A 72,089-nucleotide genomic window follows, 5' to 3' on the forward strand; every position below is an offset into this window, starting at 1 on the left:
TATTTAATCTTTAAAGTGGAATTGAGGTACTTATTGATAAAATTGCATTGCTCAGAAGACTTCTAGTAATCTCAGTAACCCATTTTTAACACATGAGAAATGCAGGGAACTTCAGACGAATGTTAAAGGGGGTCGGGGGTAAGTTTTAAATTTTACATGCCTAGCTAGTGTAAAATAACCCAGTCAACGGACTTAGTAGTTTTGTGTGTACTAGACTTAACTCTTAAAATTTAACAAATTCCTATGCACACAGCAAATATCAACGATATTTAATAAACATATAGTCCATTCAGTTGGTAAACAATTGTGGGCTTGTCTTGCGAAAGGTATGATAGAAGATTTTAATACATTATTTTTTTTATATTTATGTCAACAAAAAAAACAAAACATTATACCAAAATGGACGTTCACGGGAAAACTTGGCCGAAAAAACACAACATTTAGGACTTTTTCTTCTTCTTTTTTCTTTTTCGTTTTTCGAAGTTTCTCAAAAATGATTGAATTTAGCGATTTTTCTATTATATAATATTAAAAAAAAATTTCCTACAATTTTGGTTTTTACAACTCTTCTTACGAATAGTAAGTGTGCTACAGCTTCTTCAACGTTGACAGTACTTTTCTTTCAACTCGAAGAAATAACTCAAATATTATATATATATATAATTTTACTATTTCAGTATGTATTTGGTGAAGCATGTTTTTTTTTTCCTTACATGCATATCTCAATGATATACATAATGACTTTATGGAAAAGGTGACAGCCTATGACGAATATGACCGTTTAAGAATAATCTGTCTTTCATTCATTAACAATCCTCCATCTCAGTTCGACACAATAGGTACATAACTTGTAATGGGAACAGAAAAATGCAAAAAAATTCAAGCAAAATAAGTTTATCGTAACATTATATCTGCCGCTGTATCTCAAAGCAAATGATTTCGTTGAATGGCCATCCTGAGATAATAATTGGCACAATAATGACTAGCAGTGTTTTACAGTAACTATTATCTACTTTCTACACTGATAATAGGGTAGATAAAATAATGACTGGACATGCATACTCTCAGCATGTAAAAGCACATTTATTGATGCATTCTAGCTTGGCTTCTCTACAGTACCCGTCAAAAGTTCAGAAACATTTCGAAATTCGCACAAAACATTCCTGTCCTTAAACATTTGGTGCAATTTTTTGTAAAATATTTTCACATCCGTGTTTAAAAAAAAAAAGAAAAACATCATTTTATAAATCTAATTGATTGAAATTGTTATTAGTTCACAAGTTCTGAAATTTTACAAGTTTTTAGAAAAAAAAAATAATTTGGTTCCATTTTATTGTGTGGAAAAATATGTAGGCAGAATACATTTAGCCTGGGGGATAAGCACCGCCATCTTGGATTTTTCCAACTTATTACCTCACGCGGTTGACTAGAACTATCATTATAATCGCACCAGTTCACAAGTGTTACTTCAACAAGCAGCAGCCAAAGCCAAGTCCTCCGCCGTGTAGTAACATCGAATTTAGAACGGAAGCTTCATTTAAAGCGGCATCAAATTTTTTTTAAAATTGCAAAGATGGCGAAGCATGATTTCCCTCCACCCACACCCTTAACGTACCACGTATGTACAACTCCACGGCGTTTGCAGTGCGGAGGTTCGATCGAGACGGGAGAAGGGAACTGGTGAGGAGGGGGGGGGGGAAGGGGGTTTACAAGATCGTTGAAACACACGTTCGCCCGACGTCCACGCGCGCCTCGTGTGATCTCGATAACGATCGTCGGACCGGCCGGTCGTAAAGAAAAAAAGAAAAAAAAACTTCTTCTTCGCGCGGCTCCTTAAGGGAAGAAGGGCGCGAGGAATCGGTCGCTAACTAACTGGCGCCTCCGGTCGCTCTGTTAGCTCTACCGACCAGGGCTTGCTGCCTCCTCCGGGTGGTTCCCCCGAGGAAGGGGGGGGAGGGTGTCGCTGGTTTGCCCGCGAGATGTCGGCCTCACGTCCACCCTCACCCACCCACCCCCCTACCGCCCCGTCAACCGCCTTCCCCCGCGCGTGATATCTGTTTCATCCGCCGTCGCTCTTCCCCTAGCGGCGCCAACGTCCTGCCATCCCTTCTTCGTCAAAGAGGGCCGGACCCCAGCGAAACTGTATTGAGAAGGGGGGGGGGGAGGGTGGTGAAAAGGGAAGGAAAGGAGTGTGGGTGAGGAGGGTGTGTTTTTTTACCTTCCGGGAATTGCGTCCGCTTCGCCACCCTCACACCACCCCCCCACCCCCACCCCCATCACGCAATTCCTCCTACCGACCACGGACCGACCGACCCCCTGGGGCGCCCTGTGTCCCCCCCCCCTTTCCAGTCTCGACCAGATTGGACTAATTACGTCATGGTCAGTAATTGGATCTCTGCGCGGAACTGTCTGCCTTGAGGCAAGAAGCGCCAGTACCGTGTCTTTCCTCTCTCTCTCTCTCTCTCTCTCTCTCTCTCTCTCTCGCTCGTCGGCGCTTACACCACACAGCTTCCCACACCCGTGCCGGCGCTGTCCGCATGGCCGCCGAAGTCGCGTCGGGCCTCTACCGAGTCTCGACAGCTTTCAACCGCGGCTGAACAAGAAAAAACCTGGGGTGTGTGGCTGTGTCATGGACACGGCCGTGTGTTGCACGTGAATACGTGTACGTAACAGGCAATATTTTCTATAAAAATTATAAAATACGCTTTTTTTTTAATAACCATATGTATTAACTTTTAACTATTTTACACTACGTAATGTTTTATGTATGAAATAGATAGATTTTTGACTAGAGCTGACGATTGAAACTCAAACGAACGGCTTAGCTTCTCCGAGTCAAAAGTTATACTAAATGGAGATCTCTAAACGCAAGAAAAATTACCTCAAAAATGGCGGCGCTTCCCCCCTCCACCGCGCGCGATGCGTCACAGTCCTCACTTGGCGTAACGAATTCTTTGATCCGTTAGATATCCAGTGGTGTAATTAAATTTTTGATGGAGATGATAGATATGTAGCTGCAACACCAAACTGTATCCCCCGATTTTGTTATCATTCGTTTGTTTTTTTGCCTCCCACTATGGAAGCAATTTCAAAGATGTATTCAAGTAAAAAAAAAAAAAAAAAAAAGTAAGCTTTGCCGTGGTTTGAAACTGCTATCCAGGGATCTTTGGGTTCCGGCACGAATTCTTCTTGTTGCCTCGATTCCTACTGAAAATAAATAAGTAAATAATTTAATAAATAAAATGTTTTAAAAGGCAGAACTAACCATAACATTACCATTGTTCGGCATGGAATGTAACGTTAGCATTTTATTTTCACCCAACGGAGTAGTGGGTAGGCCTAACAAAATCGTGGGTGTAGAAAGTGTGCAACTATTGCCACCTAAAGGAACAGGTGCTAGTAAAATAACTCATTTTTATTATAGCTATACTATATCACGCATCATTTATATTTATTAATTTTTTTTGAGCAAAAATGTCAATTTGGCTTATAAATAATAAATAAAGTTTAGGCCTAAGACCCTGAATTTACTGCTACAAAAATAACAATTTCAAGATGGTGGTCAAGATGACCAACAATATGGCGGACACCATGACAATAAATAATTACTGCACTCTAGCTGGCAAAAATTAAACTAATATGGTGACAGTGCCCTCTAACAGACGAAAACAATATGTCGGAATCAAGCCTGAAGTCTCCAGCAGACGAAAACAAGATGGCCACAATGACTTCATACTGACTGACGTTATATCTGCCTTGGCATTAGTGGTGGGAGGTCAGTCTGCTGGTGGCTTCCGTGGAGGAAATAGAATGACCTCGCCGGGTTACAGGACCCCATGATGTCCCCATGATGTGCCTTTTTTAATTAAAATTTTATTTGAAATTTTATTTCAATAATTTTTTAGTAAATTAACATTTTTTGTGAATTTTTGTATAAATATTACGGAATTTCAAGATGTCCGCACTGACAACCGAATTCAAGATGGCGACCGTAATGTAAGAAGAGCCTATGATGCACATTCTGTATTGCACAGACCCGAACAAGCCCGAATATCTACCTTCGGCCAACTTCGGCAGTTTTTTTTTGTTTATTACTTTACAAAATTGTGGATGGTTGGTTATGTTAGGTTAGTATAGCTACATTAAAAATACTGTCAAATCATTTTAATGCCGACGTTGGCCGAAGGTAGGTATTCGGGCTTGTTCGGGTCTGTGCAATACAGAATGTACATCGTAGGCTTCCCGTAACGTAAAGGATAACGGGATGTAATCATCCAAGATGGCCGCCACGACGTCACAATCCAATATGGTGTACCGGCACCGGACCCTGGACCAAGGCGCAGGACATACAATTATAATTATATACATATATATTTTTTTTAGTATTTTGAGATGAAGATATCTATGAACCATGAATCGAGAAACAATGTAAAAAAATGGGTGCGTGTACTTAAGTACGGGCTTGAGAAATTATACTTCTTTGGTATCATTAAAAAATAGTTTTTAATTGCATGCAAATAATTAATCACAATAAAATAATAAAAGGGCTGGAAAAAGATAGTCAACACAGTCAATAAAGTTCAGTTAAATTTGAAAAATTAAATAAATAAAATTTATAGCTTAATAAATATAAATTACATAGTTTGTACTAAATATTATAAGATTCTTAATTTTAAATATGTATTATTGATTATTTAATATTTTATAAGAAAATAAATAAATTTAATAATAAATTAAAACAATTAATTTAAGTTTATTCATTTTTTAAATATATGTTAGGTTAGTATAGCTACATTAAAAATACTGTCAAATCATTTTAATGCCGACGTTGGCCGAAGGTAGGTATTCGGGCTTGTTCGGGTCTGTGCAATACAGCATGTGCATCGTAGCTTCGTGAATCGAGCCGGGTTCTGTGAATCGAGCCGGGGCCGTGAATGGCGGGTGCGCAGACCGACGCAGCGCAGCCTCCTGCGAGCCCCGGCCGAGGCAGCGGCTGGTGGGCCAGGGAGGGGGGGGGGAAGGGGCGGAGGAGGAGGGGGGTTGCTATTTGCGTCGCTGTGCACGGAGGTTGCGCCACCCTCCTGCAGAAACCCCGGGGTTGCCCTCGCAGCTGAGCGGGTCGGGAGCTTCAATGAACGACGGATGAAACGCGTCAAGTCTGCGTCACGTCACTATGTACATATATATAGACAGTGGCGTAGCCAGGATTTGTGTATGGGGGGCGTGTTAAGAAGCATGCCCCCCCCCCCCCGTATTAATGTGGGGGGTCCGGGGGTCCTCCCCCGGGAAAATTTGTATTTTAAGGTGTAAAATAGTGCTATTTTAGCAGTTTTCGGTACTTAAATTTAAATATTGTAATGGTAAAGTTTTTATTAATTTTAATATGAAATTTGTTTGAGTGATGAATAAGAAATTAATTAAAGATTTGGTGCTAAGGGGGGTGGGGGTTTGAACCCCTAAACACCCCCCCCCCCCTGGCTACGCCCCTGTATTTCGACAGGAAAAAATTCGCGGGTTCATTTCGCGATAGGCTAGAATCCAAGTGCGTGTAAACTTATTGCCGCTTCAGTGATTGGAACACAGTTTGCCTGAAGGACTGTGAGCAAATGAATGACCCTCAACGTAAGAAGTATCGAATCATAAGCATCCCAGTTAGCAGGTGTCACGAGTCTGTAGCAAATGAGCTGGTTTTTAGTAATATTCCCGCGTACATAGAGGATTGTGGAGTCCATCCTAGAGGTCATTCAAACCGCGAATTTTTCCAGTCCTTACATATATTATATAACCCGAACATCAGTTTCCAGCAGTGGCGTCAGTGGATGAAGAACCAATACCTTTTCTTGTTTATTTTTAAACATCGAAATATTATCCACAACTTTAGTTCAAAATAATTTTTTGTACGACCAACAGAGGTTGCATGACAAAAAAAAATGTTCTTAGTAGGATCACTAATTAATACTTTCAAATTGTTTGTAAACCATATAAATAGTATCTAAAGATTTTGTATGAAACAATTTTTTTATACAACCAAGCATTAATTGCAAATAATGGGAATAAAGGTAGTTAAATGGAAAAAAAAAAAAATTGCATGACTTCATTATTAGGTACACTATCAAAACTGTTACAATTTAATGTAAATATTATAAATATTATCTACAATTTTAGTTCCAACACTGTTTTGTACAACCAAAGGGGTGAAAAAAAAGGCGTGGCAGGAAAAAAGAGAAACAATACTCCCTTAGTAATATCACTATCAAATACCTTCTAATTGTTTGCCAATCTTATTAATACTAACATCTAACAAAGTGAAATAAGATAAGACTTTTCTCCTATAAGTTTTGGGTCTTTTTGAAATGGTCTTCACCAACCAAGTGTCGGTGCCCAAGTTTTTTTTTTTCAGTAGCATATATGATTGGACTCAAAATAGTACTGGCTATAGTATTATCCACAGGGCCTTTTGTCTATTATGTGAAGATACAAGGCGAAACGTTTGTCACTGAAAGTACTTTGAAACCAAAAATAATAATTAAAACATTATTCGATTCTAAAAAAAAGGGGGAAAAAACACGAATTACCTTATTATTTTTGACAGTTTTCCTAATGTTGCTCTAAATACATTTATTTTGATCAAATGAATGTGAAAACCCCAAATACTTATTTCATAATGAATGTTTACTTCTCATCAGTAATAAAACCTACGAGAGAGAAATTTCTTCAGGAAATTTCAATTCAAATTTTTCATTTCAAAATCAAAGAAATATTTGTTTTTAGCAGAAATTTAATATTACGTGATCCCGAACTTTTTTAAGATATCAAATGTTCCGAATGAATTTCCGCTGCACCATTATTTTTTTAAGTTATGAAAATCCAAACATAGCTTTTGTTCGAGAGATAAAAAAAGAATTCTCCAGCAAAGATGCTTACATGGGCGCTTCGATTAGTTACGGTTCGCTTTCGGCGGATCCAGACGGGGGTGATCTGGAACCTACCGACCGTTCATACATCTAAATGCCAGACCGGCATATAGCGTACTGCGAGACACGCACAAGAGCAGTCTCTTACCCGCGTGGTCCCGGGATGAAATTGAAAATCGAGATCGTCTGTTTTTATTCCCCAGGCGCGCTGAGATTCCAGGCGGATTTTATCAGCGCGGAAGGATCTTTACATACGAATGCGAGCACACTTTATTCCTTATGTCTCAACTCGAACCGAACTCGCGAGGAAAGGAGAAGCGCTTCGAATCCGCTGTTCAAACTACGGCTGCTCTTCATTTGCATTTTCAATTACCGGAACTTTTATCTCAAGGAAAGTGCTGAGTCTGGTCCAAGTACAAACATAAAATACATTTTTTCCCTACTCCCCCCTCCCCTTCATTTTCTCCATGCTGAGACGTGCTTTTATAGTGAATTTCAAACCAAGTCGAGTTAAACTCCCTCCGCCGTGCGAGTTGATGATGCGTTCAGATGTGAATTACCATAACGTAACCCATAAAACCTATAAAAACAAACAAATGACGAATAAAATTAATTTAATGCCGTCCCATTTCGTTCCAACATTCAACGATTAACTTTTTCATTCATGATGCGCACAGGAAAAAAAAAATAGTAGTGTGATTCAAGTTAAATACTTGTTTTGTATACAGCATGTCTTGAAAATATGAGTAAAACTGTAAAAGTGATTGTATTGAGCCTATATACAATGTTTGAATTTTGAATAATACCTTTATGAGCAGTTTGGTTTTCATTCAAAACCAAGACGAACTATTGCATTTTAAGGGATATATTTTATTTGTTTGTAATCCCATCTATCATTTATAATGGGTGATTACTTCTCTGTACAGTAAATACTGCAGTAATATTTAATACAAAGGGTTATTTACCATTAGATTATTATTAAACATCTTATAAGCGATTAAAGTTTTTTAATAATAATTGCAGTCATGTATTATTACGATGCGGTTACTTGATGACAGATAATGCCCATAAGTTTTTTTTTAACTATTCAATATAGTAGTCACTATGTTTTAGAAACGTTAATCTCTACATGATGAAAATTTACATTCCTTGAGTTTTCAAATTGCCTTCGACTAATGGACTAATGGACTAAGTATAATGGTTTGAAAACTAAAAGCAATTTACAGCTAATATAAAGTTATTAATGTTGATGACAACAAGCAACAGCTTTTTTTTTTTTAAATCAAGGAAATAAATTAAAATAGTGTTCTAGTTGCTGAGAAATGTCGGGAGATTGTTATCGAAATCGTCTTCCGAAGGTACGACAGATACTATGTGCTGTATAGGCCTACCGAATGATCGGAAACTCCTTGTATTACACCTTTCGCGTCGCTGCAAAAAAAAATTTGTTTGCGAAGCATGGATAAAATTCCGTACCCATGATTGAGGTAGACTATTTTTATGATGATGATGAGGGGGATTGTTATTCTTAACCTTCGCTTTTTAGGTTAGGCATCGTTTACCAGCTTTGCTTGATGATTTAAGCGGCAGTACGTCCAATTTCGAAGCCACCGGTAGAGACCGGAAAAATTCGCGGATTCATTTCGTGATAGGCTAGAATCCAAATAATTATGCCTTTGTGCTGCTTTTGCTATTGCTTCACTGTTAATCTGTAGGAATGTGGGCCAATTAGAGACCCTCAATCATGGAAGTGTCGAACCACAAGTGGCCCAGCTGAGACGCCTCACAAGTCAGCAGCCAATTAACAGGTGATGTTTGCCCAAGCATGAACAGTATCGTGGAGTCTATCCCGGAGGTCATCGAATCCGCGAATTTTTCCGGTCCCTAGCCACGGGGATAAATAGAAGGGGGGAAAATATTCAAAGGCAGATGAGAATTGAGATCTGGAAAAGTGAGTGACAAGTATAACAACGGGGTTTATCTCGTAACCCCCCTTTCCCCTTCCTTTCCACCCCATTCCCAAAAGATCATAAACGACATCACTTCTTCGCAGTCACGAGAATTCCCGTCGACTGTCGCCTGATGCAAGACTTTCGCTTCTTACGAATCGAGAAAAAGGTCCCCCACTCATTCTCCCCTCCCCTAACATACTGATGGCAGAACGGGGGCACGCCTCAACCTTTCAACGTCCAATGGCGTTTCCTTGTAGCCGCGCCGTCTTGTCATCCGCATGTCCGTTGACGGCAGCGCCCCTGGTGGAAGCAATGCGAAGCGTGCTACCATTATTTCGCACAACACGGCTGTACAGCATTCATCAGGCATGTAGTCGTCTTCGAAGATGAAAAATCTTATCAAATTGATTTAAATTGAAGTTTCGCATTGCCGAGCAAGAATTCAGTAAAAAACGACAAACAGAACGAAAAACAAAAAGAACGAAACAGAAATATAATTCAACAGAAAACATTTACTACTATATTTAGTGTTGATTCCCAGGTGTATTGTATGTTTTATTTTATTCTGAGGTTATTCGTTTTGTTGTCCTGTCTTCTAATATGTAAATGCTCATTGAGAATAAAATGTTAAAAACAAAAAGTGCAGCAGTGCGTTAACCAGCTTAGACCAAACGATGTCGGAGTGCAGTTGCATTATCAAAAAATCGCACTTTTATTAGAAAGTGAATTTGCTAAGACTTTTATAGAATTTCAAAAGAAGAAAATGTTGCATCACACGTTTATGCCTTTATTACAGTGACACAAAATGATGAAACTTCTTTAAGCACGGTCCAGTTGAGCCGTCAACTGATTTGCAATATGTTCACTTAGAAATTACAAAGAATTCTGGTTTCTAATTTTCCACTTATCTTCGTGAATCCCCGCACTGCTTTTAATTCACTATCAAAAGTTTTTGAAAACGTTTTTCGGGCTTAAAGCGTGTTAAACTCTCTTTATTGTATCCACATCATGTAATGTAGCTTTTTTATTTCACTTAAGCATTCATTACATATGGAAAATGAAATTTATAATCATCCCCTTATATATTTAAATTATTATTATAATTATTTAAAAATTATTTAATATATTATATTATTAATAATATAATATTATTATTAAATATTATTTAATATATTATATATAATATTTAAAATATTATTTAATATATTTAAATATTTAAATATTTTATTATATGTTTTATTTTCTCTAAATGAATTGTCATTTAGTGTTTTTTGTTTTGTTTTTATGGTGTCGGGTGATGCAAGGTGAGCTGATTCAACACGTGTGACTACAAAATACACGACAAGAGAGGCATTCTGAGAATGGATCATGTAACAGTCCAAACCCCTTGTTAAACAACGTGATTTTTTATTACACAAATTTTAATTATATCTTTTTTATTTTTCATGTCATTCGATTCCCTTACATCATTCCCCGCCACAATATATATCAAGTAAAATAATAAAGTTACTTTCTTAGGCTGCCTCAGCTCCGATGATCGCTTCAGGGACAAAGAGATGAATACATTTTAGAGGAATGCGGCAGCGGCTTTTTTGATCAGTAACAGCTTAGCTCTCGGTACACGGCTTTCGGTAGGAATAATTACGTTGAAACGAGACGGAAGTAGATGAACGGAAACGTGTCACAAGGATGGCGGATCCACATGTAGCAACATAATCCCGTATGTTAAAAAAAAAAACAATGCGACGTTCCGAACTTTGTTCATGTGCCAAATGAAACTTTAATAATAGCGCAACTACCCTGAAATATGTTTGGTAAACTAAAATAGTGATATTAAAAAAATTAATCACAAGTTGTAAAATACCTAAGAAAGCTGGCATTACAATCGTTATAATACATATTCTCTTTCTAAGTTCCCAAGAGGCTTAGTAGTGCAGCGGCAGAGACAGTGCTGGATAACCTCATGAAGCGTTGTTCAAATCTCGTCACATATTTTTAAAAAACATTTTAATAACATTATTATATAATAATGTTGTATCAGATCAATAAGGTTAGGGTTTGTTTGTTGGGCGTATTTACAGAATTATTTCAGTCGCTTAAGGAAAAACAAATGTACACACATACTCTTAGTGTTATAATAAGTATTTTAAAATGGTTCAGGTTAATATTTTAGTAATTTCATTGAAGTATAACTTCTGACGTGTGCAGAAACTTTATAGAACTAACTGTTTAGTGTATTTTAACAAGCTTGGCAGTATTTAGATAGAATTCCTCGTCGAAAATCAGGTCCAAAGGCCGGGGCGTTATCGGAACCGTTTCTAATAACTCAGAGTTGACGGTGGCAAACAACTTTTACGTTGCTCAGGCAGCGCATTCTAGCGGCGAGCGCGGAGAGTTTGCGATGTGATTCGCATCGAGAATTTATTGGTATCTGCAAGGCGACTGTTTCATGTATCGGGTTTTTATCCTTTTACAGTTGCTCAACGTTCAATTTACGTGTCCGAGCTTCGCGGTACAAGAAGAATATTTGCAACATGAACAGCAATAGATCACGCGAAATTTTCTCGCTACCGAGGTTGGATTATGTTTAACATCAATGGAAAGTACATAAGTCGCGCTTGAATATATATATATATATATATATATATACACACAGTATTATTTCCATCGTGTTGTTCGCAATGACGGCGGAGATGTTTCCCTCCAGGCATCACTCCTCTCGGAGCGGCGCGCAAGAGACCTCCCCCTCCCCTTTTTTTATCCCCCCGCTCCGCCGGTGACGTCTGCAGGGGTCGCGATAACAGGGCGGTTCCGCTCGACGGAATTAAAGACTCTCAGGGCCGCCGAATAACGAGGCCGTGGAAGGCGTTTGGAAGACGTCGCGGAAAGGGCTTGCGGGCGTGAATTATGCTGAGGCGATGCTATCCCCCCTCCCCTACCCACCTTCCCCCTCGTGGTGACCCGGGGATTGGAAAATGGGTGGGGAGGGGAGGGGAGGGTGTAGGAAGCAGCAACTAAGAACAGCCTCGCAGCTACGCCCCGACGGAATCAAGAAGGAGCATTTCGAAACCTCGTCAACCCCTCCTGTTTTTTTCCCCAGGCCTCGTGAGGTAGTTCACCTCGAACTGTCTCAGAAGATTTCATCAGTGATACTCTGAAAATTATACTACGCACACTCACACACACACGCAGGTTCATCGCGACAAAATAATTTTAAAAAAAATAAAAACATCTATACGAGTTACAGTCGGTCTAAAGTGCTGGTATACGTCTTTGAAGTTGGGGCCGAACAACATTTTTTAAATGTAAATAATAAAGTATTTAAGTTTTAACACTGAGTGCCTGAATTATTTTTAATTGAATGAAGCTATACAACCACTGCGAAATGTGTCGCTGTCGAAAAATAATTCCATTGAAATGGGATGGTAAAATGCTACATAAATATATGGAAAACCAATTGTTTACTCCCCAATAACTTCAACGAAATTATGATGCATCAATTTAAAAAGTTGAGATATTTTTTAATCTTAATTTAACTAAACATAAACCAGAAGACACTTAGTGTTCCAACTTAAATACTTTCTACATCATTTACAATAAAAAAAAAGATCGTTCAGCCCCAACTTCAAAAACGTATACCAACATTGGGAAGCACTTAAACCATACATCGTATAGATGTTTTCAACTTATTTTGTCGTGATAAACATGCAGTCGAAGTTTGTCGTGTGAATTCATATTCACCCCTGTATTTAAATGTGTCTTAAGTTTTAAAACAAAAATCGCTAAAATGTCGTTTTAAAAATAAATATTTGGTTTAAGTTCCTTAAAATTGTGCATTTGTGGTCTTTTTTAAGTGTTAAATCGTTTTGGAAGATTTCAGCAATCATCTCAATAGTCAAGCTTTTTAAAATTATAATCGCATTAAGCAAAGAACATAATCATGCTCATGCAAGAACATATCACTTCTTTGTTGTTTTGAAAACGAAAAGATTTGTTACCTCGCAACACTTAAATTACATTTACCACAAACTTGATAAAGTATAACTACAGAATGTGCGCCACAGTTATATATATATATATATATATATATATATGCGTTTTATGGGTATTTTCAAACTTAAATAAAAATAATTATATTATTTATCAACAATTCAGAACTACGGGCACACACTCCACACAACTCTACATTTATTTTACGAAAAGAGACGGCAAAGCTGAATTATTACGTTTGAAATTCATATAAGACAACTTCACGCCTAGAGAGTTTATGCTGTCGTAAAAAGTAGGACTTTAAATCGGGAGGACGCAGTTCTAATTCCAGTCCATCCATCCTGATACCGGTGCCTTATGGTTTCCCGAAATCACCCTAGTAAAATTAAGGGTTGGTTTTTAATATATAGGCCACGGCCAACACTTCTCTTGATTGTACTGCGTGTGTCCGGATTTAATTACCTCTTTGATTAACAAACATTTGGTTTCATTCCTTCTGCACGAGAAAATGACAAATGCGATAAAGTATTACAAGATAAATAATTGCATCTTTCACTGATTCATTTATCACGTATGCATCATGTCCTTCATGCATGAAAAAAAATCCCACCGAGAACAAGGCTCTGATTAGGGTCTAGCATAATCGAAAGGCGATACTAATTGAAGCCTTGCAATGAAGAGGTGACGGAGTGCGTTTAAGGTGTACGGAAAGTGAAATAATAAAGCATACAGAGAAAGCCAACATCCAAAACGTTTCTATCTCGCAGAGATTCAAGAATGACCACGATAGGAATTCAACCAGGATCACTATGCCTAATAGCCGCCATAAATCTATCTATTTGGCATTACATCATAATTCATTCGGGAAGTGAAAAATATCAGTTAAATTAAGGAAAACGCAAAAATAATATAAATATTCGTATCCGGCCGAATCTGGGGAGACAGAATCAGGGTCAACTTTAGGATTTATTTACTAAACGTTATAATTTAGATGGATGTAATGGCCCTACGGTTAGCTCAGCTGTTAAGCCATTAGCATCTTCCCATTTCTTTCTTAAATCCCCTGTTCGAGGCCATTTCATTTGTATTTATTAAACGTGAAGTACTTTGCATTAAACACAGTTAAACTGCCCATTAAAAAGTAAAAGTACTTTGCATTATACTCAGCTAAACTGTCCATTTAATTACTTAGCTCCCCAAATTCCACTATTTCACTGGAAATGCAGACAGTCGTATTTAGCTGCAGAGACCAAACTGCAGTATGAACTCCAAATTTTTCACGTGGGATTACAGCCTCAAATGGCTGGAGTGGGTCGGATAGACGGATGAATATTCTAGTTGCCAAGTGTTTTAGTACTATTGTGTAGGGGGGCTTATAGGGAATTATGATTCATCCTAATTAACGCTGCCATCTTGTGACGACAATAGCCTATGGTAACTGACTCTCTCCATAGCGGAATATGAAGGCAGGTCGATGATACATTTCACTGTTGACGATACGTTCATTTGGTCACATTCGTTTCTGATCGTCTTCTATCCTTGGCCGATGATTTCTCTAAAATTCCTCCAGCTGTTCTTGCCAAATGGCCAAAGAACTAGAGAATCGTATCATTAATGTGGGAGAAAAATTCGTTTAATATTTTCAGTTCATAGTTCACAGAGGAAAAATGTTCATGGTGGTAAAAAAAAAAAAAAAAAAAAAGTTGCGTGGAGATTTTTAGTAACTGAAGTGCTCACTGAAGAGCAATCGCATATATTTCGATCAACTAGTCGTGTTGAGATGTATGAAAATCGTGTTTGTAACAAAGTAGTTGTTAGCCTACTATAATCATACCTAACAATTTACAAGCACAGATTCACTTTGTAGGAGACTCGGAGCCTAAAATGATCTTGGAAGTTCCGTCGCCTTTGTCCTCTCTTGACATAACAGTGCCATATTAATGATAGAAGACTTCGGGTGCAAAAAGTGATAACCAACATTCATGTGAATTTTAGTCTCAATGAAGTTTATATGTTTAAGAAATAAGCGAGAGCAAATTTTATGTAAGCATTGTTCTTAGTCCTTTTTTAAAAACATTGATACTCTAAATAAGCGATGGCCAGATATTATTTTGAAACTAATACTTGGGCCTGACACAAATTAATTAATATTAAATATCTTAAAACAATTTTTTTTGTTGTTTTCTTCTGTACAGTAACCAATACATAGCCTATACTTATGTGGTGTGTGATAAAAAAACGAAAAAATTGGTTGTCTGTAAAGTCGGTTTACGGACGATAGTTTAACGTGGCAACGTCATAACAAAACATTGATGAAATGATTGCATACTTTTACGAATGAAATTGAATCATTTTTATTGAATTATCACTATTTTGTATGGATACAAAGAATGAGTGAAATGAAATCTACAATTTAATTGATAAATTTTCTTTTATTTGCACTCATTAATTCAAATATGTTTATTACTTTAACGAAGAGATTATTTTAACTATAACTTTTATACATTTTTGTTATTGAACTTCTTCCAGTCTGTGTTATTCTGTTAAGGATAGGACGATGATAGGAAAAGTAGGAAACGAATGGGAGTCAAATCGATGGTTGTTCCAGAGTGGAAGAGAGATAGATTCGGCGCAAGCTTACAATGAGCGTAACGGGACACAGCGTAACGGGACAATGCGCGTAACGGGGCACTTTTTTGTGCGTGCAGCTGGCGTTCATCGATTTATTAGACGTTGTCACGTCAAAAACAATTGTCGTTAAAACGTTAGGTATATAATACTATAAAAATATTATACCTTTAAATGCAAAAGTATTAACATTAAAACTATAAAATAGATTACTAAAATATATAATTATGATACATTTTTATATTTTGTGAGAATAATATGGATTCCTAAAGTAGTTTACCGACACCTTATTGCGCATATGAGCAAACAAAGACTGATGAAACACGATATTCATGTAATATTTTTTTCTGAAAGATTATTTAAGCGGGCCGCACGTAGCTGAAACGCGGGTCATTAATGCTCTAAATTAACCACAGATATTGTACTCATCTCACGATCAACACGGGAATTTTGTTATTTTGTGGGTTATCACTTTTTACACTCCAGATCTTCTATTGTGAATTATTCGCTGGTAGGAAGTAACCGGCTTGCAATTATAAGCATACTCTGTTTCAGCGTTGTTGGACAGTAGGTATCCTAGAGCAGAGATTCCCAATTTTATTTTTCGGCCAAGGAACCCCATGATCGATATTCTTTTGGCGTAACCTCAACTCATTCAAAGAAAGTTATTTGACAGTAATTGTAAGTATTAAAACCAAATTTATTTAATTTAAACCTTATTGTTAAAGACCCCTGATACCTAAATGTTTGTATGTTGTAATGTTTGATAATAATACGCCACACATTGGTTTTATGGTTTGCCAGATGATTTGGCACAATGTTACTTTATCGAAGGATATATCTTTCCTGGTGCAACTAGAAATTTAATGTAAGCATAAGCAATGTGAGTTAAGGATCAAATGTCAAAAAAAGACGTTTACTACTCGTTGGTGGATGTAGCCGTTCGCTCAGAATCGTCTTGTGTTTTTTGCGGGTAAAGGCACGCGCTCGCACGTGAAAAATGGACTCTCGGAACCATTTGACCTTCCACAGGGGACCCCAGGGGTTCCTGAGGAACAGCTTTTAGGAACCGCTATCCTGGAGCCTAGAGCCATGCTCACTGCTGTGGTGCGATGTCCCTAGCTTTCGCGTTGCTTCCTTCTCTCCTCCCCTTCATCGCTGCCCCTCATCGAAACTCTCTCGACCATCGTTTCTCCCCTCCACACCCTCCCCCCCCCCCCCCCCCGCCCAATTTCTGTTTCGCTCCGCCCACACGCACTTAACCGGTACCTAAAAGCCTCTTCCGTTCCCACGGTATTACTTATTCATGCTGGCATTCATGGTCCGATGCCACACTCGCCCGAAATTAGAGATCTTATCTATCCCTAAAACCCTCCCCCCCCCCTCCGCCCGTCGCCCCATTCCCAAAACTCGGCCGCTTTTCACGCGCATATTGATTCGCCCTTTTACTCATGGATGCCCCTCCGACGCCCCGCCTCCTCACCTGCTCGACCTACCAGCGCGTGACGTTGAACGATGGCCGTAATCACAATCTTACGTGGCTCGAGTTTCCTTCACGAATGTTTAGCTGGCAAGGATTCCTTCGAGGAAGCCGCGCTACATTATCGGTGCAATTGTAGGCCTACGTAACGTACGTGGGTAATTGTGTTCCTGGCATTCAGGACAACAACGAACCCAGACTTAATACTTGGCAGAGGGTAAAGAAAAAAGACGATCCACTAAAACGATTTATCATTGATAGCTTAGAATTGATAAGCTTGAGTTTTCCCATTTTTTTTTTTAAATTTAATTTCAAGGAAAATAATTGTACTCCTGATTGTTCTTTACTCTCAGGAAATGGAGGACCTGTTTTTAATATGTTTACATTCCTTCGACGAAAATAATAATACATTTTTCATTTAACTTCAGACGATTATATATTTTTAAGATATCATAGGAACTTGAATTAAATTTGATCAGCGTATTTTCTAAATAGCCAGTTAATTTCTTGGTACTTATTTTTAAAGCATTGCCCAACTCTTTGAAACAACAAGTGCAGTTTTTGTTTGAAAGATACTTTGTGATGAATGGCTGAGTCAAGCCTAATAGTATTGAACAATACGTCGCAACTTTGGTCATAGGAATCCTACTGGTTTGTCGGTGCTGTCGTCGTTCTGTAGTCCATATTACGTGTTTATTTTCATCGGTGTGATCGTATGTTGTCTGTCAGCATTTACTGTTCTTGTTGAAACTCTCTGGTCGTTTTTATACCACTGTATTTGTCTGTGCGTTTACTTTTTTTTCGTGACTAAATTCCTTCCAAGAATTTCCTGTGCTGTATGATAATCTTAAGTTTGAATGTGTTCGTACGTGCTGTCGTCGTTGTGTTCTCCGCAATAACTGTTTAGTTTCATCATTGGGCATGTCAACTTATTTATGATTGTTCTCTGTGTGTTTATGTTCTCATTTGTTACTTTTTTCATCTGCTTTATTGAACCTTTTTCCAATGAAAAGCAGTGGAAAAAAACTGCAAACTCTGAGACGTGGACCATAAGGCACTTGCCCCAGCACTTGCGGCGAGAGGAACTCACGTGCAGGCACGTGCCGTGACGCGCGTGCACGGACCTCGGGCTCAGGCTCGAGGGAGACAGGGCCAGGAGAAAGTAAATAAATTACCAGTTTGTCTCCCTTTGACAAAAGCGGGCCCTCGCAAATAAATATAACGTGGCTAATATGTCGGCGGGTTTTATTGGAGCTCAGCATTCGCCGTCCTCGGTATTTTCTCTGTGCCTCTCGGTCCTGCCTCTGAGTGCCTATAAATTCGTCAAACGTCTCGACGGTAGTCGGGAGAGAGAGACAGGGAGAAGAGGAAGAGGGTGGGAATGGAAAGGAGAAGGAGGGTGGGTAAGAAAGATTGGTCCAAACATATTCCCAGAGTCCAAAGTTTGAAAAGGCAGAGGCACCCCCTTTTCTGTCGGTCTGGTTCCGTCGGTGGTCACCAGAGTTGCCTCATGTTGGCAAGCCTGTGCGATGGTTGCTGCGGAAAGGGTTTGGAAAAAAATAAAAGCCCGGGGTACGAAGGAAAAAAATAAATATGAGCGAGCCTTTCATTACTCGCCAGAAATGTGTCACGTATAACCACGGTGAAGAGCAAATTCACGTGTTCTCGTGTTGCAAATACACATTTTTTATACGAAACTCGGACATCAGGTTTAACGCGGAATTCTTTAAATATATTTTCAAGCGAGGTAGTGTTTTCAATTAAATTCCCAGACGCGAATAACCCGTAGCTAGAATTCGCTGCAGGATAAGCTACTTCTACTATTGAATCATCTGATTATAATAACGAAATTTTAAACTGTGTAATAAAACGGCTTCGATGAAAGTAAAAAAAAAAAAAAGACTTGAAAAAAAATACAAAATTCTAGCTTTGGACCTGATATTAGACAAAAATTTTTATAAAATACTATTCATCTTGCTAAAATTCACTAAACCGTTACTATAACGCTACCCTTTGTATTTGTGAACGTTGGTGTGTGGACGCGAATCACGCTTAGTTTTCGCACCCGCCTCTATAATTCGCTGCCGGAGCAGCTACGTCGACTATCGAATTAAACGATCAGAAGACCGAAATTTTAAACTATATAATGAAACGGCTGCGATAAAAAAAACTTCAAAAAAAAAATGTTGGCTTCGGACCTGTATTAGACAAGGAATTTAATTAAAATACTGCCCAGCTTGTTCAATTTCACCGAACAGTTGATAGATTAAAGTTTCCGTTTTGTCTTTTTGAACTTTGGTGCACGCCATCAGCCGCAGATGGCAGCACCGTTCCTTGACCTCCGACGCATTCACGAAATACCGCCCGCCACTCGCCGTGCACCGAGGGGAATCCTTCCTTTCACAGACGAGAGAGCCAAACGCCCGATCGTGCATTTCGGTTTTTTTTTTGTTCATTGAAAATAAATATGGCGGTGTTGGTAAAAGGATACTAATGGTCAATTAGGTTAGGTTAGCTACATTATAAATACTTTAAAACATCGTGGACGGTTTATTTGGTTAGGATAGCTACATTAAAGATACGGAAAAAAAAAACCATGAACTTCGGGGAACTTCGGGTTTTGGCTCTCTCGTCTGTGAAAAGAAGGCTTCCCGTGCACCGAGAGGTAAGATGTCGCACCCGAGTAAAAGCGGCAACACCGCCCGGCGCCGTGACGCAACAACCGGCGGGTGCGCTCATGCCGTCGCTCCGCCCGCCACTCGCCGTGCACCCAGAGGTAAGATGTCGCACCCGAGTAAAAGCGGCAACACCGCCCGGCGCCGTGACGCAACAACCGGCGGGTGCGCTCATGCCGTCGCTCCGCCCGCCACTACCCGTGCACCCAGAGGTAAGATGTCGCACCCGAGTAAAAGCGGCAACACCGCCCGGCGCCGTGACGCAACAACCGGCGGGTGCGCTCATGCCGTCGCTCCGCCCGCCACTCGCCGTGCACCCAGAGGTAAGATGTCGCACCCGAGTAAAAGCGGCAACACCGCCCGGCGCCGTGACGCAACAACCGGCGGGTGCGCTCATGCCGTTGCTCCGCCCGCCACTACCCGTGCACCCAGAGGTAAGATGTCGCACCCGAGTAAAAGCGGCAACACCGCCCGGCGCCGTGACGCAACAACCGGCGGGTGCGCTCATGCCGTCGCTCCGCCCGCCACTCGCCGTGCACCCAGAGGTAAGATGTCGCACCCGAGTAAAAGCGGCAACACCGCCCGGCGCCGTGACGCAGCAACCAGCGGGTGCGCTCATGCCGTTGCTCCGCCCGCCAGTGGCGTGGCACGCTCACGTCGCCGGTGACGTATTGCGAAGAGGTCGCAGGTCCCGCCCGTCGTAAATCCATTAACCGAGTTAATACACGGCCTGCGGTTCACGGGCGGTTTTTATCAGGAAACTCCCATTTCTCTTCCCCTTTTCAATATTTGTCGCTGCTGCGCCTCCGTGTTCCGTCACAGTTGGTGAGGCGCAGTTGCACGCACGGAATCCTCGAGGGGCGTGGTTCAAATCTCGTTAATGGGAGCTTATTTTAAAAAAAACCTTTTTATTAAAATTATAATATAATAATATTGTTGAATCAGATCAATAAGGTTGATTTTTGTTTGTAGTACGTTTTTACATACTGATTTCATTCGTTTTAAGCAAATACAAATACACAAACATATACTTAGTGTTATAATAAGTATTTGAAAAGGTTTCGGGTTAAAATTTTTAGCAATGCCGTTGAAGCATAACTTCTTACTTGTGCGGGAATAAAGTATTACTGTTCAGCTAATTTTTGCGCAGTATATGTGAATAAAACATTATCAAAAATCAGGTACAAGTCGGTTTTTTAAAATTTTTTCGAATGTCTCGTGTTGCTGATTGCTACCTGCCTCTGATGGTGGTAAGCAGCTTTTTCTATTCAGGGAGTGAATAATAGCGGCGCGCGCAGAATATATTCGTGTGATTCGCATCTATTAGTTTTAGTCTTTGTAAAGCGACAATTTCATGTATCAGTTTATTAATGACGGTCGGCATTATTTTAAATATTTCTACGTAAAATTTTTGTGTCCGGGTTCCGTATGATTAGTTTATTTGCAAACTAACATGTTATCTCTCCTGTAGCAGCTCTTCAAGAGATGCCAGAGGAGAAATGGGTTAGGTTTACTTGCGATCAAACTGAATCAGTTTGGTGTAATACACTTTTTTTATTAGAACAAGATTAACAGATGACACAAATGCAAACTTGGCACTTTAGGTAGCCGTGAACAGCCGTCGTGGAGTATCGCTTAACAGGATACGGCTTGCAAGACACTGTAAACAGAAGGTGTATTTATAAATACTAAACAAAGTATGAATACACAAACACGAGTTTGTTCGTTACCGAGGTTACATGTTCACACATCACTGGCGTGTACTAAAAGACTCGCTCACATTTTTTTTTTTCATTCTTCCAGAAATACTAATATTTTTTGGGTTTAAGTCAAATGACTTGTCGGTCAAGCGATGTTTCGGCGCGATGTCGGCGGCCCTTGTATGTATGTACGTCGACACAACGGGGGGGTGCCTCCGGAAATCATCAAAAACCTCCCCCGATCGTACACACCGGAATACGTCTCGCGCACCAGATATCCCAACCCTATCCGATGGTAGGTGCATTTTTTTTCCCGGCAGAAACCCCTACTCTTTTTTTTTTAGTGGTTCACCCTCTTCCCCCCTTCCACCCGAGGTCCGCGATAATCCAACACTGAGCTGCGAGCTGACAAATGGACCACTGTCGGTGTCGAAGGGGGTGGTGTGGGGTTGGGGGTGGGGGGTTGGTTGACCAAAGGGATGGTGATGTGTGTAAGGGGGGGAGGAGGGGGACAGGCACCCCCAACCCCCCCACCACCCCTCCGCCCGACCGCCCCGACTCGGTAACAGCACGCGCGTGTTATAAATTGCCGGCGGCTGGGGCCTCCACACGGTACGCCAGTCCATTAATTACTTCGGGGGGGACGCCAGCTCGCCTCTCCGGGTTGGTGTAGGAGGAGGAGGAGGGTGTTGGAAGGGGGTAGGGTTGTTCCCTGGCCTGGGTGGGGGTCCTGCAGGCGTCACCGGGTGGCGCCGCGCTCGCGATACGCTACCGTGGCCGCCGCGCACATTCATCTCCCGCTCTCCGGGAACAACCCCCGTGTCCGGGCGCGGGCTGCCGTTACCTCGCTCAAGGGCGCTGCGAGTTTCGAGTTCTGCGATCATAAACCCACCTCCCCTTCCCCAGTCTTCCCCAGTCTTCCCCACCGGATCTTCGGGCCGAAGGAAGTGCGACGTCTCGGCTCTCGGTGCTCGCCGTTTGGCGGGAGTGACTCCCGTGATCGAAGTCGGGGAACGGAAATGTGTAACAACCGCGGTGCTGCCGTCCGTGGCGGACGGCGCGGGACCGAAGTTCAAAAAAAGACGAAAGGGAAACTTAATTGTATTTACTGCTTGGTGAATTTTAAACAAGATTTACAGTATTATAATCAAATTTCTTGCCGCTTTAATTGTTTTTTTTTGACACTGTGACACCTCTCCCCCACTCCCACAAACCAAAAAGGTCTTAAGTTATCGAAACTATTGTATTGCCAGAGGTTCTTTATATTATGCAAAATTTCAACACATTCGGACTTTGAAAAGTGGGAAAAAAATTGAACGGAAAGATTTTATTGCATAGTCCGTTCAAACATAAATACAAGTGAAGCTAATAAAAGCGCGGTAAAAAGTGTTTGAATCCCAAATCATCGATCCTGAATTTGGATTCCCGTGGTAGTCCGTAGTTACTCCATTAGGTAAAATACGGAATGGTTCTTGAAATGATACCATCTTCGATTAAGTCCCCAAAGTTCCTGATTCACACATAGGTATTTTATAATTACCTTTTCGTTGATGAGACTTTAAATCCAAATACTATCTACCAACTTACCTACCAAACTGTTTAAACTGAGACCCAACCACTAAATAAATATGTGTATGGAGGAGAGATAGGAAACTATTGATGTCACATTTGATCCAGCAGTTTCCATGCTTAAACAACATGGTGTAGTTTAATATTGAAAATTTGCCTTTGTTAGGCAGACATAAGGCATAAAAAAATTTGAAAAAACCTTAACATAGTGTCTTTTTGCGATTATTACAGTTTTAGTCATTAAAAAAAATCTAATTTCATATTATTTGCCAATAACTTCACAGCGGAAAATATTTTTGGCATCAAGTCATTACCAGCTTCAGGCATTACCACTAAATTATAAACTGCGCTTTACCAAAGCCAAGTTTTGCTAATCAAACGATAGATAATATGTATCGGTTGAAAACTGTTGAAACTGTAAATTATTCACTTGAACTTAACAATTGTGACAAGCATGGCGACGTAACACCTGCAAAGAGTTTTACTTTTATCTTGTCTACTTATTCGTTCTTCCCTCTTTCCTTTCTACTCTCTCTCCCTCTCTTCACTGTCTCTACCTCTCTTTCTCTCCCTCTCACTCTACAACCACCCGCCTTTCCCAATCCTCATTTTTCATGAAATTTTCATGCCATGGAGTTAAGAATTGTCAGGGGACGGCACGTTGAGACGCAGTTGAAGTCCTTTTTTAACTACCTCACCATCGCCGTATTATTCCGTCAAAAAACATTGCGGAAAAGGAGCTTAATAACGTCTGATGATGGTTAGTACGTACTTTGAATATATATACTGTATAGAAGTCGCCAGCCCAGGTTAAAATTTCTAATACGGTTTTGAGGTAGTTGGTTAATTCACCGCCGCAATCGCCACCATCTCTAGGGCATCGACTTGTGGTGGTCCCTAGCGGACAAGTGTCGAACTCTTCAAACACCCCTTCCCCCTCCCGTTGAACGATCTCGAGCTGCAGTGAATGATAGGTGGGGGGTGCGGGGAATGACAGCGGGCGACACTGCTGCGCTCTAACGTGTAAATAACAACTAAGACGATACAGGGCGTTAAGGCAGCGCACTGCAGCGGTGAAGTTCCCAAGCTGCTCATCATACGCTTCTGATAAACGGATAAACGTAGAGTAAATCCTATCCACTCGCGACTTCTATACAGTAAATATATTCAAAGGTACGTATGAATTATAATATCCGTAGTTAAGTAGTCACTTTCATAAAAAAAAATAATCTAAAACTTTTTTCACTATGAAAACACTGCACTTTGGCCCGTGGAGTGAGAACTATTCAGTAAATTGGACGTCCAACTTATATGGTGCAACAATTAGCTGAAGGTAAAAAAAAAAAAAAGACTTTACACACTTAACCATGCAATCACGCAGACGTGGAACCCTCGGTTTCAAATCTCGCGCCAGCGAGAAATATACCTACTGTACCTCTGTTACCTCCGTTACCAACATTCACTTCCCTTACCTTGAGATGACGTCATCGCTCGAGTCACCCCTTCCGGCTGCAAAGAAGTTTCGCTATAAAAAAAAATGTCCTTTCACATGTGACGTTCATCACAAATCGACCGGCCGGAGGTAGGCGTTTTATTATTCCGCGTATACCTACTTACATGACCGTATTTCCCTCGAGTGAAACTTTTGAAAATAAAAATACAAGGGGAAATTTTTTTTTCTTCTTCCCCTTTTCCCTCTTGCCGACCGGTAGCAATTTCCCAGGCGCATGGAGCGGCCCGCGCGCTCTCCCGGCCGCACGCAACAGTTGACCAGTTTATCGCGAAACGCGTGGAATTAATGAGGCGTTCCGGCGGCAGTTTCGCTCTCACGTGACCTTCCAGCGTATATAACTCCGTGAGCGAGCTTCGGTCAGACACGTGTAGCCGCCTTTCTGTCGAGCGCGAGCAACGGTTCTTTTTAATGGAGGGTGGGGGATGGGGTTGTTTTAAATTGCACAATTTTCTTCATGCAGTTGTGCAACTTGATGTTAAAGCAAAAAAAAAAAAAAATATGTGCAACGTGACACGCTCCTAAGTCAAGGGGGTGCCTCCCATTTCAGGTCCAGATATTATATTTACAGTAATTACGTAAAAACTTGTAGACTTTTTTCAATTGTTTAACTTTCACGAAATGAAAAAATATATATACAGCGCATGCCTTTTGCATGATTAGCTGCCAAAGTTACATTTTTAACGTTTTTTTGGGTTTTACAAATAAGGAGAATATAATTTATTGCAGAACGGAATTTTTTTTTAGGTTTAAACTGCAATGTCACTGGCTACTTCAAGAAATAGTTTGAATTTCTTTCAGAAAAAATTAATTAATATTACCTGGCATTTCAAATTTCTCAAATTTGTTACGATTTGGACAGCCAAGAAACATGGAATGAGTTTTTGTGATAGAAATGCAAACCATATCATGTAGTAGCCAGTGGCATTGCAGTTAAACCAAAAAAGTCTCAGTTCTGCAATAAATTAAATTATCCTTATTTGTACAACTCTAAAACGTTAAAAATGTAACTTTGGCAGCTAATTATGCAAAAAGTATGGGCTGTATATATTTTTCATTTCGTGAAAGTTACACAATTGAAAAAGTCAAAACGTTGATCAGTGATTATTATAAATATAAAATCATGACCTGAAATGGGAGGCACCCCCTTAAATTCAATCGCTCAAACACTTTCCACCAGCGGTTTAAATAGGATTTGGTGATGATGATGAAATAAAAAAGACAGTTGATAATTGCTTGAACACATATTTAACACTGTTTGAATTGAGCAGATGTTCAGTTTTAATGCATACACAAATAGGACTTGCAGGATGTTCATCAATCTTACTACCAATAGTATCAATACTATTCGCTGGCTGACTCATCACCACATCCCTGGAAATACAAGACATAAAAACTTAAAAATTGGCAGGTATGTTCCTTAAGCTAAATTAACGTTCACTAAGAATTAATTTTACAGAAATCAGCTCCCAAGTTTCTTAACATGGGTGTGTCAACGAATTTCAACACGAAATTAAGTTTAATTATATGTATACACACATACATACAATGAGCAGTGGAGATATTCTAACTGTAGTCTTCGTTTTATCTAATAATATATCTATACATATAAATGATCTTGATGGGGACCAAGTTAAATGAATATAACCCCTCCCCCAAAACTCAACCTGCTTTGAATACACTACTACAGTAGATATATATTGAGAGTTCTGGAACAGGCGAAGGAGTGAGGAGTTGGCCGCCATCTTGTATAACGTCACGAATGGAGAGGGAGGTTGTGTGGGGGGGGGGTGATATGTGAGTATGCAAATCAACCGGAGCGAGTGCATACATATGTAAATTAACCTCCTCAAGTGAAACAACTTTACAGTGTAAATTTTTTTCTCAAAGATATTACCTGAAAACATATTTCCAAAATATTTTCTTGTAAATCCGAAAACATACCACTGTATGCATATTGTTGGGCTTACAATACACATCTGTATTATATAAGGAACTAACTAATGGTTTATCTGAGAAGCAATTCTGATAAACATGGAGTTATAGCAAATATTTTGTGAGGCCCACAGATAATAAAAAAAAGTCCACACTCACACACACACACACACATATATATATATATGTATATATATATATATATATCGGTGGAATACTACATTGTATAATGGAATATTCTCAGCAACAGTCATCAGTGTGCCTAAGAACGTATCCAATCAAGATTGTTCGTTCTTATACTACAGTACTTGAAATTTAGTTTTCTTTTCCTCGTGAATAACCCGCTCGATTTTTTTGGTCTTATTTTTTTTCTCTTCCTAAAATTCCTTTTGTAATCCACTTGAAGCTAACGATACCAAAACAAAATGGGGAAATATTAATTTCGTAAGGAGCCCATTGAGAGTGATTTATTTTCTTTAGCTTATGCAGCCTGCGTTTTTTTTTCTTGTCCGCGAGGAGCGTGCTTTTAATAGAATCTTGAGTTATTTCTCCCACGGCGGCCCTCCAAAGAGGTCGGGAAAATTTATTAATTTATTCCGCGAGTCGCTGCGGAATGCCAAGACGAAGACGCTACCTGGTTCCTTCAAAGCACGACGAGAGATACACTGTGCGAAGTAATTATTTCACGTTTACGTCTGGAATCCTCGAGACTTTCACTTGACAGCGAACAAATAATTTCGGAAAGCGTGAACTCAAAGAAAGCTTTGTGCTACAGCATGTTTCAAGTTTATATTTGAGTAGAGTTTATGTATCTATGTGTATATATATATATATATATATATATATATATATATATATATATATATATACCAGCTGTACAGGCCGCGCGTTGCTGCGGCTCAGTCTGGTTAAAAGGAAAAGAAAGAAAATAAGAAGGCACACAATTTTTTTTTGTAATTTGTCTAAAGTAGGTACAAATATACAAATAATCTCTCCCGATATCTCTATATATGTCCCTCTATTAATCTCACAATATTTCTCTCTATACATAAAAAATTCTGTATGTCTCTCTATATCCATGTATATATCTATATCTCTTTCCATATCTCTAAACATCACTCTATCTTTCTATATATCTCTATGTATCAATTTTTCTATCAATATCTAAATCTATCTCCCTATCTATATATTTAATTCTCTATACCTCATTCTATCTCTATCTCTCTATGTCTATATCTTCCTATCTATATATTTTATCTTTACAAAACATAAGACGAACACACAAACATTTATACCTATATATATTTACCTATGTATATTTTTATCTATCATTTTACCTTTCACAGGTGTAACGTAGGTATACAAATCACGACCGTAATCGAATGCAAAGTACTTTAGGAGATTAACGAAATTTTTCATTTTTTAAATTTTTTATTATATAAAAACACACGCGCATACGAATGCAACGTTGTGTCAAAATTTCAAAACAATCTGTAAAGAACTTTCGGAAGATTAGTTATTTTTTATTTAAGGACCTTTTCTGTAAATTAAACACTTGGCATTCGTTTTTCTGTCACAAATCTTTTCGATGCAGATTCGCTAAGTGAAATGCATAAGCTAGATAAAAAAATCCCCTAAGAAATGATTTTAGAGCAATCATCTCCCAAGTGGGTGAACGGGAGTGGGAGACACTTTCCCTGGAATTATAATAATAATAATATTAATAATACATACAAACCTGAAATTTAGCAGGTGTGCTCCTTATGTTGTATGGGCATCCACTGGGAACGGAATATTGCGGAAATAAACTCTCCAAGATTATGAACGGGGGTTGAGTTACTGAAGTATAAAAATGAAAAAAAAATTAAGTTTGATTACATATATATTTTTTTCAAACGTAATGAGTATTATTATACCAGAATTTCTCCGGCTTAGAGGGTCCTGGTTCGATTCCCCAGCAGGTAATGGAACTATTTGTACACGCACCCGGTGACTCCGAGCCACGCCGATATTAATCTAGAAGTTTAGTGACAGAATAACAACAACAATAATAATGAAGTAGCTTGGCTTCTGGGTTGTAGCCGTGTCCTTGGCGAATAATTCACCGACGTTTCGGTCGACGACGTTGCAGTCGCCATAATCAGGGAGCAGTTACCCACGCTACAACCCAGAAGCCAAGCTACTTCAGGCAATGGCCGTGAAAGCCTGCGAACATTATTCATAGAGACCGGAAAAAATTCGCGGGTTCAATGACCTCCAGGATGGACTCCAATATCCTCTACACACTCGGGCAAATGCCAACTGTTCAATGGCTGCTGACTTTTGAGTCGTCTCGACTGGGTGGCCTGTGATCCGACACTTCTATGAGTGAGGATCTCTAATTGGCCCTCAGTCCTCCAGATTAACAGTGGACCAATGGCAGAATCAGCACTTATGTATAATTATTTGAATTTTAGCACAACACGAAATGAACCCGCGAATTTTTCAGGTCTATAATTATTAATAATAATAATAATAAAAATTGGTAATCCCACGAATTTTTTATTTATTTTTTTTTTTCCCTATGAGGGCTCGGACTCAGCGACTGTCTCGTCCGAATGAAATGTTTCTGAGTGGCCATTTCCAAGATGGTTTCTTCTTTCACGCGGCGCTTCTTCTCGCTCGATGCCCGGCCTACCCCCGACCTACCCCCGACCATGCCAAGGGCCCCATCCTCACAGCTCGCAGCTCTGCAGGGGCGATTCCGGGAAGAGAGACGCCTCGGCGCTTGAAGGGCTCGGGGAGGGGGAGGGGGGGGGGAGAGGGCCGGCTGCGGTCATTTCACAGGAGCCGCTTCCGGGAAACAAGCGGCGCTTGCGGGGAATCGCCGGCCGGAAACGGCTTCCGCGTAATACGAAAGTAATTCGCGCGAAATTTTCTTTTATCATCCCTCCCCCCCACCCCTTTCCCGACCGCTGCAGGTAGATGGGAGTGGTAAACAATAGCTTTTTCCAGCAAGTATCTCGCTGTTCCATTTTGAAAAATAAAAAAAAAATTACTCTGGTGTTCCTGGTAACCTGATTGCATTTTTATCGCAAACGTGAAAACATGTTTAATAAAAAAAATAGAATTCTGAGCGTTTACTTGTTTAATTTTCACTCAGCTATGAATCTTAAATTAAAAAAAAAATTTCAAATTCTTTTTATTCTCTTTCCAACACGCGTTCCTAATCTACATAAATCTAAATTTCCATCCCCATAACACTTAATGATTACGCAGTTATTAAAACACCAACGATTAAAAAAAAAATCGTTTTGTTTGATAGGAATTCACGTCGAGGGGTTATGCACAGAGGCTTAAAGGCGCGGTCATCATTTTAAGTACCTTTTCTGTAAATAATTCAACAGTTGGAATACGTTTTTCTGTCTCAAATATTTTCAATGCAGATTCGCTAAGTGAAATGTAACGGGGTGGTAAGATTCGCACCGGTGATAGTTATTACGAACACTTGTGTGTGACGTTCTACAACCATTACATTTAATTTATTTAGTTATGTATTATCACATTTGGTGGAATTGTGTACAAATATGTTTGTGTCAGAACGACGAGTGCAAGAACGGCGATGGTTTGTAATCCACATAAATACCCCTTTGGAGAATAGCAAGGCCATAGAAAAAATTGGGCGAGGCTCATCGTGAAATATCAGTCTCTCATATAATCGGCAATAATTTTGTTTTAGTGTATGAAATGTACAAGTGTTAGTTAACCATCCAAAATGTAACATTTTTTTTTTGCGAACACCGTATTAACGGGGTGCCTCCCATTTCATGTCATGATTTTATATTTATATTAATCACTGATAAACTTTTAGACTTTTTCAATTGTTTAACTTTCAAGAAACGAAAAAAATATATATACAGTGCATACTTTTGCGTGATTAGCTGCCAAAGTTAAATTTTTAACATTTTTGGATTGTACAAATAAGGAGAATTTAATTTATTGCAGAACTTAAACTTTTTTTCTTTAACTGCAATGTCACTGGCTACTTCAAGAAATTGTTTGAATTTCTATCAGAAAATATAAATTAATTATACCTGGCATTTCAAAATTATAAAAATTTGTTACGATTTTGACAGCCAAGAAACATGAAACGATTTTTTGTGATAGAAATGCAAACCATATCATGAAGTAGCCAGTGGTATTGCAGTTAAACCTAAAAAGTTTCAGTTCTGCAATAAATTAAATTCTCCTTATTTGTACAACCCAAAATCGTTAAAAATGTAACTTTGGCAGCTAATCATGCAAAAAGTATGTGCTGTATATATTTTTCATTTCGCGAAAGTTAAACAATTGAATAAGTCTACAAGTTTATCTGTAATTACTGTAAATATAATATTTGACCTGAAATGTGAGTCACCCCCTTAAGGAGGCTGCAGAGAATTTTTTTTTTGGTGAGAAGTAGATGGTCTTCTTGTAATTCGGGCAACCTCGGCTAGGTTTTTGAACCCAAGATTATTGTGTTTCTTTTTTAAATGAGCACGCTGTACTTTGCTATCAGGTAACTTTTACTTATTTATAGAAAACTTTATTTTTAACTCTAAGCTTAAGACTGCACATTAAAATTTTTATAGTTTAAAATACATCTCACAGCAGAACTACGCAACGCAAAAATTTAGCCCTTTGTGCTTACTTGGATGTAGGCATACGAGAATTAAAATAAGGGCGAATTAATGACCATCGTATTGCACGGAAAGGCACTTAGACCACTACGCCGCTAAGACACGTGTAAAAGGGAAAAGGAGGGGGTGGGGAGGAGGAATCCCCCGAAATTGGTATTTGGTGGGAAGAGTTTTGGTAAGTAGAGGAAGTGTTAGAAACGAGGATGCCCGCAGTAAAAGAGAAGGGTAAAAGAGGGGGTGGGGGGAGATGGCAGCAGTGAAAACTCACGTAGACGCGACGTCTTGCTTTTGATGTCAGTAGCTGGGTCGAAACACCAACTTGGTTGTGGCAACGAAGCGATGATCCCTAGGCGCGCCCGTAAGAAGACGGGGGAAGTGGTGGAGGATGAAAAGGGGGGGGGGGGGGGGTGAAAGGGAAACGCGTCCTGACTCTGTAGGAGAACCCCGCAAAGTCTCACTCGATGACTTCCCACCCTCCACGACTTCATGAGAGAGATCTCAGTTAACGGTGAGCTGAACTTGCAGGCGTAATCGCCAGGAAAGGGAAGGAGTTTTGCGCAGGCGCCTGCTAGACCGCTTCAGAGTATCGCTGACGTCACAGGCGTGGCGAGAAGTGTGATTCACGGCGAGCGAGCTTCGACACTCTTGACTCATACAGGCTGGCTCTTGTCATCTCAAAGATTTTGACAACGCTTGCAGCAAAGCTTCCGAGCTCAATTTTTTTTTTTTTTTAGTTTTGACATGGCATAAGTACTGAACTTTGTCTACTCGTTGAAGTCAGCACTTGTGAACTGCTGAGATCGCCGTGATGTTTGTAGTCGCTCTCGCGACGTTGGGCATCTAGAAGATGCGATTTATGCCTTCACATGCCCAAAATTTGGATATATAGTTGAAAATTAGAATAAAAGCAAAAAAATAAATTGGCTGTCTGTAAAGTCGGTTTACGGACGATGGTTTAACGTGACAACGTCATAACAAAACATTGATGAAATGATTGCATACTTTTATGAATAAAATTGAATAATTTTTTATTGAATTATCACTATTTTGTATGGATACAAATAAGGAGTGAAATGAAATCTACAATTTAATTAATAAATTTACTTTTATTTGCACTCATTAATTCAAATATGTTTATTACTTTAACGAAGAGATTATTTTAACTATACCTTTTATACATGTTTGCTATTTAACTTCTTCCAATCTGTGTTATTCTGTTAAGGATAGGACCATGATAGGAAAAGTAGGAAACGAATGGGAGTGTTTCAAGTTTAATGTGCCTCGAAAAAGTCAATTCGATGGTTGTTCCAATCGAGTGGAAGAGAGATATATGCGGCGCAAGCGTACAATGAGCGTAACGGGACAATGAGTCATCCTTTTTCGTGCGTGCAGCTGGCGTTCATCGATTCATTAGACGTTGTCACGTCAACAATGGAAAAATCTAACATGATTAATACTAATCGCCCTTGAACAGATGTTGGGAAACGTCAATACGTGATCTAGGCCGTGTCAGGTAACTTGTCTCAAAATTTGACAATTTTTTAATGGTAGTACCGATAACTTACGTATCCTTCTGTTACTGTTGTTCCGTGATTATCAGAGTCTGTATAGGTTACAAACATCATGTAAACATGTATTGCTTAGCAAATGAAATTTTGGAAAAGGGTAACACTGATAAATATTTTGAGAACCGTCATATTCGAGATCAGTTATATGACATAGAATTGAGTAAATTTGGGGTATTAAGATTTACTAAATTTAATGTATTTTTTAAGTGTAACATCTTACCTCTCGGTATAGGATATTTGGTAAGGGAAATTTATGTTAGCGACGGAAGTCAATAAACGGAAATGTGTAACAAAGTTGGGAAAAGCCCGTGCCATTCAATTTTATTTTGAGAACTCAAAAGCACCAGCTTGTTAAACAGAACTATAGTAATGTTTAAAAAAGGGAAGGGGGATTTTTAACTTTTTTCCCTAAAATGATTACTTAAAACGTTATAGCCATTTAAATATTTTAAAATAAATCCTTCTCTAAAGAATACCCCAAAGCAAACAGATATGATTACGTAAAGAATATCAACGAACCAGTAAATAAATCCAGTGCAAAACTTATACAAGTAATTATTTTTTAACAAAAAATAGTGCCATGCTTTTAAAAAGAAATATAGTCGGGATTTACAAAAGAAAACTTTTTCTTGGTTAATCCCTAAAACGAATACTTTGGAAGATTAGAGGACTTAAATGTTTTGGAGGTGTTTGGTATTTGTTCGAATTATATATAAGCACAGTATAGTCTAATATTAAATATTAATGGTTTCGTATAGAACCATGTGTAATAGTACACAGGTATATTTATCAACTTAAGGATTTTACACCCCATAATGAAGACCATCTACAGCCAGTGCTCTATTAAGGAGCTCGTCTTCGCAAGTTTAGAGTGTTAAAGGGTACTTGGTGTTTTAAAGTAGGGTTAGTGTTTTTTAAGCGTAACATCTTAGTTATCTGTATACAGTATTCGGTGGGAGTAATTGCGTGGATGCGACGGAAATGTGAAACAGGAAGCTCGTGTTGCAGTCTGTCGGCGAGTGCAAACACTTACATGGCGCTTGAAGAGAGAGAAAGAGAGAGTGAGAGAGAGAGAGAGAGAGAGAGGGGGGGGAGAAATGGAAAGAAGGCACAGCTGTTTACAGTTCGTTCTGCTAACAGTAGTCTAGAACAGCGCGACACATTGCCACGTGGCTTTTTTAAAAAAAAGGTAATAATTACGTTGTGAAATAATAATGTATAGTATATAACACAGATTCAATATTTTTATTTTTATTTTTAAGTACCTACTTATTTTTTTTTACAAAGTTTGTGATACTATAGGTTAGATGTTACATATCACTGATGAGTACTACAAGACTAGCTCACTTTTCTTATGACAATTTATTGTGTGTATAATCAGTCTCCTTGTTAGGTTTAGCGGGAATGAATAATACATATTACGTTACTTGGATATTTCGATGTGTTTTTTTTTCATCACCGTGTTTATGATTGGAGAATAAGTTTCCACCCGAAAGCTATGCTATGTTTTATTTAGCGGTGACTTAGAGCGTTCTTCGCCGGCACCCTGAGTACGATTTCGGTTCCGGTGCGAAAGTCGTGTCGCCTCCAACCGGCTTCCTAACAGGGCTTCCTTCGTCCTCGCATCCCCATTGCGGGAGAGAGAGAGAGAGAGAGAGAGAGAGAGAGAGAGAGAGAGAGAGAGAGAGAGAGAGACCTTTTCATCCCCTAATCCTCTTCCACAAAACGAAACACACAAATCTTTGATTTACCGCCGGGCTGGTGTCGCGGAATTAAAAGTCACTGGGGCAGAATTCCTTAAGACGACTCGCGACTTACACGCCCTGCTTGCCATCCGACTCCACCACCAACATCTCTCTCTCTCTCCCCTACTACCCCCGGTACCACCTCCTCCACTTCTTCTCCCCCCACTTCGGGCCCTTTTCCTTTACCCCTCGTCCCGTCGTTCTCCGGGCGGAGGGGGCCGCTTCACTTCCGGTTCCCGGCACAAGATCCGTATCATCGCCGACGTCATCATCCAGGCCTCTGTCTCAATCTCTGCCCCCCCCCCCCCCCCCCGAGGCGGCAACTGAACAGGCGGAATATGGCCTCTAAAGAAGCTGTGCGATTCAGAAATGCCAACATCAAAAATTAAGTTTTAAATTAAAAGAAAAAAAAAATGGGTGCGTGTTCTTAGGTACGCGCGCGAGAAGTTATACTTCTTTGGCATCATTAAAAAATAGTTTTTAATTGCATGCAAATAATTCTCCATGGTAGCGTTATTCTCCATGGTAGCGTTAAACGTTTAAAGCAACCTTGTTGGAAGTCGCATTAGAAGTATAACTTCAATAATGCAGATGTTTCTTAAACAAAATTTATATGAAAAATAATTGTACGGAATTACTTAGTTCAGAATTTATGGTATGGTGTATTAACGGATTGGCGATTTGAGTATGATTGCAAAAAAAAAAAATTATATTTTCGAATAATATTTGATAGTTTTGGTGGCAATGGCTGCCGTGTGCACGCATGGAACTTGGTGTTTTCTTATATTTTACAATTAAAAGACTTAATTTATAATTTTCAACACTCATACTTTACGGCTATGCAGTTTTTAATTGTTTTTAAACAAAAGATAAGGCATTTTAACTTAATGTTTTGGTTATTCCGTATTTCAAAATATATTATCTTAAAAACATGGGGAATATTCCTGGCAACGAACGACCACAAAAAAAAAATTTTTTTGCCAACATTTACTTACGAAAATTTAACGACTGTTAGGTTGTTAAATTGCTTGTAAAAACCGCACAGTCCGCAGATTTCCAAAGAAAATAAGAGCGTTAGTCATATCATTGGGTTGCGACTCTTTATTTCCCTTGCTTTGTGAGTCTTATTGTAACACCCGTACACTTCACACAAACAAGCAAGCAAACACCCTTGCAATTATACAGTGCTTTAGCCCCTTATCTCAACCGTTTCCACAATTACCAAAGAATTAACGTTAGGCTTCGACGATGGACGTAGTTTAGTTTCAGCATAAAATGTTATTTTTGATGTCTGGTTATCTTTTTATTTAACAGGTTTTTGGAGATGTCCATTGAATTTGAGGACATGCCTAGCGTAAGCCTTGAATGGTTGTTGTTAATTAATGAAATAAAATAATATTCTGGCACTTTCAAGTCTGACGATGATATTATTAAATGCTGATATTACGGCTTACACCAATAGCCACCAATTTAGAGTACAGATACGTGTCTTGAAATGGAATATGATTTTCAGATATATTATAGCTTCGGAATAAAAAAAAGAAAAATATTATATGTATACGTTGATTTTGAAGATATCATACTGCTGGTTCGTTGACGAAGATAATAGTTCTGTTAATGTAAAGTCCATGTTTGTGGTTAAAATATTTTTTCTTGATATTTGTTATTTGCTATTACATATCTTTACTTTATTGTTTACATATCATTCAAAAGAGATTTAAACTATTTTTCAATCGTTATTAAGCTATAACTATAGTGGGTGGATATATTTTTCCTCTGAGATAGAGATTTTTGAGGTCAAATATGTTGTTCATTCTCATTTAGAATTTCATGATTCAATGCATCATGCAAATTAAAATCAAACACTTTCAATAAAAAAAGTTTTAATTCACACACATCACCAAGTAAAGCAAACTAAGTGGCGAAAACATTGCATTTTACTAATTGTCGCATTAAATGTTGCCAAACCTTTTTTAAAAATAAACTAGTTAAACACATCTTAAATTTGTACAGAAAGATATTCTGATTTAAAATAACAGTAGCCACTATCAGGTGCATTGGTATGGTCAGTAACACCATTGACAAGAAATATCTAGACCTCGTTTAAAACGTCAAATGTAAACATGACCCAAATCCATGTTTTAATCGCATCTACAATTTCCTTAATTAATTTCATCAATTGAGATACTGAAATTATTTTATTTATAAAATCAAATTGGACGCGAAATACACGTAACCCATTTACAATACGAATAATATTTTTTTTCAATGGCTTATATGTAATTTTTTTTTTATCAGAAAATTTTTTTAACTTCATTTTTCTATGAATAGTTAATTATGCAACTCCCGAGCAAACGAAAACATAGAAATTCTTTTATCACTCCTTTGCTTTGAGTTCTGCTGATCAATTAGTCATATATTCTGAACTTTCATTTGGAATGCTATACTGAAATGGTTTGCTTGATACTGTTTCGTGTAAAATGAATACTTCAATAAATATTTAAAAGCGACGTTTATTTTTGCTACCACTCTGATGCATGGAGAATAAAACACGCTTTAGTAACTAATTTATTACTCTCGTATAGAAAGGGTGATTCATCATTAAAAAGCAGGAATTTGGTAATTAAATCCATAAACAGATTGAATTTGTTTCTCGCTTCAAAATGAATATCTGCCGTCGTTTTTTTCCCTCCGAAGCGTATGACAAACAATCAATGAGCGAGTTAACAGAATCTGGTGACTTCGTTATTACATTACCAAAACAGGAAATTACTGGAAACACGTGCGTGTGAACGTATATGACCACGCAAGCTATTTTATCAGAATTGGGGCCATGATTCTTTATTTCATTTGCAAGCCTAAACGTATTAGTTGATTATAACAATTGAAGTTACGTATTTCCTAGAAATAATGAATTTGATATTTCCAATATAGATTTGGGAATTATGATTGCTGGCAAATAAATGCACTTGGTATATATTCCATTAAAGACTTTAATTTTCTTCCAAAATATCAATTCATCAAACTTCTCTATACGTGTATATTTAATTAAAGATTTACAACCTACACATATGACAACGTTTGTAAGCGTAACTTGTTAAATGTTTGTACAGCAAACTTCTGGGCAAATAAGCATGTTTGTCAGGATGTCATTAATGTGATAAACTAGTAATTTTCACAGAATATGTATTGCTTTGACGCAAAACCGAAATTATGTTTAAATTTGTATAATTATGTTGCGTGTTGTTCATGCAAGTAAACGGGAAGTTGATTTTTTTTTATCCCTAGGCAAATTAGGGGGTCGTTGTTAAGAGCTAATTACAGAACATACAATGCCATATTATTATTTTTAAGGTTATTATTCAATATAGACCTTTTTTTAAATTTCTGCGCGCTAAACAAACTATATTGATAGTGAATACTATAACATACTAGCTGAAGTACCCGGCGTTGCCCGGGCTGAACACAGGGTGAAATATTGTCCGCGAGTTAAAGCCAAATGGACAGAGTTATATGACAATGCGGTGGACATAGAGAAATGACACACAATGTTGTTTGTATGTCTATGATCTATGATTTTCTGTTTACCCATGGTGATCGGTTGAACGGTTTAGAAGTTGATGCGTTGCAGCGCCATCTACGTTGAGGTGATTTACAAAAAAAATGGATAGCATTAAAACCTTCACCATGAACAAAAAAACACTTCGATGTGCCAACTTTCATGCCCATCGGTCAAACGGTGTCAGAATTTACCAACATCCAATCATATATATATATAAAAGCTACGTGTTGCTTTAACACAAAACTGAAAAGAGAATTTTAAATGTTTTGGAATGAATGCATGCATGCATGCATTTAAAAGTGTTCACAGAAACAATGTGTAATGAGTAGTTATTAAGCACCCGTTAATTATAAAAACTACCATATTTTCCCTTTTATAGAAAAACATTGTCATATGGAATATGTAGTTTCCATGTAAGAAGGAAAAAAAAATATTTATCAAGGTACGCAACGCTTGGCACATAAGTCTAATTCTGACCGTTGTAACAATCTTGCACGGGGTGCATCACATAGGAGAGAAAATGGATTATATTACGAGTGTTTATTCAGTGCGAGGTCCCCAAGGCTGTTTATTCTAACATTATGCCACGAAGGTGCGTGGTAGAGAGGAAGTTGTCGGTAAAGTAGGTGGGGTGAGAAAGGGGATAGGAGGAAGTGAAGAAAAAAGAAAAGAAAGGGAGCTATGACGATCTTGCAGAACCTCCCTCCCAAGGCACCGTTATATACATCCTATAGCCTCTGCCTCATTTTCCTATGGCTTAGCAAAATCCCGGCGTTGCCAGATATACCAGGATCATGGCGTACGCGAAAGTTTTTATATCGGGCACGCAGAATATCAGAATTTTGAGCAGTGAGTAGAACACGGAAGTTTTGCAGATTAACTAAACGATAAGATAAAATCCAAAACATTTTATGTTTTTGCGAAGGATTCAATTGGGCCACAGTTGTTTCGACACGTCCCGAAGGTAGTCTAAAGAATCCAACAGCAACTAAACGGACGAACCACAATCAGGTCGATCAAGGATGTCATTATAGCAACGATTATTTAGCACGTTCGTTGGGTAGCCAAGTGGTTTCGTTTCCACATTTCGTTTTTAAACTGTATTTTTTATAACAGAGAAAGGGGTAATAAAGCGTATTTTCTGAAATATTTCTAGACATGAAACCCCCGATAAAGATTCTTGAAAACACCCAAGGTCCTTGCAGTACACCTTTACCTTCATTTCTCCGCCATGTAATGTTACGGTCACCGCTCAAATATCATATGTAGTTAGTTTTCCTGTGCACGACGAGAAGACTGCGCGCCAGTCCAGAGGAGACACCGCGCCAGAATCACCAGCAAGCGTCGCGCTTATCATCCCGCCTCACCGACACAGATACCGGGTCCCTCAAGGAGAACATAAACTGAATAATATCTTTCACTTGCGGAACGACTTACATTCCAGCGGTTGCAGTCTCGAGCGAACGTGGAAGAGGCGAACCGTGCGCGGGGGCGGAAGTCGGAAAAACTAATCGAGCGAACTATCGCGACCCGTATTGCTTCGCCGGAAGAAGCAATAACCGAGGGCAGAATCACCGGATCACGACTGCAAACCGACTGCAACGACTACTTGTGAGCGTTACCCGCACGGAACGGCCAGTTTGTTTGAATAGAGACTCGAGGGAAATTTTGGTCCCTGCATGCAACGACGTTGGACTTGGACGTGTTTGCAACTAATGTTCCAAGGTGGAGTTCCGGACGAGCTCTGGAAATACACACTTATTCCAGGCCACTGGGTCGCATCCCTGTAAATGGCGATCAGAGCTGACGGAGTCCTGGAGAACATCAACGGCGTGGTATATATATAAAAAAAAGCGGAAGTTCGCCACATTCCATACTTCGGAGGTAGAAGGAAAAAACAGTTCAGTGTGATAAAAATAAATTGCGCTGCATAAGGTTAGAGTTTTATCTTAACGGGAAACAAGTGAAGTGTGATCTCGGTGATGTTTTAACGTATGCTGTGTCAGCTTCATCTTTACCTCAGAACAACCCCGGCCTTGTCATAAAATCTACAGTGTGAGAAACAGCTTCTGATGTTACATATTTTAACCTTGCACAGAGAAATATTTCCAAAGAAACACACTTCTTGTCATTGCGGTTTTTAAATAACGATTACTATTCCTGAGGAAGTACTCTGTGTTTACAAACATCTCTTTGCAAACAGCATCACACTACAAAACAATTATATTTAATGTGATTAAACATATAGTTTTTAAAATTAAGTTTAAACCCATGTAGAGAAAATATAATTATATAAAATAAATGTCGAAAAAAAATTAAAATTCTAAAAAATTGGTAGTACATTATACATACTACTTTATTAATAGGCAAATTCATTTATTTGTAATTCATTCATGTTATTGATGTAAAGAATTTGAGTGCCGATAGTAATACATATTGTTACGAGGATACTAGAGGCCAGGCAACGAGGCAGGTCGGTCAGCCCGGCGCCCTGGTCAGCGCAAGGGGGGTTCCAGGGGAGACCCCACCTGCCAGAAAGGTAGCACCCGTCCCTCTGCGGTAATCCCATTAGGAGTGGCGCCGCTGTTCCTGTCTCTCGAGGGTTCGCCCCGTCTGCGTGAAGTGTCGTAACTAGGACTCCATTGTTCTCGGAGCTTCGAGTGTTAAGCCGGGGATTCTGACATTGCGACACTTCGAAGGGCTACGAGAACTTTCCATGCCTGGACATGGTACGTATATAAGACGACGCCGGCCTAAAGTTTCTGCTTTGTTACATGTAGAGAATTTTATGTTCCAAGGTAAGTGAATGCAAATTTATTTATTGTTAATAGAATAAGCTGTAGTAAATTAAAAAAATTATTTTACGCTCTCTGTGGGTGAATTGATAACATTTCAAAAGATAATATATATAATTTTTTATACAGAATCACCATAATTCAAATTTATTCAATTCTAAACAATAAACTGTTATTATAGTATACAATTAAAAATAAACCTATGGTATGTAGTAGAAGAACTATGAAGAAGTTAAATTAATTTGATGTAGTCAAATATTAGTGTAGGATAGTGTTTATTATAAATATTAATGAATGTTATATTATTTTAATTCTGAATATTGTAATTATATCATTTTATATAAATAATTATTTTAAAATATGACAAAGTCATACTTTTACCAAACTAAACTCACAATCAATAATTTAGTTGAAAATGTTTTTATTATGTTTAAAAATAAATTAATAAGAAAAAAGAAAACGGTGATATTGTTCAAATCCTCTATAAATGTTACCTTTTATCCTCGCAAATAATTTTAGTAAGTCGTATAATTTTATATATTTTTTAAATAATTAAGTTGCTCAAATTCATAGCAGCCAGCATCTCAACAAGTGTGCTGTTGCATACTTATATTACATAACAGTCGCGTAGTCTGCTCAACTTGTCGACCACCGCCGGTTTGCGGGTAACTTGCGCATTAAAAAAAAAATAAACTTTTCATACTTGACTAAGTGTTTACTTTTTTTTCCCGAAGAGACGAAAACCATGCCAAGGACGCTAACGAACCTGCAAGACTGCACAACATGGCATTTTTCAGCTGCTCTGGTACATCTTCAGCTGCACGAACCCAGGGGGGGGGGGGGGGGGAATTCACCGCGCCTCTCCCGCAAACATACAGATATAAGGAAAGAATAAAAACCATGTTACAGTTTCTCGAGCTCGAGGCTAATCCAATTAAAATAAGTCTCGGTTGTTTTTGTCCCCCCCCCCCCCCTTTTCCCTTCCCACATGCTCTCGTATTATCCTCATGCGACCCGACCTCCTGTTTTCCCATGCATGATTATTCCTTTTTCCTCTTTTCCGAACGGCTGACCGCCCTAGGGTGGGTTCACGTGTAGCCCGGTCCCGTCAAGATATGTCGCTCTGAACGTTTCTGCACTTTCCTCGGAGGCTCTGAATAAAGTATTCCATGGATTTAAAAAGTTGGGGAGATGGTTTGTATCACGTCCTACATGATTTCCAGGTTAACCGGGTAGAGACAGTTTTTCACGTGAAAACGTCTAATAAATCGATGAACGCCGGCTGCACGCACGAAAAAGTGTCCCGTAGCGCACATCGTTCCGTTACGCGGTGTCCCGTTACGCGGTTCCCGTTACGCTCATTGTACGCTTGTGTAGCATCTATCTCACTTCCACTCGATTGGAACAACCATCGATTTCACTTTTTCGAGGTACATTAAACTTGAAACACTCCCATTCGTTTCCTACTTTTCCTATCATCGTCCTATCCTTAACAGAATAACACATAATGGAAGAAGTTAAATAGCAAACATGTATAAAAGTTTTAGTTAAAATAATCTCTTCGTTAAAGTAATAAACATATTTGAATTAATGAGTGCAAATAAAAGTAAAATTATCAATTAAATTGTAGATTTCATTTCACTCCTTCTTTGCATCCATACAAAATAGTGAAAATTCTATAAAAATGATTCAATTTTATTCATAAAAGTATGCAATCATTTCATCAATGTTTTGTTATGACGTTGTCACTTTAAACTATCGTCCGTAAACCGACTTTACAGACAACCAAATTTGTATGTGTAAACTTCTTGGCTCAGGTTACACGGCATTTGGGGGGAGTAGTTCCGTGAATGGAACGGAAGTCACAAGGAACGGCAATGCCAAAGGGAAACTTTACAGTATTAGCTGTTCAGTGAATTTCTACAACATGGACAGTATTTTCAATATAATTCCTCGTCGAAAATCAGGTCCAAAGAAGGGGTTTAGAAATTTTTTTTAAATCTTCTTTGCCTTTGATGAAGACTTTTCTTTATATAGTTTAATATTTCGGTCTACAAATCTAATTATTCGATAGTTGACGAAACTGATCCGGCAGTGAATTCCAGCAGCGGGTGCGGAAACTACGTGTGATTCACGTTCAGAAATGTAGTTGAAAACACAAATTTTTATATATATATATATATATATATATATATATATATATATATATATATATCACGCTCGGCATTAATTTAAATAATTTATACATTAAATTTCGTGTCCAAGTTTCAATTTTAAATGTAATTGCAATATGAGAACACGCGAATTTGCTCGTTACTGAGGTTAGACGAAACACATTTCTATCTAGTACTGAAAGTCTCGCTTAGAAGGTTTTTTTTACGTGATGTCTTATGAATCGATGAACGCCGGCGGCACGCACGAAAAAGCATGACTCATTGTCGCATTCCGCCTAAGCCGAGCGTGCAAGAACCGGCCAACCACCGTGCGAGAAAATCTTTTATAATATCAAACAGGTTAAGGCGGGCTTTTTAACTAATTGTTATAAATAAAGGTTATAATTAAACAAATTATTTTAATTAAATTTGCAAAAAACTGTAAATAATATTTGAAAATTAAAGGTATGCAATGTTTCATCAATGTTTTATTATGACGTTATCACGTAAAATTATCGTCCGTAAACCGACTTTACAGACAACCTCCTTTTTTTAGGTGTGGTCACGCACAAATTTCTCAATGTTTAGGGCGTGACAGTATGGTGAAGTAAAAATATTCCTTCAACTTCGTCACATCATGCCGTCTTATGATAACACCTAACTCCATGAATTGAGTACTCTTTTTCATGTTATTAAAAATGATAACCACCCCATTTGGACAGTAAAGATTTTTTTTTGTTATATTAAAGTTTTGACGCTAATTTCTTAACTGATGTGTTAACATCTTTCTTTATAGTTTCTCACTACATAATGACATTTTATGGACTGTTCATAGCGAAATACTTCCAATCTTCTAGCATTGGCCTTTATGGAGCTGAAGTTATTTTGCTAACCGAGTGACTTCAACTCCAGAATAGACACCTGCCCCCACGCTAGTAAGGCAAATTTGTGCCCTAATGTTTCCTAGTTTCATGTGTAGCGTATCAACTATAGTGCGTTCCAGCTAAACCGAAAATTTTGGAAGTCTACTCCGTCAATCATTACTGACAAGAACTGTATAGAATTCAACTCAAAGTCATCTACTGGCAACATATTACGACAGAAAGTTTAATATTTTAATGGCATTTTCTAAAGAACTTTTTTTTAACGTGAATGGAAAAGAAACTCACTTTACCTGGAACGCACTATATGTATGTTATTTGCAAACATATCATGATTGTTTTGAATGTTTTCTCATTGTTATGCTCTGACTCGTATGAAATATCTAAATCCGATCGTCAGTTTTACTGTGTATTCACCAGTGTCTCATAAGTTTAAATCAATGTAGTTCAGAACAAAATGGATGCAACTTATTTCCGATAGAGTGTTTTATGCGACTATCGGCACCACTAACGCACAGATCTCTGGAGTTCCATTCCAATCCTAAATCAATTTTATTAATTTGTATCACCAATAATTCTCGCCAGGGTTTAAACAACTCCAAACTACTCCATATTAAGGTGGCTGCACACACGCCAAGTGATTTTTTTTTTTTTCATTTTCTCGTTGTAGTTACTAATTAAGAGCAATTTACTTAAAAGGAACACAATAACTTGATGTAAGCTTTTGGACATACGCCATTGCTAAAGAAAATGTATGTCTGTAGAAGAAAACTACAAAAAACACAAAAGACAAAAACACCAAATAAGCAAAATGTTGCTGTTGTCAACAGGATATAAACACCACATAATATTCCATAACAGGAATATGGTCAACAAACAAAGAAAAACAAAGAAAAATGGACTAACAGAACGAAAAAAAAACCACAAATGATGACAGTACAAAATTATCGAACCCAAAAAAAATTCAGCACAACAGTTGAAACGAGACAAAAACACAGCGAAAACGAAAAGACGAAACAAGCACAATAGTTTTCCAAAAAACAGAAGAGAACGACCCCCCCCCCCCCCCCAAATGATGACAGCACAAAAATGTTGAACCCAAAAAAATTCAGCACAACAGTTAAAACGAGACAAAAACACGTCAAAACGAAAAACACAATAGTTTTCTAAAACAGAAACAAGCGACGATTCGGGAACTGCTATCTGCTCCCGTCCTCAGGCAGAGACGCACATGGTACGAAAACACGGGTGCGACTGAGTAGGGGCTGGAAAAATGAGGAATATTATGTGGTGTTTATATCCTGTTGACAACAGCAATTTTTTTTGCTTATTTGGTGTTTTTGCCTTTTGTGTATTTTGTAGTTTTCTTCTACAGACATACATGTGCGTTAGCAATGGCGTATGTCCAAAAGCTTACATCAAGTCATGCACTCCTATTGCACAAATCTTTCAAAGAAAATAGGAACACTATACCTAGTTTGCATTTGTTTTTCTATCACAAATATTTATCCTAGCTATTTCTTCGAGTGTTACTTAATAGGTGAAAAAAGGCGTGCAAGTAATATAAATCACAAACACTTGCACGCTCTATTTACACCCATCATTTAACACTATAGCAGAACAACAAATGCAAACTACGTATAAGGTTAACTTGACAGAAATAACTCTTAACTAGTAGTAGTGACGAGAACATGAAAATAAAAATTCCACTTTAAGTTTGGAATTCGATTAGAAATAGACTAACTTGTTCCGTTCAAAGTAAAGCGATTGTTTCAGTGACTTAATTCGAATGATGCAACACTAATATATTCCGATTTTCAGTAAATTCGACACCTCGAGAATTGGCTCCAAGCGGATTTCCGCCGTTTAAGGGGAATAAGGCATCGCCGTCTTACAACTTCAATTAACTTCATACCGCTTGCGATACAGCTCCCGTGCTAAATTTTGTTGGTTTGGAATAGCATAGAAATTAGCTTTGGCCACTTGTTTAAATCAAAACTTGTGAACTGGTGTGATTATCATGATGATTGTAGTCGCTCGTGTGAAATAATAAATTATTACCTCGCGGCGCTTACAGACTAGAGCCCGTTAGTAAATTTGCGCTTGCAAAAAGGTGTATGAGGTCTGGGAGATATTATTTATTCCTCGACGTGCCAAAATTTGGGACGAACAGTTAAAGATGGGAAAATCCAAGATCACGGGGGATTTTACCCCTTAATCACTCTGTTAGACACTCACGTGATGTTCATGGAGTAGCATTCAGTCGCACTGTTCGATATTTTCCATCCAAAAAGCATGTTGGTTTCGCCGGCAGGACTTCTTTGGCGAGAAGTTCCGAACAGGATCTTACACGAACTGCTTTAGGATTTCGTTTCTGCGTGCATCAACTCAGGGACACGAAAAACCAAGATCCTTAGACTCGTGGGCCAGACATTCCTGGCCAGCTGTATGTTAAAACATTGTAGCATTGTCTGTGTTTCGTGGTTCGCTGGGTTTGTTCCAGCTACATTTATACTGTCGGCACAACAATCACAGCCAGCCAGTGCGGAGACAGACTCGTCCCGAATGGACCGGCTGAATAGGGCAATGACCTCTCTTTAGGGCCATGTATATTTCGCGAAAACATTCCGAGACTAGTTGACATTTAAAACCCTGTAGCATCGTTTGTGTTTAGTGATTGGGTGAGTTTCTCTCATGTCCATGTCAATTGTTACAACACCAATCACAGTAATTCAGTGGGAAACAAACGCGTCCTGAGTGGCTCGGTCAAACAAGGCAACGACTTCTCTCGCGGACGGCCGCCAATAACAAGCGAGAAACCGCTTGTGCGGGTATACCTTGTTGCAGTCTAATATGCGTTCAGATTTATTCGCGAAAAATGCCTACCCATACCTCTCTTGCATACGGCCGCCAATCACAAGGGAACAATCCGCAGCACGGGCATACCTTACTGCAGTCTAATGAGAAATCAGTAGGGGCATGTATACTTCGTGAAAAGATTCTGAGATTGGTTAAAAATTGAAGTACTGTAGAATCATATAGTTTCGTGATTGGGTGAGTTTCTTTTAGGCACACGTCGAATGTGACAACACCAATCACTGTAAAATTCGCGGATTCATTTCGCGATAGGATAGAGTCGAAATACTTTTGACATTATTTTGCTTCAGTGATTGGGCCACAGTTTATCTGAAGGACTCTGGGCCAATGAAAAATCTTTAACAGAAGAATTAGCGAATCACGATAATTCCATTAAACAGGTGTTACGAGTCGGTAACCAATCAGCAGATGTAATTTGCACGAGTGCATAAAGGATCATGGAGTATATCCTTTAGGGATTTGAAATCGCGAATTTTACAGGTCTCTACCAATCACAGAAATTCAGTGCGGAAGCAAACAACCTGAGTTGCTCGGTCAGATAAGGCAACGACTTCTCTCGCAGACGGCGGCCAATCACGAGAAAAGAAACCGCGGTTGCAGGTATGCTTTGTTGCAGTCTAATAGGCGTTCAGAATTTTTTCTCGAAAAATACCTGTCCCTAGCATTCCGATTATTTTTCGGAGAATACATGCTGCTATGAATCACCAAGAAACTTTTTTTTTTAAATTTAGGACAGGAAAACACTATGCAAGTGTTTTGTTTCTTTTAGCTGGAATGCCCGGCTGTTTTATTTGTTTCTCCTGTGTGACGGTTGGGGAGAGAGAAAGAAAGATTGAGTTTGGGGGTGGGGGTTGGGGTGTGTTTCCCCTCTTCACTGACTGGTCGCTAATCTGCGTGTTGTTTACTTGTCGGAGACCTTTGGCCCAGGGGAAGGGGGGGGGGAGAGATACATAGTCCCCTAGGCGGGACGCAAAAATATTTCCGCGTGTGCGTTTTTTCTTTTTTTTTTTCTTTTCATTTCGGTAGATGTCTTCTCTAGTTCGGTTCCCGGATAAAATACGAGCCGCCAGCGCTCTCTGAAGGAATGGGAGAAAAAAAAAGAGGGGGGATATGAAAAGGAGGGGAAACGCCAAAACAACAGATATCATCTTTACAGCGCGCCGGGAAATGAAGACGCCCAGAAATATACTACTGCGACCCCCGGGAAACTGGTCGGGTGGGTCGGTAGGGGTTGGAAAATGGCAGGGGGTGCTATTCTTGTGCGAGCAAGACCGACTCAAACAACCGCAGATAAGATCTGAATAGCAGTTCGTCGGACAGCCTTAGTGGCGGAGAACTGCAGAATTCGCGTTATTATATTTGGAGACTGACTGTATAGCAATTGTTCGTACGCTGAACGACCCGTGTGAATGGAGAATAAGTTATTTGACACGCGTTGAAGGAAGGGATGCCAACGAGGAACGGATGATTCCATGTCAAGTCACCAAATGTCTCCAGCTCAACATTCTTCGAGTTGATTTAAACTTTGACAGAACACTGCCGGATGTCTTAAAGGAAGCTGTGCAAAATTTCAATGGCCAAACTCCAATGGTTACGGAACCAGAGCCCAGTGTGTGTGTGTGTGTGTGTGTGTGGGGCTGTGGGAAACACAGAAGGGATTCACGTACATCCAGTGAAGTTTGTCCTACAACTGGAGCCATTTTAAAAATTAAGTAAATTGACGTGAAATGACCCAAACATCTAAAAATAACCTTACCGAATCATAGACGACCGGGATACTTGAGTGTGTACACATGGGTTCTCATCTGACGCCATAAAATTGCACGAATTATGCAATTTTATACTTTTTGACTCCTGGGCGAAGGTACAAATTTAATTCAGAAACTGCTGCCATTAAAATTTACGCCGTAAATAAAGTAATAATTTTAAACTAACATTTTCTTGCCACGTATAAATAAAACATATTTTCGTGAATACCACTCTCGCATAGTGTTCGTGGTGATTAAAAAAAATGTGACTGATTTAGTAGGCATACTCTCCATAGATGCGTAACATGTAATCTCGGTAACGAGCAAATTCCTATGATGTCATGTTGCAAATACACTTATAATTCGAACCTTGGACAAACATTTAACGTAGAATTCTTTAAAATAATGCCGAGCGTGATAAATATACGTAAATTGTATTTTCAACTAAATTTCTGGAAGTGAATCACACGCAGTTTCGCATTCGAACTCGCTGCTGGAGTAGCTACGTCGACTATCGAATCATTCCATTTGCAAGCCGAAATTTTAAACTATATCATGAAACGGCTCCGATAATAGCGAAAAAGATAAAAAAAAAAATTGACTAAACCCCGGCTTTGGACCTGATTTTCGACAAGGAATTTTATTAAAATAATGTTCTCCTTGTTAAAAATTAATTAAAAAGTTAATGCTATACAGTTTAAATTGCTTCGTGAAGTTATGTTCGCGCCAACCACCCCATATGGCAGCACCGTGGTTACTAATTTTCATTCCGTGCTACATACTTCCGTTCCATTCACGAAAAAGAAAACTCCTACCAAATGTCGTATACTCCGAGAGAGCTAAGAAAATCCAGTCTGTCCTGCAACAGTGAAGCAGGTTTTCAACGCATTTGCCGACGTTTTGGACATATATTGTGGTCACGTGAATCCTACATCTTGTGCGAAAGCTGTCATGCTGCCTGCCCCTTTTCTACTTTTCTCTTCATCTGCTGCCAGCTACAACTCATCCTGTGGGGGAGGGGGTGTGGGGGGAAGTAAAGAATAATCCATCGTTTCTTCCCTCTTTCCAGGTTCTAGTTTTTTTTTTATGTTTGCATTGTTGACTACGGTGAATCACTAGGACGTAATGGTCCTGCCACCACCCACCCCCTTCCCCAACCTGCTTCACGAGACGTAATCCTGGACGAATTAATTTCCTAATGGTGAAGGCCCCGTGGCGGGAGGTGGAGAGGGGTGGTGGAAGGGGGTGGTTGTAGAGTACCTCCTCCGCGCCCTTGCCGTCTGAAGGAGTTGCCCCCTCCACTCCCGCGGGCCTCCACAAGCGCTGACAACACCCTCAGCGGGTCAACTCGGCGGCGAGGCGCGCCGTCGACTCCCCTGGGGAAATCTGGCAGATGGCGAGGACGTCTACCGTGGTCCCACTGTCGCGGCGGGCTGCGTCCACGGTGTGCTTTGTGCGCGTGCCTCCCCCGACAGATCTCCACTGAACACCGCGCGTCCGTGAAAGATTGTCCCCGGGGTTTAAGTTTCGATATGGCACCGACCGCAAGCGTTGTAGTGCGTAAGAAATACAACCAGCGGAACAAATTTCACGTCTGCGCCGTAATAAAACATCGCCAAATGGTGTGCAATGTTGACAATGCCATCTAAGATAAAGTATGAGTAGAGAGACCTGCAAAATTCGTGGTTTCGATGGCCTAAAAGGATAGACTGCACATACCCCTGTAAACTCGGGCAAATAACGCAAGTTCATTGGCTGCCGACTTGTAAGTCGTCTCAGCTGGTTTGTCTGTGATTCGATCCTTCTTTGGTTGAGGGTTTATAACTGGTTGAGATTCGTCCAGATGAACAGTAAGCCAATAGCAAAATTATCTAAGAGGTATATGTGTTTGAATTCTAGCCTATCACCGAATGAATACGCGAATTTTGCAGGTCTCTAAGTATGAAACATTTTCTGATTGGATAACTAACACCAATGACAAGTGGGTACCAAAAAAAAAACTTATTCCCACTACACATTAGCCCCTGAGAGATGTGTGGTTAACCCCAAGGTTTATGCTAAAAATAAACAGACGAAGAAAGCTGGTAAAATAGTGTAATTACATACTTGTTATGGTACAACCTATTATACCTATATAGGTTGTACTAAATAGTCCCACATTATGGTACAACCGCCAGAATGTCAGAATACCTATTGATGTACGGCATTACAACTACAAACTACAAGAGTAACACCAAAACACAACAGCTGGAAATTCAAATTGTAGTGCGCTTGTTGGTTCAAGGTCACAATCAGAAGAGTAACTAAAAAAAAAAAAAAAAACAGTTTTTAGCGGGTGCTGCTTTGTTGTTTTCTCGATTGCATGCGCCGTCTACGCAAAATGGCGACTCCTGAGAGTGGTCGAACGTCGAAGTCCATGGCCGTTGTATCAGGTCGCAATGACGACAGAGGTTATTTTATTTTATTTTTTTCACTGGTCTCCACGTTCGCCTGACATAACGCCATGCGATATATATATTTTTTCCCCCTTCCTTTGGTGGCTTGATAAAAGATCGTGTCTGCTCTCCGCCGCTACATAATGGTTTGCCAGAGTTAAGACGCAGAATTTAAGAGGCAATCGCTTACATTGTTCCGCACTTGTTAATCAAAAGTGTGGGAAGAATTGTACTTTAGGTTTGGATGCGTGCCGTATAACTAAATGTGGGAAGAATTGTACTTTAGGTTTGGATGCGTGCCGTATAACTAAAGTTGCACATATTGGAAATTTGTAAGAAAAAAAAAACAATTTGATTTATGAAGTGTTGTAAACAGGCTATATTAATCTGTTATGTAATAGCATTGAAAATTGGGCGTTCTTTTTTGGACAACCTGTACTATGGTTAAGGACTGGAAAAATTCGCGGGTTCAGTGACCTACAGGATAGACTCCACAGTTATACGTACACTCGGGCAGATGCCACCCGCTCATTGACAGCTGTATTGTGAGACGTCCCAACGATGCTGCATGTGATTCGATGCTGATTGTTTCTCATTGGCCCAGAACCCACTTGAAGAGTAGCGAGCCAATAGAAGACGTAGCACTGAGGTATAACTGTTTGAATTTCAGCGTATCACGAAATGAATCCGCGAAATTTTCCGGTCTCTAACTATGGATAGAGACCCGGAAATATCGCGGATTCATTTAGTCGCAAGCTGGAATGCAAACCTTCACACTCTCGCACTGTGTTCATGATTGGCACGCAGTTGTTTGGACACGCCCCTCTACGACCGTGAGCCAATGATGCCCAGCTAGGAGAGAAGTAAGTGAATCAGGTAGTGCCAAAAAACAAGGATAAAAATGTTCTCGCTAAGAAATCAACCAATGGGAAAGTATACATGGGTCGAGCCTATCTATAACTTTGAATTCTATCCTGAGGCCAGAGGAATCCGCGAAATTTCCGGGTCTCTAACTATGGTTAATGGTGACAGTGATGCTCCAGCCTCTGACTGTAGCTCCTGCTCAAACACCCCGGAGTCTCGTTGAAAGGGCGTATCCAGTTCTTCGTGGCTCTAGTGAGCTCGTGTTGGTGGATTCAGCCCTCACCAGGGAGCCCTTGCTATCAAGTGTAGTGCGATTTAACCGTTAAGAAAATGACAAAGTTGAAGAGGAATAGGAAAGAAAAAGAGGTTAAATGGCGGCTATAAAAACGTAAAATATAATTCAACCTTTTTCCAATAAATAAGTAAAAGTTTGTGATCGACTTTATGTGATGAGACAGAGCGACGCTGGCGCTCTCTAGGAACAAACAGTGGAAACAAAGTCGACGGTATCCAAGATGGCGGCCTCCAGCGGAACAGAAAAAAAATTGATATGGCGGCCGTGACGAAAATGTCATCATGAGTGAGTGGGGCACTTGATTTAAAGATGGCGGGTCCAATATGGCGGATCCAATATGGCCGCCGGGGTCAAGGTCAAAGGTTAAGGTCACGGTATTCCAAGATGGCCGCCGTGACGTCACAATCCAAGATGGCGGTTGGCACCACAGGCACCACACCCAGGACCCAGTCCCCGGATGCCCAATTGTATACTACTGTAAAGGTTTTTGAATGGAATATAAATTTAATTTTTCATGAACGTATTACACAATACTGCACCACAAAATTTATCAAACATAAATAAGCCTCAGAAAACAAGGTTTTAAGATAAGAAGGCCAATAATATAAGGTTTAAATGACATTAAACATGAAGCTTATAACATCTAGTATACCTCATATTGGGTTCGGATCAAGGTGGTAAGAATAAATAGATATTATACATGTAAACATACACATATACGCGTTGGGAACCTCCGTAATCTTGAACGCGAAACGAACTGAAGAAGGGGCCAACACCCATTACAGCGACAATGATCGAGTAAGTCTCTGTTATCGGCGACGGGCGCGGAATTAGTCGCTGAAAAGGCCGATGAGAAATAAGTCTCCGTGGGGGGAGGGGTGGAGGGTGAGGAGGTAAAACAAAAAAAAAAATTTCGAGCGCGTCGATAAATTTCTCGGAGGACCGCGTGGCATGAGGTGCGGTGGTAGTAGGTTTGGTAAAGAGAAGAGAGTAGCGGGATGCCAGGCGGGGCGAAGAGGGTAGACGGGACGCGGCGGAGAGAAAGATGAGGCCGAAGGTCGCGCGACGCCGCAGTAGATCCGAAAGACGTCGGGACGCGGGGCGTCGCCGCACAGGTGGCGCGACGCAAGAAGTCGCCGCGGCGAGGTCGTAACTCAGAGGCGAGGAGTCGTGTCTTCGGCGCCCGGGGGGGAAAAAAAATGAAAAAAAAAAAATGCGTAGGCGCCTTCCGTCGGCGTGACCTCCCGGGGTCATCGGCGACCATAAATGTGCCAGGAGCCGTCCTAGAGGACTCCGGAGGACGCTCCGACCGCTAGGGAGGGGGGGGGGGGTGTCGTAGGGGAGGGGGTTCGAGAAACACCTCCCTCTCCCGTGTACACCCCTCGAGACGCCAACGATCATAAATCCCCCCCTCCCCTCCCCACCTTACCCCCTCTCTTCGCACGGGGGGCCAACGGCGTTAATGTTTTTATAATGGAAAACACTTCCAGCCTTCTCGACGCGCGGGATGATTTAATACCCTTTTCGAAAAGGGGAGGAGGAGAAGTAAAAACAGCTGTTGTGGGGGGGGGGGGGGGTAAAAGGAGGACCACAACACAGACTTCCTCTTTTTTAAGTCTGCAATTATTTATTACGCTTAGATAAATCATAAATCTGTCTGGGACACAGTAACATACTTTTCCCGCCGCCCCCGGGGTGGTTCATTTTCCGTCCGTGGCTTTCACACACACACGGATATACAAACATTTGTACATCTACTTGTTTTGCACAGTGCGTATTGGTCTGGGTGCTTTCGGAAGCCAGGTTGGGATTTTTTGAGAAACTGACGTGCTTCCACTAAATCAATGCGCGGAAAACGAAGAGAGGAAAGAAAAAATAATAATATTAATAGTTGCGCCTTAGAAAACGGAGAGCGGTTCATGGTGGTCGCAGCGAGGACAGACAGATTCAAAAGGAGAAACCGATAATCATGAAAGGGGGTCCCAGTGTTTAAAAAGAAATCTCGTGGGTTTAGTATTTCGGAACGTGTGTTCGCCGTGTTCGATGAAATGGTCAACTTCGAACTCTGCACTGGATAATGGAAACGGATTGCCGTATTATTAATTGACTGCAGTTTTTTAAATTTTAATATTTCACTGATTTACGCTGATGTACCATTTAGGTCTTTTTTGAGAAACAGATTTCATATTTAATATCTTTTGGTAGTTTATTTAGAGTGGCCACCATTTTAAAATTAATTTTTGTGTTCACGTTTGACTTACGGACCCGACGTAAATACCATTATGAGAAGACTACATATAAGAACGGTGTAATATTTGCCATAACTAGGACTCAATTTCTGTCGGAGGTGATAATGTATAACTGGAACTGGCCCAGAGAGCTAGTGTACCCACATTTAGTGCTGGTACTCATGATAGTAGAGGTTATAGACATACGTGGTGGTTAAGGAAACACTAGAAGCCTCGATTAAATACCTTAATCATTTCCTGCTACGCGTAAATAATGGCATTACGGGTTATGCCTTACTCCAAAGGTGATCTGGTGTTTAAAAGAGCACTCTCTTTGACAAATTTAATCCAAAAGATCTTTTGATCACAAATCACAACACCTTTCGATTCTTTTTTAACAGATTACAGTCAAGTAGCCGCCAAGTCAGGTAGGGATTGTAATATTCCGCGTGCGCGAAATGTTGGTCATTTACTAAATGGTTTGTGGTTTTACCACACATCCAAAACATGTTGCAACAATGTTTCGGAAGCGCTTTTGAAAATATTTACTATGCCTTTTTTCTTTAAATTTTCTTAAAGTTTTTTCACTGACATACAGTTCTGATATCAAACAGACTCATCATATATTTTGACTTATGAAAATGTTTGTTGCTCAACTGAAATGCCTGTGATAAGAAAATAACTGAAAGTGTGTAGTTTATAGAATTATTACTTAAGTGAATTTGGCGTTATAAATAGTATGCAAAAGCATGGAAGAATCAGTAGTAAATTCCATCAATATTAGCGGATTTTCTGGTTTGGCAGAATTTCTTAAAATTAAATATATATATATATATATATATATATATATTACAAATTACGCAATTTCAAAACCATCAAAATCATTGCAAAGACATCTAACAGTTTTTTTTTCCCGCAAAACACTTCAATTTACGAATTAAAATCAGGAAGTATAGAATTAAAAATTAAGACTGGCCATATTTTAAAATATGTAGGGATGCAAGGACACTGTAAACTGTTCTACGATGTGATCCGAGCAAGAAGTTGGGGTCATTTGTTCATTGTAATGCAAAGATGTTGCAGCCGACTCCATTAGCTGGAATAACGGGTTTGCAATTATTCACCTCCGATACTATAAAGGCAGCTTATCTGCGGAGAACAACGTTAGGAGGGCAATTAGCATTCGGCCGGCACGCGGCGAAACTACGAGGTCCCTTGCCGAGGGAAGAATCGGAATTCTAATTTGCCAGAGAGTCCTGGGAGATACCGAGAAGCCAGGGGTGGAGGAGATGGAGGGGGTGGGGAGGAGGGACTTTAAAAAAAAAAAAAGAAGAAATGTATCGCCACGCGTAACGCTCACGAAAGTTTCTTAATTATCATAATGAGATGAGCACGCCCGCCGCGGTGTAAACGTTACGGCACACTGAAGATCTCTGGTCCCCGGGAGTGCTTAACAAGCGCGCGGGACAAGGACGAAGAGATTATTAGGAAGCAGAGAAAGAGAGAAAGAGAGAGAGAGAGAGAGAGAGAGAGAGGTGGATGGAGAAGATGATGACGCGTCTACTCTTTTTGGCTTTGGAAGCGAGGGCGGAGCTCAGTAGTTAGTGCGAAGCCTTGAAGACGGACTCCCACAAAGAACGCGGACGAAGAAAGATGGCGGGCGGCGAGATGGATCGACGCCGCGTGAAGAAAAGGAGCTCCGTTGGAAACGCGGGAGTTGTAAAAAAAGAAGAAGAAGACGCTGGAGGGGGGACGGGACGAGTAGTGTAAAGGGAAGGCCGAAGTTGAAAGACAAGGAGGAGGAAGGGCTCAGGCTGGAGGAAGCACAAAAGCGCCTCTTGTAAGCCGGTATTCAGCGGAGCTGAAGAGCGGGGGTTGAAGCGCCTGTGCTCGGTCATCTCCGAGATCTCTCTCCCTCTCTCTCTCTCTCTCTCTCAACAGTTGTCTCGGCGGGAACAGGAGTACCTGAGCGAGGAACGACGGGACATTCCCCGGCGCCAGCTGTTGTCACGGGCGCCAGGCAGTCCTCTGCGGTGACGTCGGGGACAGCAGGTCTCCGAAGACAGAGCCGTCCTGGAGTGTCGTCGGCGCGAGACCTCGCCACTCTAGTCCAGGAAACCAAGACTTAAAAAGCCACAAACCTGTGAAAAATTTGTCCAAAGCTGAATTTTTGCACAGTTGTAGATTTGACTATGCTTAATAACATACCGAAAGTTTACCGCTGTAGACCTTGTGCGTATCACCGAAAATTTGCATTTAAGTCCTAGATGACAGCGACTTACATCAGTCCATTAAAATGCTACCCATTTGTACAGTTTTTAATTTAGACTGTCCATAAAACTACCAAAATAATCTTGAGACTCTAATACAGCTATTAATGTTGTAAAAAGCATAAATTGTTAATATTAAAGATGTGATATTAAGCGATTAATTCATGACATATTATTTTTTATCTTTGCCACTCAGATAAAAATACTATTTACAACAATTTGAAGAGTCCAATGCGAAAAATGTCAAAATAAATGTTTTTGGTTATACCTTTAGCTTTAAGACAGTATATTTATAAAGAGTCTAACGTAATTAGTTGGCTCATTAAAGCGGCTCGAGCGTTGCAGTGTACTGCGGCCGTACTGATCTCTCACGGCCACCGCCGTTCCAGCGCGGCATTGCGACACACTGCGTACTGCGACACTCATTCAACTGGGTCTTATTTAGGGATTACTTAAAACATAGCTAATTCATATGAGAGGGTGTATGTTACATGTAATGAGATATGCATTTTTTTTTATATGAATGTTTTTAGATACAATAAAATTAACAATAAACGATTTCTGCTTGGAACTTGTAAATGAAAAACTCTAGAGGACCTCTGGTTTTATATCTGCATGGATTTATTCTGTTTCAAAAATTTTATTATTAAAAAATATTTTTTTAGCAACAAATTTTTTTTTATTTCTGATACATCGTTTTATTTTCGATCAGAACAATGCAAAATTTTAATGTAGCCTGTATTCGACAAAATTAAAAATTATATATTTACTTCTTTAAAATCTGTTTACTACATAAAAATTGAATAAAACGATACATCGTAAATGTACTCTAAGTTTTTTTTTTTTTTACTTTTACAACATAATTCCTATAATAATAGGTTTTTTTTCCAGAAAATATATAAAACACGAGTTGTGTTGTAAAACGTATAGGTAGCATTACATATTCAGTTTTTTTTAATAAGTTAATGTATTTGAGTGCTGCGCCTAGCTGACGTCGTTGGATTGCTAGTGGCAAAGAGCGGTGGTGGATGTTTTTGCAAGAGTTTGACCATATTTTATGACCCTACCTGTGAGAGGGTGTTCGTACCAGAAATTCTAACGGTTAAGGAAACTATCCATTCTCTGTAGTCACGTACGGGTGTGCTACTCGCGCAATATCGTCAAATATCACAACTTTCCGGGACGTTCGGTCATTTCTCGGTTAGCTCTGGTTTCGCCATAGTAAACGGAACAAAATCTTGTCTGTAGTGATTTCATATTCCTATTACCGTAGTAGTATGGCGTTTGAGGACAAACCAAGTTTGCTGTATACTGGGAGCCTACTTAAAAAAAGTATTTATAGAGTTATTAAATTATTTACGAAACACAATTTTGTGGATCGTTTGGGAAATTATCATTTAGGACTTAACTGCTCTTTATTGGTGTGATCACAAGGGATCATCGGTAAACTTTTGTATATTACTAAGAAACGTTTATTCTACAACTGTACAAAGTTTCTGCTTTGGGATAATTTTCCATGTTTCTTAACAGCGAAATTCGTCCCGACCACAAGCCGACTTCGGCAACCTCACAGTAGTACACACTACACGGCTCGGATAGCTTCAGGGGTCAAACAAATTGTATGAATCCCTTAACAAATATACCCATTTAAAGAAGAATAAATATGCAACAACGTTTATAGAAAGCGATTTTTACGTAGGGCTCTTTATATTTATGTAAGATGTATTAACTTTTCCGTAAAATTGAATGAAAATTAATTTATCAACTTTAATGATTAAAATTGTCTATTTTATATAAAGATGTTAAAATTGTGTACTTTTATTACTATCCTCAGATAGGGCAATGTTTCTAGATTATTTTGGGTTCCATACTGTCAGTCTACTCCATAAACTGCATTTGCAATATCCATTATTGTGGATCGTTGCAAAAAATTGACATTTTGGGCTTAACTGCTCGTTTTTGGCGTGACGCACAAGGTTTGCATCAATAAACTTTTGATATGTTACTAAGAAACGTTCACTCTACAACTGTGCAAAGTTTCTTCTTTGGGATAATTTTTCATGTATTAAAAACCTTTGTTTCTTTACAGCGAAATTCTTCCCGACCCGAGCCTACTTCGACAACATCGCAATAGTATACACTACGCGGCTCGGATCGCTTTAGCGGTCAGACTAATTGTATGAGACACTTAAAAAATATACCAATTTAAAGATGAATAAATATGCAACAACGTTTACTCTAAGCGATTTCCATTTTGGCTCTTTAAGTTTATGTAAATTGTATTTATATTTCCTAAAAATCGAATGAAAGTGAATTCGTTAACTTTAATGATTTAAATTGTCTATTTTATAGAAAGATGTTTAAACTTTGTACTTTTTATCACTATCCTCAGATAGGGCAACGTTGCTAGATTATTTTGGGTTCCATACTGTCAGTCTACTCCATAAACTGCATTTGCAATATCCATTATTGTGGATCGTTGCAAAAAATTGTCATTTTGGGCTTAACTGCTCGTTTTTTGCGTGACGCAAAAGGTTTGCAACGGTAAACTTTTGATATGTTACTGAGAAACGTTCATTCTACAACTGTACAAAGTTTCTTCTTTAAGATAATTTTCCATGTATTAAAAACCTTTGTTTCTTTACAGCGAAATTCGTCCCGACCCGAGCCTACTTCGACAACATCGCAATAGTATACACTACGCGGCTCGGATCGATTCAGCGGTCAGACAAATTGTATGAGACAATTAAAAAATATACCAATTTAAAGATGAATAAATATATAACAACGTTTACTCTAAGCGATTTCCATTTTGGGCTCTTTAAGTTTATGTAAAACGTATTTATATTTCCTAAAAATTGAACGAAAGTGAATTCGTTAACTTTAATGATTTAAATTGTCTATTTTATAGAAAGATGTTTAAACTTTGTACTTTTTATCACTATCCTCAGATAGGGCAACGTTGCTAGATTATTTTGGGTTCCATACTGTCAGTCTACTCCATAAACTGCATTTTCAATATCCATTATTGTGGATCGTTGCAAAAAATTGTCATTTTGGGCTTAACTGCTCGTTTTTTGCGTGACGCAAAAGGTTTGCAACGGTAAACTTTTGATATGTTACTGTGAAACGTTCATTCTACAACTGTACAAAGTTTCTTCTTTAAGATAATTTTCCATGTATTAAAAACCTTTTTTTCTTTACAGCGAAATTCGTCCCGACCCGAGCCTACTTCGACAACATCGCAATAGTATACACTACGCGGCTCGGATCGCTTCAGCGGTCAGACAAATTGTATGAGTCAATTAAAAAATATACCAATTTAAAGATGAATAAATATATAACAACGTTTACTCTAAGCGATTTCCATTTTGGGCTCTTTAAGTTTATGTAAAACGTATTTATATTTCCTAAAAATTGAACGAAAGTGAATTCGTTAACTTTAATGATTTAAATTGTCTATTTTATAGAAAGATGTTTAAACTTTGTACTTTTTATCACTATCCTCAGATAGTGCAATGTTGCTAGATTATTTTGGGTTCCATACTGTCAGTCTACTCCATAAACTGCATTTGCAATATCCATTATTGTGGATCGTTGCAAAAAATTGTCATTTTGGGCTTAACTGCTCGTTTTTTGCGTGACGCACAAGGTTTGCAACGGTAAACTTTTGATATGTTACTGAGAAACGTTCATTCTACAACTGTACAAAGTTTCTTCTTTAAGATAATTTTCCATGTATTAAAAACCTTTGTTTCTTTACAGCGAAATTCGTCCCGACCCGAGCCTACTTCGACAACATCGCAATAGTATACACTACGCGGCTCGGATCGCTTCAGCGGTCAGACAAATTGTATGAGACACTTAAAAAATATACCAATTTAAAGATGAATAAATATGCAACAACGTTTACTCTAAGCGATTTCCATTTTGGGCTCTTTAAGTTTATGTAAAATGTATTTATATTTCATAAAAATTGAATGAAAGTGAATTCGTTAACTTTAATGATTTAAATTGTCTATTTTATAGAAAGATGTTTAAACTTTGTACTTTTTATCACTATCCTCAGATAGGGCAATGTTTCTAGATTATTTTGGGTTCCATACTGTCAGTATACTCCATAAACTGCATTTGCAATATCCATTATTGTGGATCGTTGCAAAAAATTGTCATTTTGGGCTTAACTGCTCGTTTTTTGCGTGACGCACAAGGTTTGCAACGGTAAACGTTTGATATGTTACTAAGAAACGTTCATTCTACAACTGTACAAAGTTTCTTCTTTGGGATAATTTTCCATGTATTAAAAACCTTTGTTTCTTTACAGCTAAATTCGTCCGGACCTGAGCCTACTTCGACAACCTCGCAGTAGTATACACTACGTGGCTCGGATCGCTTTAGCGGTGAGACACATTGTACCAAGCTCTCAACAAATAAACTAATTTAAAGTTTAAGAACTTTGCAACTACTTTTATTTAATGTTTTCACATCGGGCTCTACGTATTTTTGTTATACGTATTTTAATTTGTGCCCTTTTTTTCAGAAACCTCTCTTCTAATATTATTGAATAAATATCATATTTAGTCAAACGTAGTGAAAGATTTTTAAATTTAATCATTAAGAATAATGTTTTGAGTAAGTTTTGGTTTGCTATTCTGAAAGCATACTATAGTAATTACGTTATAGTGCCATATTGTTGAGTGGTCAATATAGTATTATTTAGGACTTAACTTCTCGTTTTCGGTGTTCCGCGCAAGGTTTGCGGAGGTAAACATTTCAAATGTTGCTAGAAAACTTGAATGTTACCACTGTTTTAAATTTCAGTTAGGAGCAAATTTTACAAAGATTAAAAATCTTCGATTTCGTGGGAGTGAGAGTGGCCACAGCGCTTGCGGCTGTGACTCTGTCGCAGTGCGTAGACGACATTGATAAGCTCGGGAGTCTCTAGTGATCCTATAAATTAAGCTAGACATTTGATAGATATGTCCCTGTAAAGCTTAAGAACTATAAAACAACTTTTGTTAAAGAAATATTTGCGTAAGACCCTTTATTTTTAAGTGAATTGTCTTTTTATTGCCTTGACTGAAGTAAAAAAACTTATTTCATTAATTTAACTTTTTGTTTCTTACCTTTTATATTATTTTTTAGAACTTAATTCATTATAAATGTGAGTAGTAGTGCTTTAAGATTATTTTCATATAGCTATCGAGAGTCTACGGTTAAAAGTGCGAAAATGGGAAGCATTTTAATGAACTTCTGCAAGTCGCTGTCATCTAGGACTTAACTGCAAATTTTCAGTGATACGCACAAGGTCTACAGTGGTAAACTTTCGGTATGTTATTAAGCATAGTCGACTCTACCACTGTGCAAAAATTCAGCTTTGGACAAATTTTTCACAGGTTGAAACCTTTGTTTCCTGGGCTACTCCGGGAGGTCACGTCCGCGGGAAACTGCCGCGCGATGTTCCGAAATACGTTTCAGGCAGTGTAACGTTACGTCGACGAATAATGAAGGTTTCCCCTTCAACATTGCCGGCACGTACACGAAACTTTAAAGCTACACTTTATTAATTTTTTTTTACCTTCATTCGAACGTTAAACATAAAGTCAGTTGTAATCTGCACAGAGACAAATCATGGCGTGTCAAAACATCAAACAATAATCCGAAATTCACTCAACGACATAGCGGCCAGTATAGACAATGAAAGGAGATGAGTTGAGAACGAAGTACTGACGGAATGATTGGACCGGGAGCGGGGGGGGGGGGGGGGGGGGTTGTTCCAGATCTCCATAAACCACTTCCCCCCCCCCCCCCCCTCAGCTCAAGGCAACGTTCACCACGTTTCTCGCGTTCGAAAAATCAAACCTTGGTGAGAGCGGGTGATATGACCAATTTTCTGTAATAATTGGACCGTTTGTTATTTTTTTTTATATGTAACAAATTCACGTGTTCTCATGCTGGAAACAAACTTGTAAGACGAAACTCGGACATTAAATTCAACTTATAATTCTTTAAAATAATGCCTAACGTAATAAATACACGCAAATAGAGTTTTCGACGTAGTTTCCGCACCCACCGCAAGAACTCGCTGCCGGAGCAGCTACGTAGACTATCGAATCATTCCACTTGCAGACCGGAGTTTTAAAATATATAATGAAACGGCTCCAATGAAGGCAAAGATGATTAGAAAAAAAAATTGGTTGTCTGTAAAGTCGGTTTACGGACTATAGTTTAACGTGACGTCATAACAAAACATTGATGAATTCATTGCATACTTTTATGAATAAAATTGAACAATTTTTTAAAAATTATCACTATTTTGTATGGATACAAAGAAGGAGTGAAATGAAATCTACATTTTAATTTATAAATTTACTTTTATTTGCACTCATTAATTAAAATATGTTTATTACTTTAACGAAGAGATTATTTTAACTATAACTTTTATACATGTTTGCTATTTAACTTCTTCCAATCTGTGTTATATTCTGTTAAGGATAGGACGATGACAGGAAAAGTAGGAAACGAATGGGAGTGTTTCAAGTTTAATGTAACTGGAAAAAGTCAAATCGATGGTTGTTACAATCGAGTGGAAGAGAGATAGATGCGGCGCAAGCGTCCAATGAGCATAACGGGACACAGCGTAACGGGACACTTTTTCGTGCGTGCAGCCGGCGTTCATCGATTTATTAGACGTTGTCACGTCAAAAAAAAAAACACTAAACCCAGGCTTTGCATTTTATTTTCGACAAATAATTTGATTAAAATACTGCCCCTGTTGTTAAAATTCATGAAAAAGGTAATGAAATGAAGTTTTCCTTTGGATTTGTGAACTTTGGTTCGCGCCTTCCGCCATAAATGTTAGCACCGTGGTTACACATTTCCGTCCCATGCGACTTCCGTTCCATTCACTAAATTGCTCCCACCAAAGCCCGTATACACCCTGCTGAAACTAATACTGTTTTGTTTTCTAGAATATTAGTACTTTAAATGTTTTAACGTATCATTAATGTAACTTACATATCGTAAACTAACTCCCATTTTTAGTTAAGATCAATTTGACAAGCGAAAACCTACAGTCACGAAATACAATAATAAAAAAAAGAACCCAATTTAATCTTCTTTTTTTTTTTCAATTTTACAGCAGCAAAAATAATTGAAAACTTTCGTAGATGCACAAATGTGTATTATTCGCATGTGTAACTCCGCGCCAATGAATCTTATATTTCTCACGGGTATGCTATCTCGTGATAAAAACACAACGCAAAGAGAAATGGACTAGGGGAGATAGTTTCGTTAGCCGTAGAGTCACCTGCCCCATAGCCATCACGTCTCGCAGCTGGTACACGGAACAAGGGGGGGAGGGGGGAAACGTGAAAAAAAAAATGCAAAAAAGGGGGGAGTTATTGCGATCATTACACCATTTCCTGTTTACGCCACGCGGTGTTTTGCGGCGGCCGCTTTAATTCCGGGCACAGGTGGCGCTACGTGAGCCGCGTGCGAACTACGTATCGCGAGGTATACATCATTCCAGACAGGGCTCGTGTCTGACGCGAGGCGCTTATATTTCACCAGGGATATTTATGTGCTTTGAACTTGACCCTCCGAGCGTGCGTTTTTTTTTTTCATCCTTCGGTTGGTAGGTCTGTTCCGCGGAATAAAAAAAAATAATAATAAAACGAAAACGCACGTATGATGAAAATTAATAACGTGCCAAATATAGCCTGGTATTTAATGATTAATGACTTGAAATTTCCCGTCGCCTTGCGAATGGCTGAGTGGATAAATTCCTACAAAACATTCACGCCTGACAACGGTGACTAATTATGACGTTGGACAAGTGGAGGAGTTGAATTTCCAGGCAGTGTTTCAATCACACATGCGTTGTTTGGAAGCACGTGCTGGGTGAAGAAAACATTTTGCACGGTATATCATGATTAATTCAACCTCTTTAGAAAACCCTTGCTCTTACATCTTTCAATTACGTATCGGCTGCATTTGTTCGACACGTCTGAAAAACGACATTTCAAATTGCGTTTTTTATATACATTTCATGAATTGGTTATGTAAAACTACGATAATACTGGATACTTTAAATTATTGCTTATGATAGTGTTCCTAAACAAATTATAGATGTTTCAACTCAAACATACTTCCAATAAAACATTACCATGAAACTACGCTACTATTCGACTTACTGCTTAATTGACTAGAGGTAGGTTCAGATTATATTACATCGTGTAAAGTGCAAGAAATACATTTTCTTCGAAGTTCGGAGACTTATCATTCATCAAATAAATAAAACTCTGATCTCCAAATGTATTTGTGCTTAGACCAGCAGAATTATCTTAGTACCTTTAAATAATTAAGTTTTATAAGAATGAATTTACAGTGGTTTAATAAAACAACGGCCTATAGAATGAAAAAAATCAAGCATATTGCTAAACTGAGTGTTAAAAAATTAGTACGTGTTAAATGTTCGTAAGCCTATCAATATTCCTCTTAATAACTCAAATTTATGTTTAAAATGAAAGACTAACAACCTTAATTTAGGAAATTAGTAGAGTTTATTTATGTACTTAAAAGAACCAAATTGGGAAATACTGAAGCACTCCTGAATAAGCGATTTTCTCATTTCTATCAGAGAGGTGTTCTAAGGAATTGTAGGAGGGTAAACGCTTTCGGAGTAGCTTCCCGTTATCACTGAGAAATATATATGTTAACCTCTGATTGTTGTCATTAGTATCATGTCCACTTCCATTGTATGACTTCTAATGAGGCACTTAAAATTCATAGCCACGAAAAGAGGAAACACCTGGTGGTAATAAATGAGTAAGTACTGATCTTCAGATTTTTCTAATGTAGTACTCTGTTTTAACGCAAACGTTTGTGTGAAAACCACTGTAATTTACTATTGTTTTAAAAGTACATTTTGTAAGTGCTGTTTATATAAACTACACTACTGCAGGTGCGCTTAATATTTTAATTATAATTTTTTTATAAAATATTTTATTAAAGTGTGATTAAGATGTAAATTACTAAGTATAAATATTGAGAAAGTGAAAGAAATACTAAAGTAATGAGTTAAAAGCTTCAAACAAATTATTTTCACAAATTTCACATAACGTTTTACTGTAAATGATGCTTGATTTATTGACTGTGGTTGAAACAATACTGGATTATATTATGTGAATGAAGATAAATAATAATGCGGTAAACAAAGTAAGCACAAGAATAAAAGACAAGTATTGAGATACTTCCTTGATAAGCAACGTTTATTAAAATCATCTGGCTGTTTCCATTCGAGTTCAACGCGAAAAAAGGACCATTATTCTGTTTTGTAAATGTCATTACGCCTTAATTAAAAATATACTTCTTGTTAATAAAGTTATATACTTAAATTGGTTCTCAATTAAATATATTTCATTATTTCTGTAAAAAAAACTATTAGTTATTTTTATTAGAAATACTTCCAGAACTGTATAAAATGACCCTGAACTTATAAAGGTGATATAAAGTGAATTTCGTAATATACATTCGTAGTTTTGTGTTTTTCAAGACCTGGTATTATAAGTATTTATTAAGAGAAACTGGTAGAAAGATCTAGTATACATAGTTAAGAGGCGCCCCTAAAGTTATTATTGTTTGCTGCAGAAGCGAGGAACAATAAGGGTGAAACCTGCATGCGAATAAACTACTCAATTCTCTTTATACGCAATGAAGTGCGCTGGAATGCAGTTTTTTCCGTTATGCTCAGTAAAGCAATTGAACATGTATTTTCATTGCATCCAACAAACAATCAAAATGGAGTTTGCTGTATGTGCTAATAATAATTTAATATTGCAGCATGCAGATTTTTATTTTCCTAGCGAGAAGTAAACAGAATGGATATACTTTTACGGAAAAGTAAAGTTTTATTTTTAATATGTACTTTAAGACACTCCCTCGGGTAAAATTTTCATCAGTTTTACATGTAACAGAATTCTGTGGCAAATGTAAATTTTAATGCTCTAGGTGGATCCCTGAAACATAGAACGCTCATCGAAAGGTATCCGAAACTTCTTCTCAACCTTAACTGAAATTAAATTTTAAACTCCAGTAAACAGTTTTCGTCGCAAGAGAACAATGCAAATGGCAATTAAGACTCGCTATCTTCCGCGAAACGCTAAGCAGGGAGTATAACCACCCCTTAGACGTGAGCAACACCGTTATGTAAGGCGACAGTGCTGGATGCATACCTATCAGGCGTTACAACACACGTCTGCAATTAAAGATGCAGTTAACTTTATTCGTTACTATTTGCATGCTAAGAAATAATTACGTAGCCTATTAAAACACGTGTTCCAACTTCAGGGCTGCGAAATGTATGCGATGATTACCTGAAAACTCATGTTTTCGCAGTGAAGGGGAATGATATGACCAATTATATTGAAATATATTTGATCCAGCACTATACGGTACGGCGAATTATGTAATCCACCATCCATGGAACCGCTCGGGTTTATTCCGGTTGTACCTTATTGCTACACTGCCTGCGTTTTTAGTTTACTCAGAGTTTATCGTTACTGTAAATTTACATTTCAGTATACTGTTTCCTGTTTTATAGCTGGTTAAATTTCACACTTCACATTTTCACTCTTGGTATTCCCATTAATAATATATTGGCGGTAGATATTTAGGCTAAATTGCTAATCCGACATGACGGTGGACCCGACAGTCTTTCACTGTACAATTATGTACGATTCGTTTACAGGCTTCCTTAAAAAAAATTGGTTGTCTGTAAAGTCGGTTTACGGACGATAGTTTAACGTGACGTCATAACAAAACATTGATGAAATGATTGCATACTTTTATGAATAAAAATGATTAATTTTTATTGAATTATCACTATTTTGTATGGATACAAAGAATAAGTGAAATGAAATGTACAATTTAATTGATAAATTTACTTTTATTTGCACTCATTAATTCAAATATGTTTATTACTTTAACGAAGAGATTATTTTAACTATAACTTTTATACGAAGAAGCAGTGGAATGAAATCTACAATTTAATTGATATATTTACTTTTATTTGCATTCATTAATTCAAATATGTTTATTACTTTAACGAAGATATTATTTTAACTAGAACTTTTATACATGTTTGCTATTTAACTTCTTCCAATCTGTGTTATTCTGTCAAGGATAGGACGATGATAGGAAAAGTAGGAAACGAATGGGAGTATTTCAAGTTTAATGTGCCTCGAAAAAGTCAAATCGATGGTTGTTCCAATCGAGTGGAAGAGATATAGATGCAGCGCAAGCGTACAATGAGCGTAACGGGACACATCGTAACGGGTCACAGCGTAACGGGACAATGTTCGTTACTGGACACTTTTTCGTGCGTGCAGCCGGCGTTCATCGATTTATTAGACGTTGTCAAGTCAAAAAAAAAAAAACAGGTAAGCAAGTACATACTTCAGTACTCGCGGTGTAACATAAAATCTCGGTAACGCGCGAAATAATGTTTTCTCAAGTTGAAAATCCACTTAAAATACGAAACTCGGAAACGAAAATTAACATAGAATTCTTTAAAATAATGCCGTGCGTGTTACATAAATACGCAAATTGTGTTTTCAACTACATTTCTTGACGCAAATCACAAGTAGTTTCCGCACCCGCCGCTAGAATTCGTTGCCGGAACAGCTACGTCATATTGGTGTTGATTCACTAATTGATGAATTTGGAAAGAGACCTGTACTGTGGGATTTGGAATGCTCGGACCACAGGAATATAAATTTGTAGAAGTCGTGTTGGGAAAGAGGTCGAGATATTTAGAAGTGCTGACGCGATGGAAATGATGAGAATTTTGGGTAAGCAGTACAAATTTAATTTATTATTGCGTGTTTAGTACATCATTTAAATTTTAATTTAATATTTATTTCAACACAGTCGAATAACTCAATAGTTTGTAAGTGTGTCACCAGGTACGTATTTAAGTTCATAACTAGTCATCTAGTTTCGTACTTACGTAGATTCAAACTATTCTGTCTTGCCATGGTTACTTCTCTTCGTTCAAAGAGTAATCCACTAATCTATCTCGAACTGTCTTAGCAGACATACTGGTCCGAGGTACCATTCCTATTTTCAATGCTACTCGATGTTGTATGATGTATGTAGTATGTTCCTCATTATTATACCCGTCAGAACCATGTTAAGCCGTTTATTAAAACAGAATGGACCCATTATTGTCTTTGTCTCTTTTTGACGTGAAAACGTCTAATAAATCGATGAACGCCGACTGCACGCACGAAAAAGTGTCCAGTTACGTACATTGTCCCGTTACGCTGTGTTCCGTTACGCTCATTGTACGCTTTCGCCGCATCTATCTCTCTTCCACTCGATTGGAACAAACATCAATTTGACTTTTTCGAGGAACATTAAACTTGAAACACTCCCATACGTTTCCTACTTTTCCTATCATCGTCCTATCCTTAACAGAATAACACAGATTTGAAGAAGTCAAGTAGCAAACATGTATAAATAACAAAGTTAAAATAATCTGTTGGTTAAAGTAATAAACATATTTGAATTAATGAGTGCAAATAAAAGTAAATTTATCAATTAAATTGTAGATTTCATTTCACTCCTTTGTATCCATACAAAATAATGATAATTCAATAAAAATTATTCTATTTTATTCATAAATTTATGCAATCATTTCATCAATGTTTTGTTATTACGTCACGTTTAAACTATCGTCCGTAAACCAACTTTACAGACAACCAATTTTCTTTTTTAATTTTTTAATTTATGCCGACGATAGAAACGCCAAAGACATGCGACCTCTTCGACTTCCATCAGGGGGAAAGGGGGAGGTGGCGGGACCAGACGTCTCCCCCCCCCCCTCTCTCTCTAGGAGCTCGGCGTCGCTGGGCCAGCCACTCCCTGGGTCACGGCGTCCCTGAACAATGGCTGGGCGCGCCTCTCTCCTCTGACGTCATCGCTTCTTTGTCTCATCTCGCCCAGCTGCGCGCACGGGGGTGTTTACTTCTCTGACGTCAGACAAGGGTGCGCGTCGGGGGTGATGACGTCACTTAGAAACATGCCAGATGATGTTTTTCAAGTTTGTTACTGCTGAGTGACACATGCTCAAAAATTTTTTTTAACTATTTGTTTACTTGTTTGTGCAATTTATTTTACGGTGAACCAGTCACCACCCATAATTTTTCTTTGTGTTTTGTAAATGCGATGTTCTTATGTCATTTCACGGTAATGTCATAAATTGCAGTCACGCCAATATCTTCTTGATTGTTACGCTTTTTTTTTTTTTTTTTTTTCGTCGTTTCGTTATTTTTTCGCCTCGCTCGACTGATCCTGCAGGCTCTGAAGAAGTTTCACTTCGAAAACCCCCAAGGATGAAAGATATAAAAAGAAAAAGGTCGTCAATCCACACGACCGATGGAATCGGGAAACATACTTAGGTGAAAACGCTGGCTTCCATTTTGACGTCGCTCGACCACCAAGAGAAAGAGATCTGCACTCGGGGCCTACGACGAGAATGGTGGGCTGGAGGGGTTAGAGGCCTGGGGACAATGGAAGGGTACGCGTCAGATATGGACGAGACGGGCGTGTGGTGTAGTGTCAGAAATGACGATGGTGAAAGGAAATAGAGAAAGGGGGAAAAGAGAGAGAGAGTTAGCCCGCAAGTGTAGTAATACGCTAGAAACGTGTTTCCAGGTTTACGACAATGTCCTTGGCGTTTTGAGTGACGCCGCTCGCGAGTGAGAAGGAGTGGTAGAAGAAAAAAAATTGTGGTGGTGGGAAGGGTTTATGAACGCGCACTTGAGCAGCTTTTACTCCAACGAGCTGGGCGTAAAAAAAAAGTATATAATCCTGTTTCCTCTAACTCCCGCCTCCGACAGGTTCGAGTCGCAGCTAAAACGGACGTGAGGGGGGAGGGTCCTTTCTGCCCCCCTCGTTTTTTTTTTTTTTTAAGTTTCAGGCTGTCAGGATGCTCCCTGCTGGGAAGGCTGTAAGCATGTGCGTCGTGTGTGAACGCGACCATTTTGAAGCTCGCTTCACGGCGGGGAAACCTTCTTTTCACAGACGAGAGAGCCAATCGCCCGATCGTGCATCTTGGGTTTTTTTTTGTTCATTGTAAATAAATATGGTGGTGTTGATAAAAGGATACTAATGGTCAATTAGGTTAGGTTAGCTACATTATATATACATTAAAACATTGTGGACGGTTGATTTGGTTACGATAGCTACATTAAAGATACGGAAAAAAAAACCATGAAATTCGGGGAACTTCGGGTTTTGGCTAGTCTGTGAAAAAAAGAAAAAAAAAGGCTTCCCTTCACGGCGAGGAAGCAGCGCGTGGGCCCTCTGTCTCTCTTGGAAGAAGTTTGTCGGGCCGAAAGGGGGGGGGGGGGGGAGGGGTCGGGGACCAAAGATGACAGGACCAGTAATCCCTGTTATCTTACTGCCCGTTAAGATGACACGCGTCCAGGTCACCATTTTTGCGTGGACAAGAAAGCGCCCGGAGCACATAGCGTACACCCATGCCGTGATTTGTTTTTAACGTGTAGTGGTATCTCTACTAATATTATAAAGTGTGTGTTATAGCGCGATGACTGAGTGGACTGTATACGATAATGATTATAGATGCCATTATAATACAACAATTTAACCGTGAGGCTACAGCATAGTACTACTCACCGCCATGATGAAAAATATGATTGACTTCCGGCTGGAAGTTCAGGGCTGCCAACTATTGGCAGAGGATGCTGGATAATGGTTGCCACTACACAGCAGCGCGGGAAATACAACTTGAAGTATTCAGAGACTTCTCAGAAGCACTGATTACGTTGAGGTCTAATCAATGTTACTAACACAAAATTACACACACTAATACACAGTCTGAACAGTGTGCTTGTCAGTTTGTTCGTTTGTCCTTCTTTCGCGCAGCAACGGAGCAACGGATCGACATGTTTTTTTTTGCAAAGAGATAGTTAATGGGCCGGAGAGTGACATAGGCTTACTTTTTATCCCGATAAACAAAAATTACACGGGTTCCTGTGGCATGGATCTGGAATGCGAACGTGTGTTTACAGAAGAACGGATTGCATTGCAAAAGTTCTTCCGTTTCCGTGCTAATGAGCTTCTGCTCATAGATGCTTTATAACGGATAGAATTCAGTTCACAACCACGCTCCAAACAGACCGCATGAGTGCCAAGGCGGGCGGTGCCCTTAAGTGCTCAATCGGAAATCAGTGCACTTGCTTATTATTTAATACGAGGTAAATATAATAAAGTACTTTTTTTCTCGTTGCGAGGTATACTTTCTCGTTGTTGATTCACAAAGGAGTAAAACGAAAACGACTTTGGTTGGGCGGGGAAAAAACAGGCCCCCGGGGGTTGGGGAGGGGGGGGGGAATTCGTGTGTCAAGAACTCGCTCATACTTTCGGCAAGAAAAATTTTTTTTCCACGGACATAAATCTAAAATGATAAACGATCTGCACCGTGGCGCGTGGATAAGTTCGCGTGTGATGCTCTTGGCTGCGTGGAGAACACGGAATAAGAGGGTTGAGGACGTAATTTCTTCGTGATGAAGGACGCAGTGAGATAAACAAAGACAGGGAGAGAGAGAGAAATAGAAAGAGGGGGAGAGA

This window comes from Bacillus rossius, assembly GCF_032445375.1.
Source record: "Bacillus rossius redtenbacheri isolate Brsri chromosome 4 unlocalized genomic scaffold, Brsri_v3 Brsri_v3_scf4_2, whole genome shotgun sequence".
Lineage (NCBI taxonomy): Eukaryota > Metazoa > Arthropoda > Insecta > Phasmatodea > Bacillidae > Bacillus > Bacillus rossius.